The 72,089-nt window shown below is 35.5% G+C and overlaps 2 protein-coding genes and 3 long non-coding RNA genes across 5 annotated transcripts; 2 read left to right on the top strand and 3 right to left on the bottom strand.

The window, feature by feature from the left end:
• Positions 1-22,014: 22,014 nt before the first annotated feature.
• LOC104888658 (probable calcium-binding protein CML14) lies at positions 22,015-22,611 on the bottom strand. Its single transcript, XM_010673684.3, has one exon. It carries the CDS (start codon positions 22,609-22,611, stop codon positions 22,015-22,017), a length of 597 nt encoding a protein of 198 aa, XP_010671986.2.
• Positions 22,612-27,915: 5,304 nt separating this feature from the next.
• On the top strand, positions 27,916-28,555 carry LOC130590695 (uncharacterized). Its single transcript, XR_008968542.1, has 2 exons — positions 27,916-27,991; positions 28,032-28,555. It is a non-coding gene; the product is annotated as an uncharacterized LOC130590695 (long non-coding RNA).
• A 5,090-nt stretch (positions 28,556-33,645) lies between these two features.
• LOC125495819 (uncharacterized) lies at positions 33,646-35,397 on the bottom strand. Its single transcript, XR_007272228.2, has 3 exons — positions 35,208-35,397; positions 35,049-35,117; positions 33,646-33,724 (listed from the first exon to the last, which is right to left on the bottom strand). It is a non-coding gene; the product is annotated as an uncharacterized LOC125495819 (long non-coding RNA).
• A 6,577-nt stretch (positions 35,398-41,974) lies between these two features.
• Positions 41,975-43,778, bottom strand: LOC125495818 (uncharacterized). The gene is made up of 3 exons (XR_007272227.2): positions 43,694-43,778; positions 43,535-43,603; positions 41,975-42,211 (listed from the first exon to the last, which is right to left on the bottom strand). It is a non-coding gene; the product is annotated as an uncharacterized LOC125495818 (long non-coding RNA).
• A 17,110-nt stretch (positions 43,779-60,888) lies between these two features.
• On the top strand, positions 60,889-64,893 carry LOC104888657 (probable LRR receptor-like serine/threonine-protein kinase At5g10290). The gene is made up of 4 exons (XM_010673683.4): positions 60,889-61,743; positions 62,356-62,616; positions 62,899-63,789; positions 64,173-64,893. The coding sequence occupies exons 1-4, from the start codon at positions 61,302-61,304 to the stop codon at positions 64,658-64,660; spliced, it is 2,082 nt and encodes a 693-aa protein (XP_010671985.2). The 5' UTR covers positions 60,889-61,301; the 3' UTR covers positions 64,661-64,893.
• The last annotated feature ends 7,196 nt before the right edge of the window (positions 64,894-72,089 follow it).

Here is a 72,089-nt window from a genome sequence, read left to right as displayed (position 1 = left end):
GTTCGTTTTCACCAACTTCTTGCATATATAGTGTCTCAATAATATCTCCAAATGACCTAATCATCGGGAAAAAAAATTATATTGAAAAAACAAGATATATTAATCATGTACGGATATATTTAATCATGTATAAATATATATAATCATATACGGATGCAACAATTTATTAGTTAAGTTATGAAGTTCGGAAAGTACTACCTTGAGTAAAAAATAAATTAATAGATGTAATAATCACGTTTATACTATAAGTTCATTAAAGTAAATTAAAAAGAAATGAAATGCATGAAGTGTTACTAGTCATTGAATAAACGCAAGTATAGAAAATAGAACACAAACAATATATATTTAGATATTAAATCAATTAACTTTCGAAGTATGTAATAGAATGTGAGAAAAAATACCTATTGAAAAATTCGTGCAATTCGGTTTCAGAAATAGGATAGCCTTTGGAAAATGTTAAGAAAATAGTCCTTTCACTTGAAGGAATATTTTGCATCTCTTCAACCATTGAAATCCGAGAATTCTCACTTACTCGCAATTGTGCAATAAATTGATCGATTATATCCCCTTGCAAGCCTTGTGTCTGGGTCTCTGAAATGTAATTAGAATTATTAGACACACCCTTAATTGGAGGCATAGGACCATTATTTGTAGCACTAAAACCACCACTCCCTTGTAAAGAACAATGACTAGACACATCAAAATGACCTTTCAAGGGTACACTAAAATCCCCAACCCTAAGACTAGGAGGATAGTTAACGAAACCCCCTAGATCATCCCCTAAATTATGATCACCACGACCACGACCATGACCACGACCATGATCACCAATAACACCAACATTAGGACGACCATGTGTAACACTAGATGCGTAAGAAGACTCAAGGGGATACTCATGAAGGTGATTAACCGGGTCTGGTGTACACATCATAAGAAATTGGATAAAGTCTTGGAATGCCCTAATACAAATTTGTTGGATAATAGTACCTACTCCAAGTAAAACAATAATACGATTCTCATGAAAAAACCTAAGGTTCACTCCATCCCTATGCTTCCCCACGATGCTTTGCACCATGGGGACGGCGTCAGTCGTATAAAACCATTCATGGGACTCCGCTGCCCTAAGGCATAGGAGAGTCTCCTCAATCAAAGCCTCGAACACGGTGTCGGGATATGTGAGGATGGTGACAACGTACTGAGCCATGTTCAGCCGTTCTAGCCACAACCAAAGTGCCGCGGCTTGCATGGCTACAGAAGGCTCACGTCTTAAGTTCAAGACTAACCTAGAGAAGAGTTGCCGATCAATGTTGTGAAAGGCAAAAAATTCTTCTTGTGTGATTTCTGATGAGGAAGAAGAAGCAGCCATTTTTTTTTTGTTGGTTATTAACTTTCTTTTGTTTTTTTTTTGATGTTGTAAGAAATATTATTTTACAGGGTTTATATGAACAAGTGAAAAGGTGCGAGTTTAGATGAAGAGGTTTCATTATAATTGAGTATTGTATGATATGTGATATCAACAAATATGGAAGTGAATCTGTTTACTTTCTATAAATGTTTTGAGGATTCAGGGTAGATGCAATGCAACAATTCAGTATTTTAATTTTTAACTATTTATTTCACCCCTCTAAAGGAAATATTCAAACGTTTTAATTCTTAATAGGAAGCGGTTCATAGAATTTTTTTTTTCTTGAATATACAATTCTGTTAATTATATAATTTTCTCCAAGAGAGACACTGTCGGGTTGATTAGGGAAAGAAATACTCAATATGAAATACTCAAATCAAATTAAACTTGAAATGGGTTAATTACTTGAATTTTGTAAATCGTTTGTGTTTGTCTTCTACAAAAGTTATTAAAAGAGACGGTCTAGTTTTAATATAAAAGTAGACCTAGTCACTAAATGAATTAAACTAGTCACCGAAAGAAATTATCGTAGTCACTATTGGGCTAATTCTTTTTTTAATATTGGGCTTATTATTGCCTAATTTTAATTTAAAAGTAGGCGGTCTCTTACAAGACAAACTCTTTCTTCTATTGGGGGAGTGGGATTAAACGATGATTATGATTGCAACTTTTCTTGATTACTTGTGAGGGTTTTGTGATTAATTAGTGTTTTCTTACATCGTTGTGAATTGAAGAGTTTTAATGAATGAGTGAGGATGAGACAATCTGATGATTGTTGTTATCAGCATTGAAGGATGATGGAGGTTGGTAGCCGACGTCTCCATCTTTCATATTTCATTGTGTGTGATCTTGTCTTAGGGTCTATTCTGTTCAACTTACTTTAACTTATATAAGATCTTATAAGATTAGATAAGATCAGATAAGATAAACTAAGATAAGATAAGATGTTATGTTAACTTATCTTCACTCATTTCAGAAAAAATAAGATAAGATCAAACCAGATAATATCCTATATGATAAGATAAGATAAGACAAAATAAGTTGAACAGAACATACCTTAAAAAATGACCTACCACGTCCTTTATATATGGGAGAGCAAGAAGAATACACCAATCCCTAGAAAGATATTACAACCATCTAGGAAACAGACAAAACAGTTTTAATATTAACATGTGATAGGCACATGTTTATATAATACCATACACCAGTATTGCTGTAGCGTACTTAGCTAAATTACTAGGATTCTTCTTATATACTTTACACTCCCTCTCAAGATGTGAGAAAGGAACTAATCACTCCCATCTTGCTGAGAAGTCTGCTGTGTTGATGAACTTGGGAGAGCCTTTGTTAGCACATTTGTAATCCGCTCCTTAGAAGGTATATAGGAAGTCTGTATAGTACCCTGATTCACCTTTTCTTTGATGAAGTGACAATCCACTTCTATGTGTTTTGTCCTTTTATGATAGACTGGATAAACAGCTATGGATAAAGCTGCTTGATTGTCACACTTCAAAGCTACAGCTAGCATTGCTTTGAGCCCAAGGTCTTTAAGAAGAGTCATGAGCCAAGTTACTTCACAAGTAGTAAGAGCCATGACCCTATACTCAGCTTCTTCTGAAGATTTAGCCAGTACACTATGCTTCTTACTCTTCCAGGATATAGGTGAAGCGCTTAGAAGAACACGATATCCAGTAGTGGACCTTCTAGAGAGTGGACAAGAGGCCCAAACTGAGTCACAGAAAGCAGTATGCTTAGTTGTGTTGCTGGCTAGCAGAATTCCTTGTTCTAGACATTGCTTTATATACATTTAAGAGCCCTCATAACTGCCTACATGTGTATAGAAGTGGGTTGTTGCATAAATTGACTTAGAAGCTAAACAAAGAAGGTAATATTAGGCCTGAAAATAGACAAATAAATCAGTTGACCAACCAATCTTCTATATGCATGAGGGTTGATAATAGGTGTTCCCTTGTCTGGCTCAAGCTTCATGTGAGCATCTAGGGGAAACAATCTTACTCACCATATTGGCAAAATGTTCACCAGCACATGTTGTAACTATAGGGGTGGCTTCTGCTGCTTGAGTTGGATTGGTTTGGGTGTGAGAGGTGACAAAGTCATTAGCCAGGTGGGAGTTTTATTCTGTCTACTGGATCTTCTAAGGGTACGTGGTTCAGGAGGTAGAATTTGAGTATTTGGAGGTGGATTTGTGTTTGGTGTTGTGTTTGTTTCATCTGTGAGAGGGATATCATAGGTGGCTGAATGGTTTGTGAGGTCTGAGGCTTGTAGTTCAGTGTAAGGTGTGAGCCGAGTCATATCAATGGGTAAAGGGTGCATAAAGTTGTGTGATTGGTTAGTTTCCTTTGGAGATATTTTCATAGAACTTAACATCCTTGGAGACAAATTGTTGCTCGGTGAGAAGATTTTTAACTTTGTATCCCTTTTGAGTTGTAGGGTACCCCAAGAAGATGCAGGGAACAAATTTAGAGCTGAACTTGTCCTTGTGTATGTTTAGGTTTTAAACCATGGCAACGCACCCAAAGGACCTAAGTTGAGAGTAGTTAAGGCAGTTGCTTAAACATCATTTCATAAGGTGTCTTATGATTTAAGACATTAGAGGGTAGCCTGTTGATAATATATGCAGTTGTTAAAACACAATCACCCCAATAAGCTAAGGGTATACTTGCTCCAAACCTAAGAGCCTTGCTTATCTCAAGTAAGTGTAATTGTTTTCTTTCAAACTGATTTTGAGCATAAGCACAAAAATTCTTAATTGTTGCAAAAGAGGTCAGATTTATACTTGAGAAAATGCACCCAGGTTGCTCTAGTATAATCATCCATAATTGTCATGAAAAATATGTATTTTCTTCTATAAGGTACTTTATAAGATCCCTAGATATCTAAGTGGATTAAGTCAGATGGTCCTGGCACTGTGGTGCTGCTATTAGGAAAAGGAAATTTTGTGAGCTTAGCTATAGGTTAGGATAAACAAGTTTCATGAGAGCCATCTTTAACATATTATCTAAGAGCATGTATATGTTTCATTACATCTATAGAAGTATGTCCTAGTCTAACATGCCAGACAGAGTAGTTAGACAAATTTGCATTCATAGAAACAAATTGATTACATGCTTTACTGTCATCAATAACATCATAAGATCGATGAGTAGTCAATTACATCAACATGACATTGTTTAGCAACAACATATACATTTGATTTAGTTAGTTGGCTAACAAATGCCTTAGGATTGATAATAGTGTTTTTGAGCTTGTTTTCTTGTTTTGGGTTTGAGTTGATGAGAAGTCTTGTGTCTTGGTTGGTAAAGAGTTGTTTTTGTAGATAGTAGAGACCACCAGTGGCATTACTAAGTCCCTTAATTATCTGAGTTTGGAATCCTGCATAACACAATATTTTTTGTAAAACAGCACATAGGAGTTGTCATGCTCATTCAATTTTTGCACAGACAACAATTTTTGCTTAAACTCAGGAATATACAAAACATCCTTGAGTTTGATGCCCTTTTTTAACAAGACATCACCCATATGAGTGACATGAGCAGTCCTTCCACTAGGCAGGTTTATTTTGGGCTTATAAGATAACTTTTTCACATTGTGCAAGTTTTCAAGACTTGCAATCATATGATCCGATGTCCCTGAATAAATTATCCAAGCATCATTCATTCTCACATAATGACATGAAATCATACCTGCAAAATGGTTGTCAAGCTCATCATCAGTATCATCTCCCTTCTATGTAGCAGCATGGCTTGATCTACCTCCCAATTTCATCATCTCCTGTAACTGACGAGCAATAGCAGTTGCAAGATCAATGTTACCGCATTAGACACTCTTCTTCTCAAAATTCTCATTCTTGCCCTTGTACTGATTCCTTTTGTACTCCTAAGTTTGTTCAGCTTGCTTTCCTCCTTGCTTAGTCTTGTTGTGACTAGCAGGAAAGCCAATCTTAAACCAACATTTTTCAGCAACATGATTTGGCTTTTTACACACAGTGCAAAAGGAGAGTCATTCTTATGATACTCATTCTTGCTATACAAAGCTGTTGCAACATTTCTTCCTTCTCTTTCCCAAGAGATTCATTTTGAGACTCCTCTTGTTTTATCATAGACATTGTAGTATCCACAGTAGGCAATGGATTCATAAGCAGAATATGGCTCCTGAGAGAACCATACACAATATGGCTCTTGAGAGAACCATACACAGTAGGTCAATGGATTCTTCTTATTATTGATTACAACCTCTACATAAGCTGTAACTTCAAGAGTTACATTAGTAATTGTAGGATAGTCATTCATAGACTCTATTTCTTCCCACAAAACCCTTAAATTTCTGTAATACTCAGAAACAACTCTTTTATTATGTTTAACTTCATAAGTATTTTTGTTCAACCTATATTTCTTGCTTCCATTACTCATAGTGAACCTGTTTTTCAAGCGAAGTCATATATCTTTAGCTGATTTGATGTACATGACAGACCTTCTTATGATCTTAGCTATGTTGTCAAGAAACCAGGATGTCACCATGCTATTACTAGCTACCAAGCTTCCTTTTTCACTTGATATTCACTTGGTTTGTTCATTGTACCAGTGACAAAACCAAGTTTTCTCTTGGTTGCAAGAGAGATCTCCACAGATCTCTTCCAGGGTTTGTAATCAATGATACCTGTTAATTGAGGATCCACTTTAAGAGAGTTTAGACCATCAGAAAGGTGTAGGTACAAGGGACTATTAACCTCAATAGTTGTTTTTGAGACATTAGCACTAGCCATAGTGATTTAGGAAAGTTATTAGGCAGAATTTTTCAGCACTAACTTATACACAGAGATATAAGAGATTTTACACTGAACTAAGAACAAAGATGGAAACTTTAACTACTCAAATGCATTAAAGACGAAAATTTTCAAGCATCAGATTCTCAATTACCTCAGCAAGCTCTGATACCATGAGAGTTCTAATGAATGAGTGAGGATGAGACAATTTGATGATTGTTGTTATCAGCATTGAAGGATGCTGGAGGTTGGTAGCTGATGGCTCCACCTTTCATATTTTATTTAGAATCATGTGTCTTGTCTTACAATGACCTGCCTTGTCCCTTGTATATGGAAGACCAAGAAGAATACATCAATCCCTAGAAAGATATTACAACCATCTAGGAAACAGATAAAACAATTTTAATATTAACATGTGATAGGCACATGTTTATATAACACCAGACATCAATATTGTTGTAGCTTCTTAGATAAATTACTAGGATTCTTCTTATATCCTTTACATGAATGCTTATTGATTGTGATTTATTTCTATCTTGCTTGGTACGATTATGTGTTATGACGTGCTGTATGTTCTATTTGGATTGTGTTGTTAACGAATGTACCCTATTCATTGTGGCCTTGGGGCGGGGGGGGGGGGGGGGGTTATTTTTGTTAGTAAGTAGTGGAAGGGCTAGCAAAGAAAAAGGATACAAAATGCGAGTACAATAAATAAAAAGAAAAGTCCGATATTCAATGCAAAAACAATTAGCCGTTTTATATATACATCTATTCTATTCTATTTTGTTTTATTTTAGCGACATGGCTGAGTGGTAAGGTGGAGGACTGCAAATCCTTGGTGCTTAGTTCAAATACGGGAATATGAATTTTTATTTCTTTGTTGATGCATGCAAAGAAGTATGTATGAAATGTGCATTTTAGGCCAATACTTGGGACCATGGTCTAATATGTTGTGCTTATCATTTCAGTTAAGTTCTATTTTGTAGTTTTAGGAGGTTGTAATACGTGTTACACCGTTTAATGTGGTTACGATTTTGATTAAGTTCTAGGTTGTAGTGTTTGGAGGTTGTAATATGTGTAACGCTTTAAGTGTCAATTTCGTATTCTTCAACCTTGTATGTTGAAGTGAAAAAGATACGAACTCTCAGTCTAGTCTTATTTATTGGAAAAGATCTAATTAAAAGTTTTTGTTTAATTTATAAAGACCTATTATATTAATTTTGTTTGTTACTTTTGAGCATCTCAACATTTTTTTTTTGGCCAAAAAGTCTATTTTCCGACATTTGACCTTTTTTCCATTTATTGAGAAAGGGAGGTAAAAAAAGTCAAAATAGGGTAGTACTATTTGATGAAAAAGGGAGGAAACAAAGTCAAGGTCGGAAAAACACAAAGTTAATTATGTCCGTTTATATATGTATCCTGTAAACTTGTGTTATTCCTTTTTGCACACATGTTAAAACGTTAAACAAATTGGAAAAATAGCTTTTTGAATCGATCGAGTTGAGTTTTCTAGCTCGAGTTGTGTTTCCAGTCTAACATGCATTTAACGAGTTTAATGAGTAGTGAGCACGAGCCGAGCGGTTTTGAGTTGAGCTGAGTCCTACTCGCGGATTGACTCGCTTGATTAGCACTCCTATGAAAGTACTTAAATTATATTTTATTCTTAACTTTATTATAGTAAGAAAATAATAGTCCAAAGTCCATGAGGGCTAGGTATAAACGACCAAATTAAAATGAATAAGGTCCATTTGGCGACACTGTGCTGGAAACTAGGCCAGGTTTCCCCCAAGCATCGCCCAAAAATGTATCAACTCAAATATCTCCAAGCTTCCCAAGTCACGTCCTTTCGAAATGGCTCAAATCTTTTGAAAGATATCGGGAAGGGGTGGGAACTGCTTAGAGCCATTAGTTCTTGGGTTATCGGTAATGGAAAGTCCATAAAGTTTTGGGATAACGAGTGGCTACCTTCGAGTATTCTTAGGAGAAAGGTGGAGGGGCCTCTTAAGGAGAAGGATATGGGGAGGGTGCGTGGTGGCATATTGTATCTTAGAGGGGTGCTGGAACCTTAATACACTCTTCCTTCCCATCTCTGATCAAGAGCGTGAGCAAATTGAAAGTATTATTCTTCCCCATGGTAGTGATAAGGATGATCTCCTGACCCTGATTTCGTCACGCACAAGAGTTTCTCCCTACTCCTTATAGCTTGCCTATAAAGCCCAACTCTCGGGGAGTGGAGGGATTATCTTTTGACTGGATATGGAAAGGCACTATGGAACCTAAGATAAATTTTTTATGGCTCATGTGGTATGATAGATTACCCCAGAACTCCTTGCTTGCGATTAGATGCATAGTCCAACATTCGGACTGCTAGTTTTTCCCAGGGATGGGGGAGAATGTGAGCCATATAATGCGTGAGTGCACTGTTGCGAGGGAAGTCTAGGTTTTCTAAGCGGACCATACTAACTCCTTGATGACATGGGTCCAGGCTAACATTGCACCCAAATATGAATTTAGGCAGTTACCTTGGGGTATGATTTTCCCCTAAATTTGTCACGAGCTCTGGAAGGATCGAAACAGTAGGATTTTTCGTCAATTTGAACCCCCCTTCCCTCTCAAGTAATGTTGCACAAGGCCATGAAACATACGAGGGGGTTAAATGCTGCCACCCTTGGGCATATGGCCACTGTCAAACAATGTAATGGGTTTGTTCGTCCCAGTACAGGCCTTATGATCCACATAGATGCATCCTTTGTCTCCAAATTTCCAACCCATTGGGGTGGGAGGTGTTGTTAGAACTAATAACGGGGAGTGGGTCATGGGATTTGTTAAAAAAAGCTATGTTCGAGATGTGCTTAAGGCAAAGCTCTTGTGTATCTATGAGGGACTCTTAGTTGCGGATGTACAAAAACTTGTCAATGCTGAAATCTTTTTTGAAAACCGTATTACAGTTGAGATGGTGTGAACTGATCTAATTGGCTATGATAAATACCATGTGCTAACAAACAGGTGCAAGAATCTTCTTAGGCAGATGAAGGACCTTGGGCTTACCTACTGCAACCGGATCTTCAATAGGGTGGTGGATGGTCTAGCTAAAGTGTGTAGGACGGCGGGCGAAAGTAATAATTTACTAGGGTCTTACCCCAACTCCCAAGTTACTATGTTGAACTATATGTTAGTGATTGTATGCAACTCTTGAATGATGTTTAAGTAATCTATGGACAACCTTTTCAACACAAAAAAAAAGTTCGTGAGTTTCTTAAAGTTTATAACATAGGAGCCATGCATATTCAATTTTCCTAAATTTTATTCTTGTGAAACACCGTTAATAGCCAAAAGTAGCATGTAATCCCAAATCCATGTGTGCACATTCAATAATATAATCTTCAGCCGATTTTGTCTAGTATCTACCCGAGCAATATCTGGTCGCAGAACATACGACGATTTTACTAATGCGCAAAATAATAATCGTATTGTTACAACACTCATGCTTATAGTGTTATATGGAGTAATGAGAAAAGCTTATCGGCCGAACATTTCAGAACAAAATGGGACTCTATACATCTTTAAATTAAAATATTATGTAAACTTTGATATTTGCATCAAGGTTCAGAAAGATGAAGACAGAAGAATGGAGGAATAGTTTTTTGTATTAACTCTCTCAAAAATGATTCTATTACAAGGTTTGATATATATAGCCATAGAGAGAGAAATAAAGGACTAGGTTCCCACTATCTCCACTGTTATCCTCAGTATTCAGTACTGCAGATAATCAGTACATGATCCCAGGACATAATTAACTAAATGACAAAATAACAGTCACCTAGTACACACATAATAAAGACTACAAAACAAATCTGTAGAATTAGCTGAGCTAGGTAGTGCTGGGATGTGCTTCCTTTTCTTCACTCCTCCTCAAGCTAGGAGGGATTGGAAAGAACTCCTAGCTTGCATAGTAAATGGTTGTGTTGAGAGATGGTGAGTGGCTTGGTAAAGACATCTGCAGCTTGATCAGAGGTAGGAACATAGCTGGTAGTGATGTGCCATTCTGAGATTTTATCTCGAATGAAATGACAGTCCAGCTCCACATGCTTGGTTCTGTCATGTTGAACAGGGTTTGCAGCTATAGAGAGGGCTGCTTTGTTGTCACAATGCATGACTGTAGGTGGTAGATTTTTAAGGCCCAACTCTCTTAAGAGTTAAGAAACCCAAGTGACTTCACAGGCAGTGAGGGCCATGGCCCTGTACTCAGCTTCAGCTGAAGATCTGGCAACAACATTTTGTTTCTTGGACTTCCAAGATAGAGGAGAGGAACCCAGTAAGAGACAGAACCCTGTAGTTGACCTTCTTGTCATGGGGCAACCAGCCCAATCACTATCACAATAGGTTGTGAGTTGGGCCCCTGAGTGAGATGCCAGAAGAATACCTTGGCCTGGAGAGTTGTTGATGTATCTTAGCACCCTTTTTGCTGCCTGCATATGCACTGTAGTAGGTTTATGCATGAATTGACTGAGAATGTGGACAGCATAGGTGATGTCTGGCCTGGTGATGGTGAGGTAAATGAGCCTCCCAACTAGCTTTTGATACTCAGTCAGGTGAGGTAGAGGGTCACCCAAGTCTGCAGTGAGTTTGATGTTAGCTTCTAGTGGCAGTCTAACAGGTCTGGCTTTGTGCATGCCATATTCCTTCACCAGGTCAGTAGCATACTTCTTTTGAGAGAGAAAGAAGCCCTGATTAGACCTATCAACCTCTATACCCAGAAAATATCTCAGAGCCCCCAAGTCTTTCATGTGGAATGCTGAAGACAAATATTGCTTCACATTGGAGATGAGTGTGGTGTCATTGCCTGCTATGAGAAGGTCATCTACATAGACCAAGATGACAACAAGAGAGTGAGTTGTGGTTTTAATAAACAAGGAGTAGTCTGTTTTTGATTGAGTGAAGCCATAGTCTTTGAGAGCACTTGAGAGTTTGGCAAACCACTGCCTAGGGGCCTGTTTGAGGCCATAGAGGGATTTTTTTAGCTTGCATACTCTGTTGGACATAGGTTTGGGTGAACTAGAGCAAGTAGGATCAACTGAAACCCTACTATGTAGAGTTGTGTAGCCAGTAGGAAGAGTCATGTATACATCTTCAAACAGGTCACCATGTAAAAATGCGTTTTTTACATCCATTTGGATGATGTCCCATCCTTCAATTGTTGCTACTGCCAACAAGGACCTTACAGTGGTAAGTTTGGCTACAGGGGCAAAAGTCTCCTGGTAATCTATACCATATTGTTGCTTACAACCCATGATGACTAATCTGGCCTTGTGCCTATCTATGCTGCCATCTGGATTGTGCTTGGTTTTGAATAGCCACTTGCAACCTATAGCCTTCTTGCGTGAGGGAAGGGTGGTTATGTCCCAAGTTTCATTATGTTCAAGGGCTTGAAGTTCCTCATTCATAGCATGTACCCAGTGTGGATGCTTGACAACATCCTTAAAGTGGATGGGATCAGTGATCTGAACAATGTGAGCTAGAAAGGCTGCAAAGGTAGGTTGCAATTGAGTTATAGCTAGGTTTGCTATGTGAGTGGCAGGAGGAAGTGTGTGAGAGCGTTGAGAGGCACATACATAGTCTGCCAGCCAGGATGGTTCTTTATGAAGTCTGGTGGATCTTCTGAGTGGGGGAGGAGGTGGGACAGTAGGTGAGGGTTGTCTGGGAGGGAGGAGATGCTTGTCTAGGAGGAGAGGGTTCTCTGTGTGGGAATGTAGGAGGTGCAGTAGGTGTCTCCTCCTGTTCTGCAAAGTCCAGGTCAAAATCAAGGACTGGAGGAGTTGTATTTGATTAAGAGAGGTGTGGCATGCTCACAGGAAGAGGATGATGGTAGGGAGATTGAGATGAGTGTATGTTGTAAGGGAAGATGTCTTCACGAAATTTGACATCCCTGAAGATGAAAATCTGTTTGTTCACCAAGTTGAGAAGAGTATATCCTTTTTTGTGCATAGGATATCCTAAGAAAACACAGGGAACACCCCTGGATTGAAATTTGTCCTTGTGAGAAGTTGGATTATAGGCTAAGGCTAGGCAACCAAAAGACTTCATGAGGCTGTAGTTGGGTTTTTTGTGAAAAAGTTTCTCATAGGGTGTCTTATTGTTCACAACAGTGGATGGTAGTCTGTTGGTTATGTAAGTGGCAGTTAGAACACAGTCCCCCCAATAGCATAGTGGCAGTCCTGCTTGGAATCTGAGAGCCCTAGCCATCTCAAGAATATTTCTATGCTTTCGTTCACATCTTCCATTCTGCTGGGGTCTATCTACACATGTAGTCTGATGTGTAATTCCCAGATCTCCAAAAAATCTCTTGCAATTTACATCATCAAACTCAAGTGCATTATCTGATCTTACTATTTGCACCTGTGCCTGAAATTGATTTCTCACAAACAGTATAAACTTCCTAACAACATCATAAGCATCAGACTTAAGTTTTATGAGATTAACCCATGTAGCCCTGGAGTGGTCATCCACAATTGTTAGAAAGTACCTGTAGGACTCTCTGGTGCAGACCTTATAAGGGCCCCAGATATCAATGTGAATCAATTCAAATATAGATTTTGCACAAGACAAGCTAGCATCATATGGAAGTTTAGTAAATTTAGCAAGGGGGCAGGTCAAACATACATCATGTCTGCCATGGTTTGAATTAGTAACACAGCCAGTTTTGTAAATTCTGTTCATGGGAGCATGACCCAATCTGTTGTGCCATAAGTTACACTCATTCAACTTAACTACATTACACTTAGCATCTTTGTGCAAGATAACATTGTTAGCTACTTGTGAGTGAACTTGGTGGGCTTGATTCATTCCTGGCTTAGTGGTTTTTTCTTCACCTCCACTTCTTCTTTCTTCTGCTTCTACTAGATAAAACAATCCCCTGCTGCTTTCCTACAGCTTTAGTTGTCTGAGTAGCACAATCCTGAACAACACACAGTTCAGGGTGAAAGTTTACTCTACACTTATTGTCTTGCATAAGTTTGCTAACAGACAATAAATTATGCTGAAACTCTGGGATGTACAGGACATTCTTCATCTTCAGGTTATTTCTTAGGAACACAGTTCCAGTGTGAGATATTTCTAGGGTCTTCCCATTTGGAAGGTGAATTTTAGGTCTGCCAAGAGTAGGAACAGGATGATCTAGTTTATGAAAATCACCAGTCATGTGATCACTAGCCCCTGAGTCAACTATCCAACCTTTCATGTTTCTAGAAACAACATTACAAGAGATCATACCTGCAAAGTTGTGATCTATCTCCTCCTCAGTTTCATACCCGGATTTGGTGGTTTTTGATGTTGATGGAACAAGCTTCAGAAGTTGCTCAAGTTGGGTTGCAGTCAAGGATACACTTTCATCAATAGTCTGAGCATTTGCAGCTACTTTGTATCCTTGGTTGGGTTTGTTCCACCTTGCTGGGCCTCCTCCTTCTTTACCCTTTTGTTGTTTCTTGTAGTAGGGATGGTTCTTTGGAAAGCCAACAACTCTCCAGCATTCATCTGTAGTGTGATTTTGTCTCCCACACACAGTGCATCTACTTCCACCTTCACTTGTCTTCCTTTGAGGTTTTAAATCTCCTCCTCTGCTGTACATAGCCGAAATCTCAGGTTCATCTTTCACCCTTTTCAGTATATCTCGTTGAGCTTCTTCTTGGAGCAGGGATCCACAAGCTATCTCAACACTTGGAAGAGGAGATTGCATGAGAATCTGACTTCTCTGAGGGGAATAATCTTCATGAAGGCCATTCAGAAATTGAAACAAGTGTTGTTCCTCTTTCTGTTGGTTCATAGCTCTTATGAATTCATTCACTTCAGTGCTCATTTCAGTGATGGCAGGAAGAAGATTTAAACCTTCAATTTCTTCCCAGAGGGCATTCATTTCAGTGTAGTATTCACTCACAGATTTTTCATTCTGCTTCAGCTCATACACTTCTCTGCTGAGTTTGTATTTTCTGGCCCCATTTGTCTGAGAGAACCTTATTTCCAACTGTTTCCACACTTCTCTGGCTGTGCTTAGAAACAAGGTGGACCTTTTTATGGTCTCACTCATTGAACCCATCAGCCAGGCTATCACCATGCTGTTGCAGGTGTCCCACTGCTCAGCCTTAACAGCATCTTCAGCTTCTCTCTTCAGCACTCCAATTACAAACCCTAGTTTTCTTTTTGAGGCTAGAATGATTTCCATAGACCTCCTCCATTCCCTATAGTTAATTTCCAGGTCCAGTGAGCTTGTCAACTAGGACAGAGTTTTGTCCATCAGATGGGTGTAGGTAGAGAGGATTTTGGATGTCAGATAATTTAGCCATTTGAAACAAGAAGGTTACAAGAAAAGGTACAACTGAGAGAAGGTGTCAATGGAGGAACAAGGGAGAAAAATGAGATAACGACTCAATCAGACCAGGTGGCTCTGATACCATGTAAACTTTGATATTTGCATCAAGGTTTAGAAAGATGAAGACAGAAGAATGGAGGAATAGTTTTTTGTATTAACTCTCTCAAAAATGATTCTATTACAAGGTTTGATATATATAGCCATAGAGAGAGAAATAAAGGACAAGGTTCCCACTATCTCCACTGTTATCCTCAGTATTCAGTACTGCAGATAATCAGTACATGATCCCAGGACATAATTAACTAAATGACAAAATAACAGTCACCTAGTACACACATAATAAAGACTACAAAACAAATCTGTAGAATTAGCTGAGCTAGGTAGTGCTGGGATGTGCTTCCTTTTCTTCATAAAGCAATTAATTGAACATATATAAGACAGATGACAATTTTTGCTTGATACACACTGACGCACATAGTATTACATTTTTAGTGCATAAGAATACATGGAATCATTTATATAATTGCTATTGATGGAACAAAAACTATATAGTATACAACTTTTTGATAATATTATTCCATATTAGTTACTTTAATTATTTTTCTCCTATTTATGAAGGCTATTTATTTTTATTATAAAGTTTTTCGATAATATCCCAAGTTATATGTAGTTATTTCAATAATTTAATTCTACATATGAAGGCTATTTAATTTTATTAGAAGTAGGTGAAGATGGCGGTGAGTTAGGATTCTTGCGCACATACTTTCTCGCCCATACATGCTTACCATTGATCGAGAATTTTGATCTTCCCTGCCTACTAAGAACTACTTCCATTGCAGTTGCATCTCGCACAACAAGTCTTGCATATAAAGGTTGTTCCTTTTCACCAACTTCTTGCATATTTAGAGTTTCAATTACATCTCCAAATGACCTAATCATATAAAAGTTTAAGATGGTAATTAATTAGAGGGACAAGATATATTGAATATGTAAGAATATGTATAATCATGTATAGATACGACAAAATATTAGTAAAGTCATGAATTAAGTACAAGAAATAATACCTATTTCAGTTTCGTGCAATTCAGACTAAAAAAAAGTAGGAATTATTAGTGAAGATATACTAATCATGTAAGTATATAATAACTAAGTTCATTAAAGCAAGGAGTAATGGAATGCATGAGAAGCGACGACTTTTTAAAAATACGCGCGCATATAAGGTATAATTAATCGAAAAAGTACTAATAGAGTGCGGAAAAAAGTACCTATTAAAAAATTCGCGCAATTCTGTTTCAGAAATAGGATAGCCTTTTGAAAATGTTAAAAAAACAGTTCTTTCGCTTGGAGGAATATTCTGTATTTCCTGAAACATTGGAATCCGAGAATTATTACTCTCTCGCAATTGTGCAATGAATTGATCGACAAGATCTCCTGCTAGTCCTTGTGGTTGGATCTCTAAAACATAATTCTTATTACTAGGAACACTCTTGATCGAAGGCATAGGACCATTATTTGTAGGACTAACAACACTGACCCCTTGTAAATAACTATGATTAGACACATTAAGATGACCTTTCAACGATACACTAAAATCCCCAACCCTTAGACTAGGATAATTTTGATCGTAAATAGGCGATGAAGGGGGTTGTGCGACCGGCCTTAAACCCGTGACTCTACCATGACCATCACCAATAACGCCAACATTCGGACCACCACGACCACGACCGTCACCAATAACACCAACATTGCGACCACCACGCGCAATACCACGACCATCACCAATAACACCAACACTAAGACCACCATGACCATGATCACCAATAACACCAACATTAGGAAGACCACGAGTAACATTAGGAGTGTAAGATGACTCAAGGGGATACTCATGATAATGATTAATTATTGAGACTGGTGTATACATCATAAGGAATTTGATAAGGTCTTCGAATGCTCTAATACAAATTTTTTGGATAATATTACCTACCCCAAGTAAAACATTAATACGATTCTCATGAAAGAACCTAAGGCTAACTCCATCCCTATGATTCCCCACGATACTTTGCACCATGGGGACATCATCAGGGTAAAGCCATTCCTCGGACTCCGCCGCCTTGAGGCATAAGAGAGTCTCCTCAATCAAAGCCTCGAACGCGGTGTCGGGATATGCGAGGATGGTGACAATGTACTGAGCCATGTTGAGCCCTTCTAGCCACAACCACAAAGCTGCGGCTTGCATGGCTTCAGAAGGCTCACGTCTTAAGTTGAAGACTAACCTAGAGAAGAGTTGACGATCAATGTTGTGGAAGGAAAAAAATTCTTCTTGGGTGATTTGTAAGGAGGATGAAGAGGAAGCCATTTTTAGGTGGAGTTTTCTTTTGTTTATATTTTCTTATGATGTTAGAATTTTGAAATTTTGGCATTGTTTATATAATTTTTTTTAAAAAGATACAAGTATGAAAGTAGAGGAAAATGTTTAATTACATTTGAGTAAGGTGTGAAATGTAGTATCAACATATATGGAAGAGTATTTGTTTGTTTTCTGTGGATGTTCTGAGGATTCAAGGCTTATGTGGCATGCAACAAACTCATTATAATATTTCAAATTTTACCATACTTTTATTTCCTTCCTAATGGAAATATCTAAAGAAAGGTTTTAATTCTTAAACCTTTTTCACTTCACCTACTTTTGAATTTTTAAATAATTTTTGTTGAACGTGACATATTTTTCATGAAATGAACCTATTTTTTTTTTAACCCTTATCTATTATTTTCTCTTATATATACAATAATTTACAAATATTATTGAATTGAACTTAATTTAACTGAATATTACACCCTTCGTTTCTTTTTAATTTACTCACTTCACTTTGAAGGAGAATTAAAGAGGAAGTACAAAAGTATGAGAAAGAAACTGAAAAGTTCTATTATTTTCTCTTATATTTAGCGTCCGATTCCGCGTTTTTAGCGTCTGATTTTCGCGGACGCTAAAGGCTGACATTCTTGTTGTGTTGTGTGATTTGTAAGGAGGATGAAGAGGAAACCATTTTTGGGTGGATTTTTCTTTTGTTTATATTTTCTTATGAATTATGATGTTAGAATTTTAAAATTTTGGCATTGTTTATATAATTTTTTTAAAAGGTACAATTATAAGATGAAAGTAGAGGAAAATGTTTAATTATATTTGAGTAAGGTGTGAAATGTGGTATCAACATATATGGAAGAGTATTTGTTTGTTTTTTGAGGATTCAGGCCTTATGGCATGCAACAAACTCATTATAATATTTCAAAATTTACCATATCTTTATTTCTTTCTTAATGGAAATATCTAAAGAAAGGTTTTAATTCTTAAAGCCTTTTCACTTCACCGACTCTTCAATGAATTTTAAATTATTTTTTGTTGAATATGACGTATTTTTCATGAAATGAATCTATTCCTTTTTATCCCTTATCTATTATTTTCTCTTATATATACAATAATTTACAAATATCATTGAATTAAACTTAATTTAACTGAATATTACTCCCTCTGTTTCTTTTTAATTTACTCACTTCACTTTGAAGGAGAACCAAAGAGGAAGTACAAAAGTATGAGAGAGAAACCGAAAAGGTAAAGAGAGATCCAAAAGAGTGGGTTAAGGTATTAAAAAGTGAATGACATGGTTAATAAAAAAGAAGAGAAAGTACTCCCTCCGTTTCCTAAAGATCTTCCCTCTTTCCGTTTAAGGGTGTTTCCAAAAGATCTTCCCTCTTTTGCTTTATTCCTTATTTGGCAAAACAAATTTCCCTATTTACCCTCTCATGTCACTATCATATGGTCCACCATTACATTATTAATTCAATTTTACTCCCTTTCTCTCTCCTACTTTAACTCCTTTTTATTTGTTTATTTATCTTAACCCCTTTCTCTCTCCTACTTTACTCACACCATGCCCCACACAACTTGATTGTCCTTGGTATCTGTAGGAACAGTAAATGGGAAGATCTTTAGGAAACAGAGGGAGTAGATGTGATATGTTAGCAGCGGAAAAATAAAAAAAATAACAGTGTACAGATTAAAAAGAAATGTATGTAGATTAAAAAGAAACGGAGGAAATATTATTTTAAGATGAACTTAATACGACCTTAATTATTAGGAAGTGGTTCATAAAAAAGTCAATTTTTTATAAAGTAATCCGAGAGAGAAAGAGACTCAATGAGGAAAGAAATACTCCATATATATGCTACAAATTAAATCAAACATAAACAAACGTTATGATTTGATATTCTTTGTATAATAATTATATTAACATTTTATAAAAACAATATAATTAATTGATTGGTAATCATTTGGTTTTATTTTTAATTTACTTTACACTCCTCACGGTTTATATTTGTTGTTAGCAATTTGTTTCTAAAAAAGTATTCTTGGAGATAATATTACCTTGTTTGGACAACTAAAAAATAATTAAATGTAAAAGTTTCAAAGAACAAAAATTCTTGGTTATAACGATTACACCACAAGTAATGTGTAAAAACTCACATTCACACATGTGAAAGTAAAATATTAGTAAACCATATCTTGATCTCTCTTTTTCTTCGACACTCAAAGAAATTCCTCCTTTCTTACTCCGTTTTTTCCACCTTCTCTCTAACTCATCTCCAACCTCAATTCCCCCAAATATCAAATTCTAGGGTTTTGTTTCCTCTTCTTCGATGTCGCAGAACTCTGAATTCAATCAATGATCTCTCTCGCTCATTCTCACTTTACTCCAAGCTTAGTAATTTTGCAACGATGACAAATGATACTAACTATTATAGGCACATCAATGGCAAATGATACTAAGTATCTTAGGCGCAACAATTGCGAATTCAGTTGAAGTTTGTTCAAATTATAGGTCTTGAGTTATTTCTTTTGTTGTTAGAGTAAAACAAATAATTTTGATACAAATGAAGAATTCGACAAATTATGGTTTTCTTCTTATGATTATTTGGAGGTGGAGGAAGCTCCAACAATGAAGAGTTTAGGCGAGTTGAAAACAGGGCAACAATAACCTAAACCACGAGGAGAGAGAAAGATAGAGCAAGAACAAGAAAAGCTCCAACGAAGGAGCGACTACTTAGCTTGCAACAGCAACAGGAGGCGAAGTCTGGTGAGCAAAGGCGGTCTACTAGCGGCAAAGCCGAGCAACGGGAAAGAACAAAGACAGAGGTGCAAAGAGAGAGTAAGAATGACACCGAGAGAGGAGGTTTGGAGGCGTTAGAGCGAAAGAGTGGCAATGCTGCTGGTGCGTCGTGAGCAATGGTTTGGCGGTATGGTGGCATGGCGGTGCTGTTGATGGTGCATCTTGAGGGGTGGGAGGTGGAGTGGTGAGTGGGGTTTAGGTTTTGAGGGGGAGGAGAGGGAAATAACTTTTTAATTTACTTTTCCTTTCAACAAAAAAAAAGAAATAATAATGATATAAGTTTGTTGAAGAATGACATAAAAATGACTTCTTATGATATGCTTTTTCTTATAAATGATATACATATATATATATATATATATATATATATATATATATATATATATATATATATATATATATATATATATATATATATATATATATATAGGAATAAGATCTTGTGAAAACCATCCTTATGCTGAAAACTAAAAACAAGCAATATTAGCCATCGGATTTAGAAGAAAAAATTAGATGGCCACGATTTAGCCACGTCGCGTGCCCAATTTTTTTTCTCCTACCTGATTTTCTCTCTCTTGTTCCCCAACTCTCAATCACGTTATTTCTCTCTCCTAAAAAGGCGATTTTCACGCTCTCAATGATATATATACAAAGTGTTGAAAAATAATAATGAAAATAAAAAAAATGATATAAATTTACTGAAAAATGATGCGAGTAAAATAATAATATCATTTTTTCTTATCAATGATATAAGTTTGTGCAGCAATGACAATGTATACAAAGAGTTGATAAATGATAGTGAAATAGAAAAAATGATACATGTGGGCTGAAAAATAACATAAAATTGAGTAATAATGATGTCATTTCTCTTATAAATGATATCAATTTGTGTCATTATAATAAGGCATATAAAGAGTTAACAAATGATAATGAAATAGAGGAAAATGATAAAAGTTAGCTGAAAAATGACATGAAACTGAGTAATGATGATATCATTCCCCTTATAAATAATATATGTTGTGTAATAACGATAAGGTATATAAAGAGTTGAAAATAATAACGAAATAGGGAAATTTGACATGAAACAACTCTAAAATGATATAAGTTTGATGATAATGACATAGAAGTCAGTAATAATGACATGAAACATATTCAAAAGAACGACATGAGACAGTTTCAAAATAATATGAAACGCCAATAATGACATAAATAGTTTCATACCGATATGAACCACTAATATGTTCACACATGTGAGATGTTGTCATACAATAAGTTATGGTGTAACATGTTTCACCCAAGATACATTTTTCAATGGACTGGCAATAATACTTTTAGTGAGTTTCCCTTACTTTGTTCTCATATTTTCTTTAGGCCCATCAAACGAAGAGAGTGTGCACAATGATTTATTATGTAGCTCATTCAAGATCTTTGTTGAAAAGAAAATAAGCTAATCCGAATCCTTCTCAAAACTGTTGGTAACCGGTTTTGAAGAATTGAACTAGAATCGAGATTCATATCATTGGTTCTAGCTCTAAATTTTTGGATACCTTATGTACAAATCGATCAAATATAGGAGTTGGATGAATTAGGGCTTATGACGATGCTTGTATTAAGGGTATACACCTTCCTTTAACGAACATTTGAATTTATGCAAAACGTAGTAAAAAGCTTTGGCAAAGAGTGGTTTTTAATAAAAGTTAGTATCTTCATCAAAAGCCATAGTACTATAGTTTCTCCATCCGAAGTTTTTTTTATAACTAATAGTATAACTCATGCTCATTACTAGTCCTAATATGATAAAGTTCTCTACTAGAATGAAAGAAATATATTATATATATACAACAAAAGAGTAAGAATATAAAGGCTAAGGGGACAAATTGCTACGCTTTAAAGTTCAGGGGTAATTTCACAATCAACAAAAGTTTAAAGGAGTATATTTCAGAACTGGCAAAAGTTTAAAAGGGATAACTTCACAATCGACATAAAGTCAAGGAATTAATTCACCACTTTCGCGTAAATTTTCATTCAACCATTCCTAGAAAATATAATCAAGAATCTTATTACAATACAAATAATTTCATCACCAGAAAAAATAGCATTGCCTAATTCCTAATTACAAAGGCCTTTTGGATATCATGACATTTTGGAGATGTTGGACAAAAATAACAGGACATTCAAAAAAATTATCTGTTAATCACAGTTAAAAGTTTTGGTGTTTACCCAATACAACAAAGAATAGTTCAAAAATAAGATCCAATAATAAACAGGAACAAAAACAACTCAAAATTTACAACTTTCTACATCAAGAAGGAGAAGCCACCATAGGAGAAATAATCTCTTGATAACTTACTTTCCCTTCATTATTAACACCTAAACTTTGGATCCAGTCATCAAATTCTTCCTCATCCAAACTCTCACCCATAGTTGTCAAAATATGTCTAAGTTTTGTAACCTCAACAAACCCATCATCATCATTATCAATAACTTTAAAGGCTTTATGTAGCTCATGTTTTTTGGGCCTAACCCATAAATGCTTCTTAATCAAATCCACAAATCTATCATAATCAAACGGCCCATTTAAATTCTCTTTGGTTAGAATATCATTTACTTGGGCTTCTGTTGGGTTACCACCCAAAGTTCGAATCATAACACCAAGATTTGATGGATCAACTTTGCCATCCCCATCTTTATCATATAATGAGAATGTTTCCTTCAATTTTGTTGTGGAATGTTTAAGCTTTTTTGCCTTTAATCTCCATTTTCTTCTTTCTTTGATTTCATTCAAAGAAAATTTATGCTTAGCTTTTGATAATAAATAAACTAATGACGCGTCTTTAAATTTGTATTTTTGAGAAAGATTGGGCAAAGCTAATCGCTCCCTAGCTTTTGATATGTGCATTGTTTAGAATAAAATATTATTATTGCACATCAAAAAAGGGAGCGCAAATAGCTTTGTCCTAATTTATGGAGAAAGAAGAGATAAAATATTGGAAAAGAAAATCTAAATATTTTCAAAATTATTTTATGATTGTCTCATCCTTAAAATGAGGATGTGAATATCTATTTTCTCACCATAATTTTTTTTTTTATAGATTCATCTATTATTGGAATGCTACATCTAAGACAGGTTTTTCAAAGGAAGTTGCTTGTAGACTTGTATCCTTTGTTTCGTTCCAAGACTATCATGTTGTTATAAACAACGGAAGATCTTAGTTGAGGCTAGTATGGGAGTGTGGGACTGGTCTCTGATAACTTTTTTTTTTTATATTAAGGGATCTAATTGATATAGGGTTTTTTGTCCGAATAATAAAACACAAGTTTTGTAGGAGAGGACTTAATAATTTTCTTTGTCTAAAAATACCTATTATAATAATTTCGGTTGTTAATAACAATCTTTTATGAATTTCATGCCAAAACACCAAATTTCGGCGTCGACTGTTTTAAACTCCAATCGACACTTCTTTCTGTCTTACCGCTCACTACTCTAAGCTCATTTGCAGTCAACGCCGGAATTTGGTGTATGTTTTGGCCTGAAATTCATAAAATGGTTGTTATAAACAACCAAAAGTATTTTAATAGTAGTTCTTTTTAGACAAAAAAAAGCTATTAGATCATTCCTTACAAAACTTGTGTTTTATTAGGTAATTTCTAACAAAAAATCCTGTATATAATAATTACAATTACAGATCTAATTTCCATCTAGAAGTTGGGGATTTTAAACTTTGCCCTAGTAAGTTTTTAATCATACAATATGATTGATACTTAATAGTAGTATGAAGTATATATAGTTATTTCTTGTGGACCAAAATAAAAGAAAATGGAAAAATTTAGTATAAACATGGTTATAATAACTGCAATAAAAAGTTATTTCTCTTTCAATAAACTTTCCTAGACGACGTGCTTATTAATATTTGGATCTGGGTCAGCGAGGGATTCCATTCAGTCTTTATGATTCATCACTTCATGATGGAAAGAATCAGATGCTTACGAGTTACGAATCAAATAAAGGAGCCAGCCAAAATGTATAGTACTAGTAGTTTTTTTTTTGGAAAAAAAAAAGAAAAAGAAATTTTGTTTTGACTGGTTAGTTCTTAGTTGTATTTTACTATTTTCTTGTAGTAAATATTTTCACCTAGTTTGGACAATTTTAGCACACTAAGGTAAAACTAACTAATACCAAGGACCCTTGGGTCCAATGGTATTGCTTCCTATCTCCCACATGGAAGACCAAGGTTCGAATCTTGGTGGAAGTAAATTTCAATATTGTTGGGGAGAGGGGGAGGGGGTTGGGCTTGTTGGGCCTCTGGGTGAGGGCCCTGTGCGAGGGCAACCAAGAGGTAATTCTTCTTACCACGGGTCTCCGAATGGAAAAAAAAAAAAAAAAGGTAAAACTAATCCTTTTCTTGTTGATTATTCTCTTCCGATCTTTTCACCTTTTAATCTGTTGGACCATAGTTGAAGCTGAAAGCCTCATGTGAAAGATAAATCAAGTCATGTACAAAAAGTTGATGCACTAAATATGGGCTAGGTAATTAACTAGGATAAAATCCTTTTAATTAATTAAATACTTTCACTTTTCCATTGCTTTCTTAAAAAGTTTCCATGGAAGTGAGTGAAATAAATTGATATGCATGCATGATAGTCATTTCGGTGGGGAGAAGCATGCATGCAAGTATTCAACACTCTTTTATTTATATATTTATATTGAGTTTTTATATATGCTTGCTTTTTCTTAGATTCTTGTAGGCTTTGTAGCTTTTTTCAGGATGTTAGTTGGCTTCACAAATTTAATTTCAAGGCATCTCTTTTGTCGTCTTTATGAATAGTATGATATGATATTACTATATTTGTGCTAATGAAGACACATCCTTGCTTAGTTAAGATTCAGCCCCATAAAAAATTCCAAGATTACACATTGATAATCATTTAGTTAATTAGGTCAATGATGGGGTAAGCTGATATATATGAACCTCAATTGGGTTGCCATATGAGTAAAGTTAATGTTTTATACTACCTCTATTTCTTTTTACATACACTATTTTCTATTTTGAGATATTTCATAATATATGCACAATTTTTCTATTTAGTAAAGTTTAATAATATAACATTAACTATGTACATAGTCACATAGGTTAGAAAGACAATTAAAACATTCTCTTTCCTACCAAGGATGTCTTGACCTAGTGGTTAAGATTGAGGTGTTGTGAACGATAGGTATCGTTCACAGCTTCGAATCCCCCCTCTTCTTCTTTGTACTGCCTTCGTGGCTCATATGGATAAAAAAAATATTATCTCTTCTAATTTTTAGTTCTTAATTATTGTGTACATAATTACATAGGTTAAAAAGAAATGGAGGTAGTATTTTATATGTAATAAAAGATTTATATCTAATATAATGATATAATGTTTGTATGTATTTGTAGTTGATTTAACATGTAAGAATTAAGAATGTATGTAAGATACAAGATCATCATAATCAGATTGAGAAGGTGGAGTTTTTTATTTAAGTATTTTAGTTATATATATTTTTTACTCATCATGAGTTGGCTTAAATGATAAATTAATACCGGCTTACACGTACATCACTTCATATGCTCTATTATGGACACATATCATGCAGACATATGTCACATATTAGCGTAGTTTTAAATAGTCTCAAGTTTATAAAAATAATTTTTATTATATAGGAATTTTTTTGGCAGTTATATAATAATAATAATAATAATAATAATAATAATAATAATAATAATAATAATAATAATAATAATAATAATAATAATAATAATGATGATGATGATGATGATGTAAGGAGAAACCTTGACAAGTTAGAGGAGAATAAAGAGAATTCCAACTATTGCCAAGGGTGAAGGAGAAGCTCGGACCATTAGACTATTCTTCACTCTCACTTTTGGCAGTTATATAAGAGTTATCAATATTCATATTTCCTTAAACAAATAGAAAACAATAGCTTATTAGCTTTGGTCTGAAATATTAATTTACTCATATTAAGGAGGACAGTTGTTTGACCATACATAGAATAAAAGTACTAATAATATGTGTTTTGCATCATCTGGAGCCCTAGCTCCTTTAATTTTACAGGAGAAGAGTATGGTGGCCAACTGGCTACTCATAAGTTATGGACTACTTATGATTAGTGATAGAAGTATATATCCAGAAGAAAGAGTTAGCTTTTTATTTTTATTTTCATTTTTATTTTTTTGATTTTTTTGATTAGTGATAGAAGTATATATCCAGAAGAAAGAGTTAGCTTTTTATTTTTATTTTCATTTTTATTTTTTTGATTGGGAAAGATAATTGCTTCGAATCCCAACCCCTATTAGGCTATTAGCTCTGAAGGGAACATCAGATCAAAGGTTGGGTACAAGGCTAAATAGTTCAGAATTAAATATCCCAACATATTGTTGAAATGAAGATTCGAACCCTGGCAATATCCTGAAATTTGGAGAGTTATTTCACTGAGTTGCCACCTCTCCCAGAATTAGCTTTTTATGGCATTTATATGACTTAGTTTCCCCTAAAAAAATTATCAAGGCAGTTTTAGAGAATATCTTTATGAGATACATTTTCATAATTTGCAATAATTTTCCTTGGTAAAAGACTAAAAGTGACCTTGTGATGCTTACTTTATTTACTAACTTTATTTATTTGATCTTTTCGTCACATCCCTTTATCAAGAAAGATGCCCTTCTACAAAGCATTAATCTCTCATGCATGACCCTATTCTTTGCTGACAACCCCACAAATTTTTGCATTAAGAGGGTTCCTGTAGCCTTAGCCATTAAATTACTTCCTCCTATGTTTGAAGCTTCGCATCCCTAAACTTTATGTAATCTATATACTCCCCACTCCCCTATATACTAGGGGAAAAAAACTTTATCTACAAATTCGATAATCTACCCACATGAAATAAATTTCAATGTTCATAGTGGATTATTACAACTCAACAAAATATACTTCTTGATTCTTTTTATACAATTTTCAAAACGTATATTTGACTTTTTTTTATCTTTAATTCTATATTAATAAATTTTATAAAAAGTTGACATAGTGAAAGTACATATTAAGGCAAATCGTCTAACACAAGATCTATATGAATACACTTTTTTGTATATATTAATACTGATCAAAGATTTTAAAGTTTGACCTCCAAAATAAAAACGAAAGTTATATTATGAGACGGATGAAGTGATATTTAATTATTTATTTCATATAGGTAATCAACCCAACGGATAGTTAGAGTTATATTCATGTTGAGATTATATACTAATTTATATTACTTGTAAAAAAAATCTAGTTTGTTAGGTTTGTTAGAGAGTTAGTTTTAGCTAATACTTCATCCGTTTCATTTTAATCTACACACTTACACTTTTCACACATGCCAATGCAAAACTTTGAGGACATATATCTTTAGTTTTGTATTTGTAAAAATTATAAAAAGTACGTATTAATAATATACATGTTATGATGAATCTAACAAGATCCCACATGACTATATTTTCATCCACGTATAAATCACAAATGATGGTCAAAGTGAAATTTGTGAATAGTGTAAAATATCAAAGGGTAACCATCAAAATGAAACGGAGAGAGTATATAATTACATGTCTCCCTCTCTTGTAATAACAAACACTAGTAGAAAAAGGTCAATTTGCGTCGCACAAACACGGAAACGACGCACAAATCCCATTTGCGTCGCATGCAACAATGAATCGACGCACAAAATCACTGCATAAGCACCATATACGAGTTATATGCGTCGTACCCTATTGATGTGCGACGCATATAGCCCATATGCGTCGGATATTGAGGCCCATCCGACGCACATCCCTGCATTCAGGTGACAAATTTTTAAGCCCTATCTGCGTCGCACTATAGCAATGTGCGTTGCAAAAGGATCATGTGCGTCGGACCCTTTGGCCCATCCGACGCACATCAGCTAAAAGCCCTTTAAAATTTTCGCTCAAACCCCCCAAACCCTAAAATTATACAAGCCGTCTCTCACCCTCCCCCCCTATCTCTCTCTCTCTCTCACCCTCTCTAAACAGCAAACCCTAAAATTTTCGCTACCTTCGATCTCCTCTCTAACTGCTGCCTGGCCGCATCTTTCTTTTCTCTCTCCTCATCGCGCTGGTTCGTCGTCGACACTCTCTTCTTTCTCCTCGTCGCGCTGGTTCGTCGCGCTGGTTCATCTTTCTGGTTCGTTGGCGCAGGTTCGTCGCGGTGGTTCGTCGGCACTGGTTCGCGGTGATTCGTTCGCGGTGGTTCGTCGCGGTGGTTCGTTCGCGGTGGTTCGTCGAGGTGGTTCGTCGCGGTGATTGTTGATGTTCATTGCTCTATTGTGTGTCAGATCTCATGTCAGCAACGAAAAGTTTTCAGATCTCAGGTTTTTAGGATTTTAGTTGTTGTATTTTGACAGATTTGTTTTTTAGGATTTTTAGAGCATTTTTTTTGGATTAACGAATTGTTGCATCAATTCGTGTTGTATTTCTACATTTTTTTCAGATCTGCACGCTTCTTTTCTCAATTTTTTGTTGTTTATTTTTCATTTTGTACATATTTTGTCGAATTTTCAGTTAATTCTGTATCTTCTCAACATATTTTTTAGCTTATCATTTTTATATATTTTTTTTCGTTGTATCTATTCTGTTTTTTTTTCAGATCAGTTTTTGGTGTGAGTATACATCTTGTTGTATCTATTCTGTTTTAGTTTCGTTTCTGTATCTGTTTGTTGTGTTCAGTTCAACAAATTTTATTTTTTTTTGTTAAAAAATCGCAAATTTGCGTCGTTTATTGAGCCTTATGCGACGCAAATGATGATTTTTGTTTTAAAAAAAATCAATTTGCGTCGGATGTGGTACTATATGCGACGCATATCTTCCTTTTTTGTGGGTGAAAAACAAGATTGTATAAGGCATGCGTCGTACCGTATAAAGGTGCGACGCAAATAGGTGAACCATCTGCGTCGTTTCCGCATACGACGCAGATCGTTTCTGAGTCATTTGCGTCGAGGGCTTTGGCGTCGCACCGAAGTCCGACGCAAATAGGCGCCTCACATCCGACGCAAATTGCATTTTTTGTACTAGTGAAATTAAAAACTAAATGAGATATTTTACTTTTTCTCTCTCAAACTCCTTCTTTCTCTCTGGTTAATCATCAACTGTTGATGATGAAATTCATCATGGTATCAGAGCTCATAAAATTCTGATAAAATTTCCACAAAATCTTATGATTTCTCCTTCTTTTTTAATATCTTTTTCTATCTGATTGAATTCACTCAAATTCAATGATGATTTCTTTTGAAACTCCAGTTAGCTCAGAAAATGTTGTTTCTAGCTATAATGTTCCTTATTTTTTTTGTCGAATGAAGATAATACGAATCTTGATTACTAATCATACCTTTACTGGTAAGGATTTCGTCAATCGGAATCGTGTTGTTCGAGTTGCACTAATTGTGAGGAACAAGTTAAGATTTCTTGACGGGACTTTGAAGAAACGAACGGTTGATTCTATTGATTATCATAAATGGATACGATATGATCATAATAGAGGTGATCATGGTTCGGGCCACGCCTAAAAAATTTGCCCATCGGTCAGGCCGAACCAAAATGAACGGGCTCTTCGAGTCAAAATCGGGTAGGGCAAAAAAAATAGACTAAAAAGTCATTTTTGCCTTGCCCAAAGCAAAAAAAAATCGGGTCGGGCCCGGCCACGACCAAAATATTTTGCCCAAAGCCCGCCCAAAAAGCGGGTCGGGCCGGGCCGGGCCAAAATGATCAGCTCTAGATCATACGGTGATGTCCTGGTTATCAAATTCAATGGAGAAATCGATCGCTGGAAATTTCTTGTTTGCAAACTCTAATCATCAATTCTGGATTGAAGTTGTTGAAAGGTATGACCACACAAATACACCTGAATTGTATAATCTTCATTGCACTTTGATGAAAACTGAATAAGGAAATCAGTCTATTCCTGAGTATTTTAGTCAATTGAAACGAATTTGGGATGAAATTCAAGTATTGGAAGGGAAACCTGATTGTTGAAGTGGTCCAATTACATAATGTAGCTATAATTTGCTCAAAAGAATTTTAGAGGTTGATCATAGAATGAAGCTTATTCAATTTGTTTCTGGTTCGAATGAGGATTACGATCTTTTGAAACAAAATATATTAAGTAGTGATCTTTTGCAAACTGTTAATCGAGATTATTACATTCTTCACAAGTTGAAAGACAAATATGAACAATTTGAAGGTTGATAAATCTAGAGAAATGAATGCTTATTTTGTTAGCAACTAAACCTTATTCGTGAAATTATGGTAAACTATCTTGTTCAGAAATTCAAAATTTTCGAAAATTCAGAGTGATATTCACGTTTGAAAGGCAAATCTCACACTAAAATGGCAACACATGTTCAGAAATTCAAAATTTTCGAAAATTCTCCTATGGATTTTAAGATGTACATCTAATGTCAATTCTTCTTCATCTGTTGTGGGTAGTTCTATGGATCCTATTGTTATGAGCAACATGTTCAAGGAATTCATTCGAATGATGCAACATAACTCTCACCAAATCTGGAGATTCTACTCAAAATTATACTGCAGTCAATTTTGCAAGTATAACTTCAGTATCTAATGTTGGTTCCTTTTCAAATAATTATTTTAATTATAGTTCCTGAATTATAGACATAGGAGCTACTAATCACATGTCATCTAATATGCTTTTATTTGCATCAATTCGCTTACTAAAGTATCCAACTAAAGTAGGATTTGCCAGATGGTTCTCAAAAAATTGTTACATGCTAGAACAGTTCATTTAACTCCAAAAATCACTTTGAGCAATGTTTTATACATTCCTGACTTTACATAAAACTTATTATCAGTTATTACTTAATAAAAAAATTTATTGCACATGATTAAGATAAATGTTTTCTTTAGGACCTTCTCACTAAACAAGCTTAAGGCACTGGTTTAACTGGACTCTGCAAATTTTATATTGTTTCTAGGTTTGCTTCTCTTTGTTATGTTTCATTTGTTCCTATGGATCTTAATGTTTCTCTTGTAAATACTAGAGTATGCAAACCTTCTTTACATGTTATTCACGATAGATTAGGTCATCCCTCTGTATGTACCATGGAACATTTACCCATACCATATGATGGCAATAATATGGATGATTTTAGTTGCAAATCTTGCATTTTTGCTAAGCATCATACGTTGCCTTTCTCCTTGTCTTATGATCTCGCTAAACAATCTTTTGATATGTTGCACATTAATTTATGAGGACAATATAAAATTCATTGCTTGAGTGGAGCTACTTATTTCTTGACCATACTTGATGATCATACAAGAGTTACATGGACTCATCTTCTTCATTCTAATAATACTCAAGTACCATGTATCATTTCTATTTTTCTTGCATATATAAATACTCAGTTTGGCAGACTTGTTAAGACCATTAGAAGTGATAATGGCACATAGATAATGATAAGTCGGTTTTTAGTTGCATATAGGTAGGTACTAAGTCTCATTTTCATGAAGTTTTTAGTGCATCTTGGATCTAATTCATGATTGAGCATTCTTTTGAACCATTGTGTTATTTCGAGATACTTTTGGCTTTTCTATGTGACTTTCAGGTTTTTGAGGCCGGTTGTGACTAAGAGAAGCTAATATGGTTCGTAGATGGTTTAGTTGGCGGTTTTCGGATGCTAGAAGATGAGTTTGAGTGCTTTGGAGTCGAAGGAATGATGATATTGAAGAATAGTTTCTTTGCGGGACCAAGCAAAATTTCGCTTGCCCATGCACCAGGATACCCACCCAAGCAGGATCTCGCTTTGCCCATGCACCAAGGCACACGCCCAAGCGAGATTCCGCTTGCTTGTGCGGTATTGTAAACGAAATCACCAAAATCTTCTGTCTTGTGTGCACGCCCGCCAAGCAGGATTCCGCTTGCCCGTGCACTATGATGCACGCCCAAGCGAGATTCGACTTCCCCTTGAACGCTGCTACCCGCCTTATTTTCGCGACTTAATTATTTCCTTTTCTAATTTATGTAAGTGATATTAGGTTTTATTAAACATACTTTTGAGCAGTTTTTCATTATTGGAAAATAGAGTATTACTTTTTAGAGAGATTTTTGAGGGTAAACTCCATTATTGAGCCTTGAATTCTAAAAGTTTGATCCATTCAAGTAAAGACTAAGTTTTTCTAATTTTCTCTCTTCCTTTATTATTATTATGTCTTTTGATTTATTTACCAATTGCTTTCTTATTTCAATTATGAGTGAGTAGTTTTATAATCTAAGATTAACAAACCCTAGCAATGATTAATTCATGAATCTCTCCCATAATAATCCCAATTAGATGTGATTAATTGTCCTTATTTGATTGAATTGTGCTTACTTTCATTATCATACTAGGAATAGGTGATTTTGAATTGATTCCTTATGTCTTGTTTTCAATGGGAATTGAATCTAGATGGATTTGTTGATTCAATCAAGAGTATGAATATCTCTATGGGAATAAGTAGATAGGATTATTAGGAATTTATTTGTGATGCCATGTTTAATGTCTCTTTCTTGCATGATTCCATGGGAATAAGTTTTATTGCTTGTTTAGAGTAGACAGAAGTACTCGGGAGAGGTCTTTGGTATTTATAGAGTGCATTACTCCTTTTGAATCATTGATTATGTTTATTGGGATGGGAATTATTCATGTATTATTTGGGCTAGCAGGGATACTTAATTTTAGGTGCCTTTATTGATTGATTATACCTCGCGTGTTCTTAATAGTTGTCATAATTTAGTGTTACTATTAGTTTAACACCTTTTTCACCATTGTTTGTCACTTGTTTAGTTAAATTGAGTCGAGATTTCTATTGTTTAATACCGTTTGTCTATGTGGATTCGACCTTGACTCGCCCTGCTACGTAGTCAGGAGGTTAGTTAGGAAATTATTTTTGTTAGGTGCGCGACATGCCTATCAGATTATACAAGCTTCTTCTCATTCCTTAGTTTCTGAAAAAGGAATAGTTCACCAAAGAAGCATCCCTGGGAATCCTCAACAGAATAGCAGGGTTGAGCGCAAACATACACTTATTAGAGACTGCTAGAGCTATTCAGTTTCATGCTCATCTGCTTCCTAGTTCTGTCCTTAAATGGAAGACTCCTTATGATATTTTGATGCAAAAACATCCTTCTTATAAGCATTTGAGAACCATATAGGATGTTTGTGTTATCCAGCTATCAAAACATTAGATAAGTTTGCACCAAGAGCAAAAAGGTGTGTCTTATACTTGTTATCCATATGCTCAGAAGGGTTATGAACTTTTTGTTTTGGATACTCACAATATCATATTGAGTAAATATGTTATTTTCCTGGAGAATGAATTTATTTTTCAACCTTTTACTACTACTACTACTACTATTTCTACACCTACATGTTCTTTATCTTCCAATGCTCATCTTACCTTCTTAGACGTCCCTTTTAATGGTTTTTCATCACCTTTTTTAACACAAACTAGCGATTATGTATATTAATAAAACGTCATCTTACAAAACAACATTGCAACAAAACCTAGACCTAAACTGGAAAGTAGATAACCAAAATTAACCAAATGATAAGAGTTTAGGGAACAACTGTAACAGCCCCCGTCCTAGCTTATGTTAAATATTAATTAAAACTATACTTCTAGCAATAGCGGAAGCAAAATCATAATCAAACGTTACGGAGGCTGTCACCTGCTGGAGTCAACCCATTAATATGGTTGAATTGACTCTACGAGCTAATCTTAAAATAAACATTCATCACATATGAAATTAAGTTAGTTATTACAGACCCAAAAGAAAGTTATAAAATAAAGTTAAACAGTGTTCATGAGTAGAAGTAAGTTGCAAAATATGATCATGTTCAAGCTTGCATCCACTATGACAGTTGAGACATGACTTCACTACAGCTCATCCCTCACACTACCTTAGCTTGCTTTTCCCTGCACAAGAGTCTGCCCCCACCAGGACAGGTTCATAGAACAAATAAAAATCAGTTTACACTGGTATGCAAATCAATCCAGAAATAGATTTATGGTGGCTGAAAACAAGGAGTGATCACACTCCAAGGTAATTTACAAATCAATAGTCAAGAGAATAAACTTTCTCGTAAGAATACACATTCGAAATGTTCACAAGTTTATAGCAAACGTCCACATACCAACACAATTTTGAAAACGTTTAGCTTGAGGGCGTAGGAAGAAGATATCACAATGAGGTGTATTAGAATACAACCTCCACACAATTCGGAGTTTAAACTCCTACTATTTTCTCGCTTGCAAGTTTTATAGGACATGTCCTTTCACATGATACACACATTCCTCTTCACTACGCAAAAACGAATTCTCATTCTTTAATAACGAATACACTTACTAAAACGGTTTGTAAGAAGTTATACTAAAAGTTAAGCTTATAAAAATGATTTAAGGTTTGGTTAAGGATGGATTAATGGACTTAGGACAGTAGCTACATGATTTTAGGAATGCCAAAAATAGTTTTAAAGAATCCACACAATCGATCTAACTAATCATAAGAATAATCTAGGTTTTGATGTGCGAAAAAGGGTGATTTCGGACCTCATACAAAGAATACTTTGAATAGAATTTGATCATCGATTTGATTGAGTAATATAAGTGAAACATTTATGTTTAAGCTACTGTAAATACATCTATATATCATTGAAAATGTTTTCCTTAAAAAGATTATAGGCAACCCGATATAGTTCATTTTTAAAACGTAGTTTGTAAATAGTTTTCGGAACCTCTAATGTAATCTGAAATGATGTAGAAGATTCTTATCCAAGTATATCATGAACTCCATGTTTCTTTATCAAGAATAACTAATAATAAGTTCAATGAAATCCTTTTCCAACATTGATCACATTTCCAAGTAAAAATCACATAGTAAAACATGCCTTTAACCACACTTTTTAGTATAAAACTTAACCTTCATCCTAAATGATGTTCTTAGCTATTAACACACACTTATATGATCACCTAATATCATCCAACCTACTGCCTACTTACCAAAATCCATCCATAACACAAAATCGCCATTCTTAACCAAAACAAGTAAAATCCACATACTATTCTTCCTAAGGTAAGAAAAGGAGTCCTTTTTCATTTGTTGTACCAACATGCAAGGGTTTAAACTTGTATAACATCAAAATATAAAATCCAATAGCCATTCACAACAAAAATTCAGCCTTAATTTCGTTCTAAAACAAATCTAACAACTTCCATCATTTTTAATCTCCAAAAAGGCATTGAATCTGCATACCTTAACTTGTAAATGGTGTAACTCGACTTCTACTGCTCCTCAAGACTGGATTCTTGATTCTTTTTGATCCTAAGACATAAAAGAACATTCACACCAAATTTCATAAGAAAATACCTCAAGGAAGTACCTTAATTCAACCTAAACATTCACTATACTTACTGTTTCCTTGATTGAAGAAGATGGCCTTGCTTCTTGAACTTCCCGACTCTTAAAGCTCGAACTTTTACCTTCCCAGTATGCACCTATGTGTTTAGAATATGAATCAAGCTTTGCATGCAAGTTTTTATAGAGAAAAATTGAAGAAAACGAAGGAAGAACCAAGCTCTGCAATCTCGCAGGAGCTGGCGAGTGAGAGAGGAAGAATGGTGTGTTCTGGGCAGCAAGCTTTTGTGTGGTAATGTACTGAAATTTTTATGAGGTGTTGGTATGCATGTGAACCAAGTCTGGGTATGTTTTATATCTCGTGATCTCTTCTTTAATAAGCCAAATGAGGTCTTTGTTCCTACTTGGTCTTCTGCAGGAATTTCTGATCTTCTTTTGTACTATCCTAAGCCTAATTTTTTTATATTGATTTGCTTACTAGTGATCTAACCTTCCCCAAGATGACTATTTTACTCAAAACATCCATAATATATACTCCTTAATTTATATCAACCCATCTATATTAAAGAACTCCAAAGTCCATTCTTTTAAACACAACCCTCAATTTGCCTAATAGTTGAAACATGATTCCTATCTTCCACTATTTTCCAATTTCCATAACTTAACTTATTAAAATAATATATCGATACTAAATGTTCCCATGTAACGAGATAATATTATTATTTTTATATATAATTCCTTCTAAGTACTAATTACACACAAACACACATTATTTTTACACACAACTCATCATACGTATTTCCTACGTACGATCACGTTAAAATTCCACAATTTAAGTTACTTAATCATATAATAATCCTTTATTATTTAGCGGCTGTTACACGTTTCCCCCCTTAAGAAGTTTCGTCCCGAAACTTAAACCGTACCTTAGAAAAGTTGCGGATAGCGGTGCTTCATATCAGTCTCTTTTTCCCAAGTAGCCTCCTCCGAATTTTGACTGGACCACAATACCTTAACTAATGGTATGACTTGATTCCGTAGAACCTTTTCGCGTCGGTCCAATATTCTGATAGGTCTTTCTTCATAACTAAGAGTTTCTCAAGTTGCAATGGTTCATGAGATAACACATGGGAAGGATCGTGCATATATTTCCGAAGCTGTGATACATGGAACACATTATGGATGCGAGACAGTTCAGTAGGTAACGCAATTTCGTAAGCTACCTCGCCAACTCTTTTCAAGATTTCATAAGGTCCAATGAACTTCGGACTAAGTTTGCCTCGAATACCGAATCTCTTTTACTCCTTTTTAGTGGGAAACTTTAAAAAAGGGAAAACTTTTATCTCCGACTTCAAATTCCAATTTCCTCCTTCTTATGTCTGCATATTTCTTCTGACGATCCTGAGCGATTTTCATCTTTTCCCGGATTATTCGAATTTGATCCATAGTCTCTTGAACCAATTCTGGTCCTACCGGTACTCTATTCCTCAAATCTTCCCAACAAATCGCGTTCGGCACTTTCGACCATACAGGGCTTCATATGGAGCCATTCCTATTGTGGCTTGATGCTGTTGTTGTAAGAGAATTCTATTAAAGCTAAATAATCTTCCCAAGACCCTTGGAATTCCAAAATACAAGCTCGCAACATATCTTCCAATACCTGAATTGTACGTTCAGTTTGACCATCGGTAGCAGGATGAAATGCCGTACTAAATTTCAATGTTGTTCCGAAAGCTTCCTGAAGTTTCTCCCAGAAATGAGCCAGAAATCGGGGGTCTCTATCCGAAACGATGCTTACGGTACCCCATGAAGACGAACAATATTCCGAATGTAGGCATCAGCCATCTGCGACTGATTCCAAGTTCCCTTTATTGCAAGAAATCGCGCCGTTTTGGTGAGACGATCCACTATCACCCATATCGAGTCATTTCCCTTTTTAGACCTTGGTAACCCTGACACGAAATCCATGGAGACAGAATCCCATTTCCACTCTGGAATAGGTAATGGTTGCAATAACCCAGGTGCCTTCTGGCGTTCAAACTTCACTTTTTGACATGTTAAACATCTCGCCACATATCTCGCTACCTCCTTCTTGAGGCCTTTCCACCAGAAGTATTTCTTAAGATCTCGCACCATTTTGTCTCTACCAGGATGTACTGAATACGGACTACTATGAGCTTCCTTCAAAATCCTCTCCTTAAATCCTGATCCTCGGAACACACCATCGTCCCCTCATTCTAATACTTCCATCCTCATATTGCGCAAATTCCTGAGTTTCGCCATTTTTATCTTTTCTTTGATACCCTGCAAGAATGCATCTTGGCTTTGCTTTTCCCGAATCTCTGAGTATAGGTCAGGTTGGACAGTTAAAGCATTAATGGTTCCTTCAATATCCCCTGAACGTACTAGAGCGAGTTCAAATAACTCTATCTCTTTACTCAGTTCATCTGGCAATGCTGATAAAAAGCTTAATTCACTCCTTGGCCTTCTACTAAGTGCATCTGCCACCTTATTTGCTTTTCCGGGATGATATTGAATGTCGATGTCGTAATCTTTTAGCAACTCTAACCATCTTCTTTGCCTCATGTTCATATCTTTTTGAGTGAAGATATACTTCAAACTTTTATGATCCGTGAACACCTTACATGAAACTCCGTACAAATAATGTCGCCATAACTTCAGAGCAAAGACAACTGCAGCTAATTCCAAATCATGCACTGGATAATTTTTCTCATGAGGTCGCAACTGTCCGACGCGTAGGCTATCACTTTCCATGCTGCATCAACACACATCCCAAACCTTCCTGAGAAGCATCACTATAAATTTCAAACCCCTCAGTTCCGGAGGAAGGGTCAGAATAGGAGCACTGGTTAACCTCCGCTTTAACTCTAAGAAGGCGGCTTCACATTTTTCATTCCATTGGAAACGGGAGTTTTCCTGATTAAACTTGTGATGGGTAATGCTATTTTAGAGAAATTCTTCACAAATGCCGATAATAACCTGCTAAACCCAGAAAACTCCGAACTTCGACACATTCTTCGGTGCTGGCCTTCTTCTACTGCCTTAATCTTGTCCGGATCTACGAGATGCCTTCCTTAGACACCACATGTCCGAGAAACTTCACCTCCTCTAACCAGAAATCACATTTACTAAGCTTGGCATACAACTTTTCCTTCTGGAGTGTAGCCAGGACAGTTCTCAGATGACCTTCATGTTCCTCACGATTCCTTGAGTATATCAAGATATCATCTATAAAGATAACCACAAATCGATCCAAGAACGGCTTAAAATAGCGTTGCATTAAATCCATAAAAGCCGCAGGCGCATTAGTCAATCCAAATGGCATAACTAAAAACTCGTAATGCCCGTATCGAGTGCGGAAAGCTGTCTTTGGTATATCCTCCTCTACAATCCTCATCTGGTGATAACCAGACCTCAAATCAATCTTGGAGAATACACTCGCTCCCCTCAGCTGATCAAATAGATCATCAATTCTTGGTAAAGGATACCTATTCCGCACCGTGATCTTATTGATCTCTCGATAATCTATACATATCTCATGGAGCCATCCTTTTTCTTGACGAACAACACTGGTGCTCCCCATGGAGACACACTAGGTCTGATATATCCCTTCTGCAACAACTCATCTAATTGCTTCTTTAATTCTACCATCTCAGCTGGGGCCATCCTATACGGAGCTCTTGAGATCGGGGTAGCTCCCGGAATCAAATCTATATGAAAATCCACAACTCGATGTGGAGGCAACCCTGGTAAATCCTCCGGAAATACATCGGGAAATTCTTGAATTACCGGTATATTCATCAATTTTGATTCAGTTTCTCCTCGTTCCTTACCTGACAAATATGTGCTTCCATAGCACCATCCCAGCCCTGATGGTTAATGGTCCGCTCTAAGAAGGGTCGAAGTTTCACCACTCGAGTATAACATTCTATTATAGCTCGATTTTTACTCAACCAATCCATACCCAGAATCACATCATATACACCTAAATCAAACATTATCAAATCTGCCTTCAAATCCACCTCCGCAATTCTAATACCACATTCTCTCAACATATACTTACATCGGAAGGTAGTTTTATCAGGCAAAGTTACATTCAAATCACATGAAGTCACTTTGGGTTTTTTCTCTATGCGGAATGCAAATAGATTTGAAATAAAAGAGTGGGATGCTCCGGAATCAAATAACACAAATGCAGGTAAATTACACACATCAAAGGTCCCGGTAATTACATTACCTTTCTGCTCTATAATCTCTGGCTCCTCAGATGGCTCAGACTTAAGGGCAAAGCTCTCCCAGGCGCTTTCGATACTCCTTTTGGTTACGACCCGAGCTCGATTCACCAGCCGCTTTCAGCAGCAACACCTCACCAGGTCGCTGATTACCTTTAGCATTTCCTGATTGATTTAAAACGGGACACTCCTTGATTCTATGCCCCGTCTTCATGCATTTGAAACAAATGCTTTGCCCCTCACAGTTTTTCCCATAGTGATCTTTTCCACAACGCCGACACTTCCACTCCTTCTTTCCCCCTCCCCCTATTTTAGCAGGACTAAGGCCATGGACGTTCCGGCTGGATCCGTCTTAATTTTCTTGCTACTCTCTGCTCCAGATTTTTCGTTCCCCTTCTTCTTCTTTTTTCGAGTTTTCATCCTTTTGCTCAATCCGTTCATGTTCTAAGGCTCGATCATACAAATCCTAAAGCTGTTATAGACCCCTATTCTTTTCTGGTACTTCAAATTTAACCCCTCAAAAAATCGCATGGATTTTACCCTTTCGTTGCTAGTAAAGTCTGGAGCGAACCGCGCGAGTTCCATAAATTTGGCAGCATATTCTACTACCGTCATCTGCCCTTGCCTCAAAAACAAGAATTCATTCTCTTTTTTCCTTCTCAGTGCTGGAGGAAAGAACTTATTCCTCAACTTTTCCACGAACATTTCCCAGGTTAAATGGCTTGGGTGGAGGTTTTCTTAACTGTACCCCACCACATATCCGCAGGGCCTTCCAGGTAAAAGGATGCCAGCTTTACCTCAAGTTCTCTGGACAGTTTACCACATCCAGCAGCTTTTCCATATATGCAATCCAGTCTTCAAATTTTACCGGATCCGCTTCGCCGTCATAGCCCCGTGGCTTATGAGCAGCAAGCCTCTTATAGAACTTCCCTTCCTCATTATCCCTATTTTGTTCCTGCTTTTCCAGGATTGCCAGCAATCGGGTATTCATTTCCCTTAGCTGACGTATCTGTTCGGCTTGAGAATTTTCCAGCTGTTCCTGTGGTTCATTGTTTTCCACATTCTGCTGGATCTCATTGGTCACGTTGATATGTGCCATAACCTATAAAATGATAACTGAATATTCTTAGTAATCCCCAAAATTTCCAAATTATTACATATAAGCTACTAAACACTTATTCCCAAAAAGGATTGCAATTTTCCCCACTTTACCGTATAAGCACATATATTCATATCACAGATCATTCAAAATATATTATAACTTGAACATCTTAACTTCACAATACAATACAATAGTTCCATTCCCAGAGTCGATCATCTCATCCTGACAATTCTTTTACACATACAATAAAAACTAAGGCTACACCACTTCCTTCCACATCATCACTATGCTAATTCCTCCTAAAGAATGTTATATGGATCATATGCGTATCCACTGTCTTCGCTACTGGAGGATGGGGTTTCGGGAATGTAGTCGGGGTCACTCATCCATGAGTTACTTCCTCGAAATACTACTCCTGGCACTCCCGAGGGTCTCCTGAATCATCACTTGATCCTCTCGAATTACGTGACTGGGGAGGAGCCATACTTGTAGCGGAATCTCCAGATCTTTGAGGTTGAGGTGGTACCATACTAGCAGCAGAGTTAGGGGTGTAGGAACTCTTCCCCCTCTTCTTCTTTGGTATTCTACTGTGGCTATTCTGTTGTACATATCTATCCAGTACTGAGCATCCCGACCCATATCTTGCAAACCGCTGCCTGCTTAGCCCGTTCCATCTCCTCTAACACCTCCTCCGGTGTTCCTTCCCACCTGATCAAATTCTTATCAATATTATCTATAACACTCTCATTCAAATTCAACAAAGATGGTGTTGCCATAAACAAAACTAGCAATTTCCAGTAGGTCCAACGGAACAACACCCAGGGATGAAAATGTGGTAAGGTCTTGATGAGGGTGTATGCTTGAATAGCAGGTCGAGTGAAAGGGTTATGGTTTCCACTCCCATATAACTGGTTATACTCTTCTATGACATTGAGTTTTTCTCTAGCAAATACCAACGGATCCTCTCCTTCATTCCTCTTAACATCTGGTTCCTCCTGGTACCTTCGATTTCCATCACTACCAATCACCCAATATGCGTTGTTTCTCCATATTACTCTTGACCCATTACCATTACCACTTCCACTTGTAGACATCTAGTTGCACATACATAACACATAACTTAGATAATACACATAAGTATCACACACATAATCTACACACATTATTTGCCCTACTGAGCATGTTACTCTTACCATCATAGCATTTCTTAGCTTCCTTGAACATGATCAATCAATCATTTAAAACATTTATGTTAAAACAATTGAATACCTATATGAAGATAAGTATCAAAATCACATTTTCATTTTTCTTTAAAATTAAGAAAACCTTGGCTCGGATACCACTTGTAACAGCCCCCGTCCTAGCTTATGTTAAATATTAATTAAAAACTATACTTCTAGCAATAGCGGAAGCAAAATCATAATCAAACGTTACGGAGGCTGTCACCTGCTGGAGTCAACCCATTAATATGGTTGAATTGACTCTACGAGCTAATCTTAAAATAAACATTCATCACATATGAAATTAAGTTAGTTATTACAGACCCAAAAGAAAGTTATAAAATAAAGTTAAACAGTGTTCATGAGCAGAAGTAAGTTGCAAAATATGATCATGTTCAAGCTTGCATCCACTATGACAGTTGAGACATGACTTCACTACAGCTCATCCCTCGGACTACCTTAGCTTGCTTTTCCCTGCACAAGAGTCTGCCCCCACCAGGACAGGTTCATAGAACAAATAAAAATCAGTTTACACTGGTATGCAAATCAATCCAGAAATAGATTTATGGTGGCTGAAAACAAGGAGTGATCACACTCCAAGGTAATTTACAAATCAATATGTCAAGAGAATAAACCTTCCTCGTAAGAATACACATTCGAAATGTTCACAAGTTTATAACAAACGTCCACATACCAACACAATTTTGAAAACGTTTAGCTTGAGGGCGTAGGAAGAAGATATCACAATGAGGTGTATTAGAATACAACCTCCACACAATTCGGAGTTTAAACTCCTACTATTTTCTCGCTTGCAAGCTTTTATAGGACATGTCCTTTCACATGATACACACATTCCTCTTCACTACGCAAAAACGAATTCTCATTCTTTAATAACGAATACACTTACTAAAACGGTTTGAAGAAGTTATACTAAAAGTTAAGCTTATAAAAATGATTTAAGGTTTGGTTAAGGATGGATTAATGGACTTAGGACAGTAGCTACATGATTTTAGGAATGCCAAAAATATTTTAAAGAACACACAATCGATCTAACTAATCATAAGAATAATCTAGGTTTTGATGTGCGAAAAAGGGTGATTTCGGACCTCATACAAAGAATACTTTGAATAGAATTTGATCATCGATTTTGATTGAGTAATATAAGTGAAACATTTATGTTTAAGCTACTGTAAATACATCTATATATCATTGAAAATGTTTTCCTTAAAAAGATTATAGGCAACCCGATATAGTTCATTTTTAAAACGTAGTTTGTAAATAGTTTTCGGAACCTCTAATGAATCTGAAATGATGTAGAAGATTCTTATCCAAGTATATCATGAACTCCATGTTTCTTTATCAAGAATAACTAATAATAAGTTCAATGAAATCCTTTTCCAACATTGATCACATTTCCAAGTAAAAATCACATAGTAAAACATGCCTTTAACCACACTTTTTAGTATAAAACTTAACCTTCATCCTAAATGATGTTCTTAGCTATTAACGCACACTTATATGATCACCTAATATCATCCAACCTACTGCCTACTTACCAAAATCCATCCATAACACCAAAAATCGCCATTCTTAACCAAAACAAGTAAAATCCACATACTATTCTTCCTAAGGTAAGAAAAGGAGTCCTTTTTCATTTGTTGTACCAACATGCAAGGGTTTAAACTTGTATAAATCAAAATAAAAATCCAATAGCCATTCACAACAAAAATTCAGCCTTAATTTCGTTCTAAAACAAATCTAACAACTTCCATCATTTTTAATCTCCAAAAAGGCATTGAATCTGCATACCTTAACTTGTAAATGGTGTAACTCGACTTCTACTGCTCCTCAAGACTGGATTCTTGATTCTTTTTGATCCTAAGACATAAAAGAACATTCACACCAAATTTCATAAGAAAATACCTCAAGGAAGTACCTTAATTCAACCTAAACATTCACTATACTTACTGTTTCCTTGATTGAAGAAGATGGCCTTGTTTCTTGAACTTCCCGACTCTTAAAGCTCGAACTTTTACCTTCCCAGTATGCACCTATGTGTTTAGAATATGAATCAAGCTTTGCATGCAAGTTTTTATAAGAAAAATTGAAGAAAACGAAGGAAGAACCAAGCTCTGCAATCTCGCAGGAGCTGGCGAGTGAGAGAGGAAGAATGGTGTGTTCTGGGCAGCAAGCTTTGTTGTGGTAATGTACTGAAATTTTTATGAGGTGTTGGTATGCATGTGAACCAAGTCTGGGTATGTTTTATATCTCGTGATCTCTTCTTTAATAAGCCAAATGAGGTCTTTGTTCCTACTTGGTCTTCTGCAGGAATTTCTGATCTTCTTTTGTACTATCCTAAGCCTAATTTTTTTATATTGATTTGCTTACTAGTGATCTAACCTTCCCAAGATGACTATTTTACTCAAAACATCCATAATATATACTCCTTAATTTATATTAACCCATCTATATTAAAGAACTCCAAAGTCCATTCTTTTAAACACAACCCTCAATTTGCCTAATAGTTGAAACATGATTCCTATCTTCCACTATTTTCCAATTTCCATAACTTAACTTATTAAAATAATATATCGATACTAAATGTTCCCATGTAACGAGATAATATTATTATTTTTATATATAATTCCTTCTAAGTACTATTTACACACAAACACACATTATTTTTACACACAACTCATCATACGTATTTCCTACGTACGATCACGTTAAAATTCCACAATTTAAGTTACTTAATCATATAATAATCCTTTATTATTTACCGGCTGTTACAACAACAAAAGCGGAAGCTGCTTGAGGCTAAACCATTGGGTTTACCAACTCCTGCATATACTCCTGTAAAACGCATTGCGGTGGAGCAGTGTGAGTGACTTTATCCATCTCCATTTCCATTCCAAACCTGGCTAACTTATGGGCTACTATGTTAGCATCCCGCTTTGCATGAAGAAAAACAACAACCCAGTTAGTTTTTATCAGCTTGACTATGTCACAAATAATCGCACTGAGCTGGTGGTGAGGACCTTCTCTGCTCTATCCATCATAATCTTCAACGCTTGAGCATCAGTTTCCACCTCTAACCTACTGATGTTGTATCCTTAGCCATGGTCAAACCCTCTCTAATCGTTGCTAACTCAGCTGCTGCAGGATTAATAGCATCAAACTTGATTGAGAATCCCATGAACCAGGATCCATCTGTTCTTCTTATCACGCTACCCCACTTGCCTTGTTATTTGTCTTCCAAGCGCCATCCGTGTTTAACTTCAAGTATCCATGAACTGGAGGCCTCCAAACAATAGCTTGACTTACCCTTGGCTTTGTAATGTTCTGTTTAAGGAAGGCATCATTGTTATGCAAATGATCAATAAGAAATGGTTATATTGGGAGAGATCTTAACATTGCTCCATCAAAGACCGCTTTGTTCCTGTTCTTCCAAATATGCCATATAGCAATAACAAAGATCTCAAGCCAACCTTTCGGTTGTGAAAAATTAAGCATGATCCAATCATTCCATTGCTATTAAAAGCTTGCTACATCCACTTGTTTGGCTAAGTAAAAAATTGAAAAATGCGTTTCCAGAGGATCTAGCATGAAAACATTTTCTGAAAAGATCAATATGAGATTCAATTGACCATTAAAACAGCATTGGCATTGGGGATTAAAATGATGGATTTTTACTTGTAAATTTTCGGCAGTGGGAGAATTCCATGAACAACGTTCCACAACAGCATCTTGTATTTAAAAGGGGTATTAATTTTCCAAAGTTTGGACCAAAGATTCGGAATGGACCAATTGGAATGCACTCTATGGTTAGTACAATGATAAGCAGATTTAATATCAAAGTGACCATCCTTAGAGAAGATCCATCTTAGTCCATCCTTAATCTCGGCAAGTTTGGGGAGGGGAATAGCTTTTATGGAAAGAGCAATGTCATGAGGGAGCAAAGAAATAATGGAGTCCAAGTACCAAGCCCCATTACGAATAATTCGAGCAACTCTCCAATGAGCCTTAGAATCAGGTATGTTAATGTCTGGATGTTTATAAAGGGGTTCATTCCCAACCCAGTGGTGATACCATAAAGAAATGTCTTCCCCATTCCCAACATTATAAACTAGGCCCTTATTCAAAAGTTCTCTACCTTTCCCTCCAAATAGTAGACTGAGATTGATTAGGCATGGCATCAAGCAGGTTCGAGTTTTTACAATATTTAGCTTTCAAAATTTGAACCCAAAGTTTATTAGGTTGCGTGACGAATTTCCATCCTAGTTTGGCCATGAAGCAAATATTCCATCTCTTTAAGTCCCTGATTCCAAGACCCCCCGCCAACATGGGATAACAGACTTGACTCCACGAGGTTCTAGAAATATAGTGCCGTTGACCTACCTTATTCCACAAGAAACGTTTAGTATTTTTTTGCAACTCATCAAGCACACTCATAGGGATAATGTTTGTTTGCATAGCATAAAGAGGGTATGTATTAAGGACCGATTTGATAAGAGTACATCTTCCTGCCATATTTAAAAGTTTTGCCTGCCACCCTCGGATTCTATCTTTTGTCTTATCTAAAAGCCCTTGATAATCAGTTTTTTTGAGCTTATTAGGTGAAATTTTAATACCCAGATAGTTCCCGAAGTCTGAAGAAACACGAAGGTTACAGTGACTTGAAATGGAAAGTCTGACATTATGGTCCATTTTCCTTGGAACAATGATGGTAGATTTCAAGTTGTTAAGGAATAGACCTGAAAGTTTCCCAAAATCCCTAAGAACTTCTAACATTACATCCATGTTAGCCCATGACGCTCTCCCAAAAAGGAAAACATCATCTGCATAGAAAAGGTGAGAGAGGCCAATATCTTTTAATACTTCTCTTCAAAACATAACTCCTTTTAATACTTCTCCTCCTCTTGTTTTATCTTCTGCAACCTCAACTAACGATCATTCTTATCATGATTTGCTCCTACAACTTCAACTAATGATCATTCTTATCATGATTCCGTTCAAGTCATACCCACTAAACATTCCACTAGAACTACTAAACTTCCTGATAAATTTCAAGATTTTGTCATAAACTCCTTTATTCACTCCCCATGATACTCCTTCAAATTCTTCATCTTTCAATGTATCCTTTGAACCAAGTTTAGGACATTTAGATCCTATTCAATTAAAAGTCTCTCAAACATGCTTGCCATCGTTGAACCTTCATGTTATAATCAAGCTTAGGATGATCCTCAATGGATTGAGGCCATGGAAAAGTAACCCCCATCTCTTGAGACTAATCAAACTTACGATCTTACTTCCCTTCCGTCTAATGACTACTATAGGTTATAAATGGGTTTATAAGATTAAGTTTAAATCTGATGGCTCAATTGAAAGATGCAAAGCTCGTCTAGTTGCTAGAGATGACAAACAAATTCATGGCAAAGATTTTAAGCACAATTTCAACTTTGTTGCCAAATTTACCACAATGAGGGTTATGATAGCACTTGTTGCTGCTATGAACTGGAATCTTCAACACCCTGATATCAACAATGCTTTTTTATATGCTATGTTGATGAAGAATTATACATTCATTATATGGACTTAAACAAGCTAGCAGACAATGAAATTGAATATTGAGCTAAACAAATTTCTTATTAGCTAGTCTTGGTTTTGTTCAATCAAAACAAAACTACTCTATGTTCACAAGAAAAGATGTAGCTGATTTATCATGTTCTTAAATACCTGCTTAAGGGAACTCTTTAATTATGGTTTGTTTTATGCTTCAAATAATTCTCTTCTGTTGAAAGCTCATAGTGATGCAGACGGGGGAACTTGTGCATATTCAAGTAAACATATTACATGTTATTACATTTTTTTGGAGATTCATTAATCTCTTGGAAAACTAAGAAGAAAAAGGTTGTTTCTAAAAGTTCAACAAAAGAAAATATAGGTCTATGAGTCAAAAACCAATGAAATAGTCTGAATTGAAGGCTTATTGCAGCCCTTATTATTACTTTGTTTTGGGACATGCGACAACAAGTCAGCTCGGTATATTGCACAGAACATTGTGTTTCAAGGATGGACAAAGCACCTAAAGCTAGATTCTCATTATATAAGAGAACATGTGGACTCAAAGTTTTTATTTCTCTCACTCGTGTTCAATCCTCATTGCAGTTTGGAGACACAATGACTAAGCCTTTATCTGCTGATCAACATATTTTCCTTTCTATCAAGATTGGCTTGGTTACTCAACCTATAGAAGTCCATCTTGAGGGCGGTTGTTGAGATTATATACTAATTTATATTTCGTGTATGTATAGAAATTTAGTTTGTTATATGTTTGTTAGATATTTAGTTTTAGCTAATGTATAAACACCATAGCTTTCGCACTCTCATGTAATAATAGATTATAAACTGAATGGTATATTTACATTTCCTCTCTCAAACTCCTTCTTTCTCTCTGGTTAATCATCATTTGAGGATGAACTTCATCAAATTATTTAGGAGTAATTAAGCTTATAGCGGTAGTGAGTATATTTTTCAAGTTTAATATATAATCTCGTAAATTCCTAAGTTCTTTTAACTCAAAGTCTCCAATAAAATTTCCAAAGTTTTAATAATAAGTCAAATAAACTGAACAAATAACTATCAAATAGTATGTTGTAACTTTTGGAGATAAATATTTTTTGTTTGTTATTCAAAACCTAATTTTGTTGCACGCATTAATACAAGCATTCAGAACTCACTACCTTTAAATAATAAATAAACTTAAGAAATTATTAACTAACCATTTTATATCTAACATTGACTAATAATATAACTATATAAGCACACTAACATAATTCTCGAACAAACCATAAAGCAAGAATCAAGATAATCTACTCTAGGAAGAGAGAAAAGGCTTATCAAAAGACTACAATCACACAGCTAGAGGCTTTTCCTAGCTAACTAGCATTCTAGCTGTAGTGTAGCGTTGAATATAAACTTTCTTCAAAAGCATAATATCGTCATTAGTGCTTAATAACTTAAGTAAAGAGATTATAATGACCAGAACTAAAAAGACTAATAATGACGCCTATCATATATAATCTGTCAGCTTAATTTTACAGTCGACAGTCGTGGTAGTATATATTCCACAAGTATCACATTATGAACATTTCACCAAAATTTGAATGATAAATTGATAATACATTTGATAATAATCTTAACTTTGAATAATCTTCTATACGGGTGCTAAACAAGGTAAGAATTGTATATCTACCCAAAATATATCATTTAGGTATATTAGCTGCATATATAAATGGTCATTGCTTTAATATATACTGTATACAAGAATTACATAAAATGGTCTATTTTGTAATGCTAAGAAAACATGTTATTTCATCGATAGGAAACAAATAATGTGACTTTTTCTTTTATCGGAGATTAAATGTTACTTTTGCGAGATTCTACTTCTAAGGCTATGTTTAGTTCACCTGAAATTTTCTGATCTGAACTTATCTGATCTGATCTGAACTTATTTTTTCTGATTTGATCTAATATGATTACAAGATCTTATTTTTTAGATTTCTCTCAATATATAAGAAAAAATATAGTCGTGTGGGGTCTTGTTTGATTCGTCTCAATGAGTACTTTATTAATATTCAATTATTATAATTTTTACTAATATGTAATGAAAGATATAATAATTTTTAAATATAAGCATGATCTGAACTGATCTGATCTGAACTTATTTTTTCTGAACTGATCTGATTAGATCTGAAATAAGCAAAAATAAGGTAAACTGAACATAGCCTAAGTTCTAACATACTGAGCCGATGAGGAATGGGACAATTTATTTCACTTTTGAGTGATTTGATTTGTTTATGTAAGATTGTTCTTTTATCCATTCAAACAATCTTTGGTTTATATTAGTAAATGTTATTTCCTAAACATGATTTTTTCGAAGTGTAAGCAAATCTTAGATACATTATACATAGAACATTTTCAAATAGATTTATGGCAAGACATTAAAAGTTACTTTTAAATCAATTCTACTTATAGATAAATTTTGTAATTTAGTTTCTTTATCCCATCAATATAATTGACTATTGTATATTTTTCATATATAAGATAAGATGAAGTCCCATACAAGCGGGGGAAATTGGGGATTCCTCCCTACATAAGGTGAGACTCAATTCCGGTATCTTTAGAATCGGAGGTGATGTCAACACCAATAGACTATTATCTAGCTAGTGCTCAAATTACTATTGTATATTTATCATTCTCTTGATAATTTTTTTTTAAAGGTAAGAAAAATTTCCTTGTAAAGAAGGGAGGAAATTGGGTATCTTTTTTGCAAGGGGTGAAAATCGCTCTATCATAAGAGTGGAAGAAGAGTCTTACAATCACTAGGCCAACCTTAATTCTTTATTATTCTCTCTTTATAATACTATGAATTATGATATACCCTGATACTCTCTTGGAAACTCTATTGGAGTGTTACACATAACAGTAGCTCGGAACTCCAAAATCAGCAACTTTATAAATTTAGATAACAGTCACCACAAGATTCAGAATTTGACCAATATAAAATTAGTTATTCAAGAGGAATAGAATTAAGATGATGCACCAAACACAAGATATCCATGAAATCTTGCGTATAAACGCTTGCTATAAGCTTGCTCTTTCACAACTTTTGGTGTCGTGTAGCTGTTACTGTTATTCATGCTTTTGCCTGAAAAGCAACACGTATGTGCTCGGTGCAGTGAAACTTCTTTTTTGGTAACAACATTACCATCGATTCAAACAGTAAAAGAGATCAAAAAAGCAATTCGTGGAGTTTTCCTTTCTCAAGAGTACTAATTAAGGATGCATTCTGTTCACCTTAATAAATTAATTTCAGTTCAAATAAATTCAGTTTAGATAAGTTTTAATCAGGTCCAATCAGGATAATAAGTTACAATCCGGTCTAGTAAGGTCCAATAAGTTCCAACCAGGTCTAGTGAGGTCCAATAAGTAAACATTCATCCATTAATATAAAGTCATACGAAATCTACATTAAAAATTAGAAATTTTTTTAAAAAAACCCTAATTCTAATCTAACAACTATATTAGAGTTATGGTAAGTATATACTCGTTTCCTTATTAGTCTAAGACTTTAATATAATATACGTACCGTAACTCTAACAAACCATGTAGAAGTAATTTATAAACTTAATTATAATCTGCAGTTTGTCGTGCCATAAGATGTAGTGGTAACGAATTGTAGTGATCCACCATACGAAGATCTCCTAGCAACAATTTCGTGCACTCGTGACTCGTGTAATATAAATAAGTGAAACTATTGGGTCAGACCGTCTGACCCAATATGTTTCGTCGGACGAAGCCGCGAGAACGGCGCCGCTACTCCTTCATCTTCTTCCTCCGCCACCGCCGCGCCGCTGCTCCTTCTTCATGTTCAATCAAATTCAAATTCTAGCTAAATCCCACCTCACAAATCAAACTTCAATCAAAATTTCGGGGTAAAAAAAAGGAGGAGATAGAAAACAACAAACCAGGGGGACGGAGACTAGAGCGTTTGCGGCGAGAAGTAAGACTAGGGCGGCGTTTAAGGAAGCGAGAATTTGTTAATGGATCGCAAGGTTTAGGGGCTAAAGAGGATAGAGATTTCAGATGAATTGACCGAGAAATTAAGTGAGAAAATACTGGAAAATGTTGATTTTGTTGTTGTTGATGATGTTTTGGAGAGAGAAATTGGATAGAAAGAGAAGAATGTGGTAATGGAGTTAAGCGAGTTGAAGATTGGGTAGAGAATGCTCTTGAAAGTGGAGACAGAAGATACTTGATATGGTAAGTTACTTTCATTTAGAGGTAAGTTACTTTCATTTAGACTTAAGTTACTTTCATTTAAAGGTAACTTACTTTCATTTAGAGGTAAGTTATTTTCATTTAGTCGTAAGTTACTTTCATTTAGAGGTAACTTACATCCAACTGAAAAAAATTTAAAACCAACTGAACAAAAATTGAAACCAACTGAAAAAAAATTGAAACCAATAGAATTTTTTTTTTTAAACCAACTGATTTTTTTTTTAAAACCAACTGAAAGTCGTCCGACCAAAAATTATGGTCGGACGGGTCTGACACAATACATTCTCTATAAATAATCTCAAAATGTGTGTGAATCTGTTTTCTTTGTTTTGCAACTCTACTTTAATTTTGTCGCTCGTGTCAGCTTATTTAGAATTTAGAAAGGATAGTGTGCTCTAAATTTGAATCTTAGAGGCAGTACTAAGAACACACAAGTTAATACTAGTATAATTCATAAAATGCATAAATATTATTTCGAAGTTGTTACATTTGAGTAGCACGTTTCTCACAATATTCCTTTTCTAGATAGGTGAGCGGTGAGCCGCTGGGCGGGAGTGAAAGTAGTTACAAGTTCCCCAACCTTTTATACTTGAGGACTGAGGTATCTCATTGGACTCATTGGAGTGCTCATGAAAATAGATCAGAGAAGGATAAATAGGGAAACTATTCATGCAAGAAGTTAAGAGAATGACAAGTTCAATTAGCATACCCTATCCACTATACAGTTGCTGCTTCACAACTTGAGGATAGGTTGGATCCAGCTTCAATTTGTTGATTGTGTTAACTGGTAAAGTGATGTAATTAAGAAAATTCCATAAAAATTCTCCTCACTTGGTAGAACCAAAAAAAACATGTATACAATGATGCGGCAAATTAAACTCTTATACAAAGTTAATCCTTATATTAGGGATGTTCATAAAAAATCGAAACTGAAAAATCATACTGAAATAATGAAAAACCGGTTTAAATGGGGTGGTAACCGTAACGACAAAAAAATGTTTTGACAGTGTGTTTACCGAACCGATAAAATTAACAATTAAACATTACGGTTATGATTTTTGAGTTAACGGTTAAACGAAATACCGAAATATTTTTTCCTCTATTTAATTATTCTGAAACATTTTCAAACAATTACATTAATTCTAATATTTGTTACTAAGTTACAACAGTTAGAGTAAGTATGTAATTATTTGGAAATTTTAGTACTAATATAAACACTATAATTAGTAAATGAAGTGAATTCTTAGTGTTAGTTATGTTTTTCAATGAATATATCCACTTTATAATACATTTTATATTAGCATATATATAATATTAAAATATATGAAAATAGAGTAGAAGATTTATATGTACATTAAGTAAAACATAATTGTATAACTTAAATAACGGTGAATGGTTAATCGAAATACCGTACCGAAAAAGCGGTTAACCGCTTAGGTGGTAACAGCTGTAAACGGTTACGGTTATGGTTCGCAAAAAGAGCGAACCGAAATGTTTTCGGGACGATTAACCACCCATGAACACCTCTAGCTTATATAGGAAAGACAAGACACCTTCAACGTGGCTTCACTAAGGGCATTTTTTTAGTTGCAACATTTGCTTTTTCACATTTGACGAAACGATTCTTTGAACGTTAATATCTCTAATTGTGTATAAGTAAAAATTATAAAATTTGATATTTGAAATCCTCTCATTGAGACAAATCTAACAAGACCCCACTTGACTATGTTTTTTCTTATATAATAATGCGAGATAATTTAACAAAGTTGGTTGATAAATAGTGCCACAAAATCAAATGATGCAACTAAAAAAATACGGAGTTCGTATGTAATACACGAAAATTTGGTTGTGATTGTCTTAGTCATTTATGTTAAAGCTGATAAATGGGTCATGTCAGGTCAAATTCGTGTCAATTTCATCGGTAAACAGTTGAACATCCTCAACTCTAACCCGACCCATTTATGAATTAAATCATGAGAACGTATTATGTCGGACTCGTCCGACGCAATATTCTCGTCGGACGACTTCAGTTAGAAGCACTTTTGCTTCAGTTAGACTTACTTGGGTTTCAGTTGGTCTTTATTTTTTTCAGGTAGTCTTCATTTTTTTGAGGTAGTCTTCATTCTTTCTCAAGTAGTCTTCATTTTGTTTTCAGTTAGTCTTCTTTTTTTTTCAGTTGGTTTTTGTGCTTCAGTTAGACTTACTTTGGGTTTCAGTTGGTCTTTATTCTTTTTCAGGTAGTCTTCATTTTTTTTCAGGTGGTCTTCATTTTTTTCAGGTAGTCCATTTTTTCTTTCAGTTGGCCTATTATTTCTTTCAGTTGGTCCATTTTTTGTTTCAGTTGGTCCATTATTTGTTTCAGTTGGTATACATATTACGAAACAAAGTCCAACTGAAACAAAACAAAGTCCAACTGAAACAAAACAAAGTCCAACTGAAAATGGAAAATAGTCCAACTGAAAATGGAAAATAGTCCAACTGAAAATGGAAAATAGTCCAACTGAAAATGGAAAATACCAACTGAAAGAATAAATGGGAAGAAGATGCCAAAGAATTTTTGATTTTCTGGCGTGGCTCTAGTCTTCTTTTCTCCTCTTTGATGTAATGGGTTAGAGATCTTGAAATTATAAAAAAATGAGAAAAAGATGATGCCAAAGAAACCAAACAACATCAGCTTTTCCGGTGAAGAGATCTTAGTAATTGGAGTTGTTCTTGCCATTAACGTGCGCTGCTCTTTCTTCTTTTTCTTCTCAGATCTGGCATCTCCATGATCTTCTTCCATGTCTTCATCTTTCTTCTTCTCCATGTTTTCTCTTTTAACTTTCGATGTCGGATGCTATAAAGGACCTTACATTCAGCCATGAAACTCTTAGAAACAACGTGACTGTGAAGATTAAATATCTTGATGGCAACTATTGGTCCAGCCATGAAACATACTTTTAAAAAAAGCCCGCGCGTTTTGATGGGCTCAGCCCGTCCGACGGAAGGTATTGGGTCAGACGGTCTGACCCATTACTTTCACTTAGATCATTTACACTCAACTCTAACCTGACTCCTATATTAAATGGGTTACATGACCTGTTAATTGACTCGTTTGCCAAGCGCTCATATATAAATAAACTAAACTAATATGATTATTATTAGTATTAATTATTTTTGTATCGTTAATTATTATTACTTTTATTATTATTATTATCAATATATATTATTATTATTAATATATATTATTATTATTATCAATATATTATTATTATTATTATTATTATTATTATTATTATTATTTCAATAGTGTATTTCAGTTTAATACTTTAATTCATTTCAGTTCAGCTTCTCTTAATTTAAAAAAACGAGATCTAAGTTACATAACTTGAATAAACTGAACAATCCAAAATCGGGCTTGGACGCTTGGGCTAACCAACCTGAAATTTAACACACTGCCTGATTCATAAATACTTGTAGTCTTGTACTGTGCATTGACACTTTTCGTCGTCTGAAACTTCGCCACCTCCTTTTTTTTTTATTTCTTTGAAAGAAATTTCAAATACTAAAGGGAGAGAAAGGCCATATTGGCATAAATGCAATGGCAACTGCCAGCCTGACTGGTCACTGTGGTCAGTGGTCATGATGTATTTTGTCAGTCAGCGTTTGGCCGTCTACCGAATAAACACCAGATTCAAACCGTAGCATATTAACAGTGGGAAAGAATAGTAAAGATTCAAACCTGTGACCTATTATTCACAACATATCAAACTTAATCAGTATGCCAAAACTAATTTATAAATAGGAGAGGATAACTCATCAAAGAAGTTTAAGTTGTTTATTATTCATCTCCTTGTTAATAAGGGACTACTACAATTTACCTCTATACTTACATGTCGTTAATTTGTGCAATCTCAACACTTCCCCTCACATGTGACTGATTCTGAATATCCGGTCCAACTTAGGCTCTGATACAATGTTTAAACATGTGGATGGTTTGGTACCATTGCAAAATTTTGCGTAATTCACATATACAATTAAGCCACTGATTACTCCCTTCATACCAAAATAGAGTTCCTATTTTTCCATTTATATCTGACTCATATAGATTTCTCGTTTTCTTATTTGGTATGGATCCACCAATTAAATTATTTATTTTATTATATTATCCGCTTCCCCATAAACAAGATAACATTAAAAAGTGGTTCATATTGTTCTCCTTAATAAATAATTCATAAATAATGTACCAACTATAATTTTTAATTCTAATTTAATACAAATAATTGCCCCACTTATGATTTCTCCTTAATATTTGTGCACAAAAATAAAATGACCACTCTATTAAGGAACGGGGGAGTATGAAATATCCTTTTAGGTAACTCACACTCCGTAGTCCTATTATAAGTAAACTAGAATTTTTTGCACGCGATGCGTGCTTGATTTTTTTTTTCGAAACGGAAACTCGATTTTTTTCGGCATAAGAGTCGAAATTTGAACATTAGACATACGAAGTATAATTGTTTTTAGTTGCAAAATTTAATTAGTTTAGTTTCTGTCACTTAAGTCTCTCACCATTCTTTTTTTTTTTTTGAAAGTTAAATTCTATGAACAAAATAGAAATTTTATTGAATTTATTTATGATTTCTAATATTATAATGTTTTAGTTGATTTTTGAATTAAATACAATACTTCATAAGTTGTAAAGAAAGTGGGCACTTTGATTTCAAGTCAATTTTTTCATAGTTTGTAGTATGTGAGTGATTGTTATAATTATATTTTTGGTATTTTTGTTTGATGTCCCCCTTGATTTGTAAGTAAATTTGTAATTTAGAATGGGAAGGGGGTAACATAGTCTCTTCATTCGGGGACACCATAGCTCCCCCCTTCCCTTATACTTATATACTAGCCTTTTGTGCACGTGATGCGTGCGATGATATTTTTATGCCTAATACTAAGTAGTAAACAAACTTAAAATGCAAGTTAGTATTTAAGTTCACCTCCATTTTGTGAATGAGATTCTTCTATGTTCTTTTTATGCTGTTATTCATTTTTGTGATTTTGAATAGTTTTTTTGTTTCTCAAGTCTTATATGCGCATGTTCTTTTATAATCAGTATGATGTTCTTTACTAAATATCATCATGTTCTTTTTTTTGTTTTATTCATTTTTGTAATTTATAATAGTTTTTGATATTGATTTTAGATTTCAGAATTGTAACCGAAAAGTATAATACTATTTCAGTTTTTTTTTTCCTTGTCTAACTTCTAAATTATGATTTCACAAATTGATATTTAAGAATTTTCATCATTTTAATTTTTGTCCTTTTCTAAATGTTCACACTTTGAGTTTCAATTATATTTGTAAGGAATTTTAAGTTATTCATACACAATCTGATTTCGCATGAAATGGTCATTTTTAATTTTTCTCATTTTTTAAATTTGAACACTTTGAGTTTCAATGATAGGTGAAATGAAATTTCAAATTTTTCATACACAATCTGATTTCGCATGAAATGGTTTTCGCAAATTAATGTAAATTTTTTTTCTAAAAATGGATTTTTGCAAAAGTTGTTCGCAAAAAGGTTTGATATTTTTTTGTTTTTCAAAATTTATTTCTGAACATGGATATTCTGCAAAAGTTTTGGATAAAAATTGTATATTGGAATTTAAAAAAAAGAACTGATTTGTAACTTTTTCATCAGTGTCATAAATGAATCAAATTTCATACACATCTTGTTTTCTGATTTTATATGAAAATGAATCAAATTTAAGTCTAATTATATAAAAGTCCTTTTCAACTAATTGCTATCATCTCCATTTTTTCAACTACATATCAAACGACTAATGTAAAATAACTTTGAAGATTAAAAGAATTATGTACCTATTTGAAAGTTTGCAAATCGCCGATGGACGAATTGAATGTGTGATATCACTGTCAAAATCTTATGTTTTTCTTAAATTTGTGTTTATAGATAATTTTGTGAGTATGTAATTGTGAATGGTTATTAAGAACAATGATTTGTAAGTAAATTTTGTGAATGTTTTTGTATGTATCGATGTTCTAGTATATTAGTTTTAGTTTGTAAGTTAATTTTTAGTTTTTGTAAAGTTTTCTGATCATTTGAGTGGTTTGCGTGATTTTTACAACGTGATTTTCTCAATTCTATGAGTGATTTGTAAAGTTTCCTCATATAAGTGATTTCTGAGTGATTGTTGAAAATGATTTTTCGGTGGCTTTGTTTGATCCCCATTTTGGTATTGAGATTCCTTTTGTAATTTAGAAAGGGAAGTAGGGCAAAATAGTCGGTTCAAAAGAGGACATCGTTGCTCCCCCCTTCCCTTATGTAATAGAGATAGATAATAGAGATATGTTGTACTTTAATTCTTGAATGATATTGTACATAAACCTTTTTACCTTGATAATTAATCGCTAGTATATATAATAGAAAAAGATAGGTCCAAATATATGTAAAAGTTTTATTGTATAGAAATACTATAAAAAAAAAATTTCCTTGTCTAACTTCTAACTGATTTCACTATAAATACACCTCTATTTTTTATCATGGCCCACCATTAATTGTGAATGATTCTTGAGAATAGTGATCTGTAAGTACATTTTTGTAGATATTTTTGTATGTATTGACGTTCTAGGTTAGTAGTTTTAGTTTGTATGTTAATTTTAACTAGTTTTAATAAAGTTTCCTGATTATTTGAGTGATTTGCGTGATTTGTACAACGTTCTATGAGTGATTTGTAAAGTTTCTTCTTTTAAGTGATTTATGAGTGAGTGTTGTAAATTAATTTTCGATAGTTTTCTTTAAGTGCCGATTTTGATTTTGACATTCCTTTTGTAATTTAGAAAGAGAAAGGGGGGCAAAATAGACATTTCAAAAGAGGAGACGAGACACCATTGCTCCATCTTCCCTTATATAATAGAGATACATTTTTAAAAAATCTTATATATATATATATATATATATATATATATATATATATATATATATATATATATATCTAATTTTAGTTATCCACTGTATTAAATTAATCTATTTCATATGGATACGGGACTCGGATTGGGTAAATGATACAAGCCTATTTTGCAGTTGTAGTTCATGTCCCCTGTAAAACCAAATCATCCTATAATTAGATTTATTCACATTTTGAAGGTGATTTGTTTCACATTAAGTACACATTTGTAATTCACTTCAACAATGAACATTGCATTAACGAATTCTTATTTAATTTTTTTTAATATGTCCAACTAGATTGTGAGATATCTTTTTACTTTTGTGCATTTGATGAATTTAAATGTTTAGTGGATACTTTGCTTGATTTTGTTGGACTTCTTTCATGACAAATCCAGAAATTTAACCATGTGGATTTGGAGTCGTTCCAAACAAGGGACTCAAAATAAATTAATATATAGTTCTATACATTATTTTAAATTTCAAATTGCAATCAATTATAATTAGAGAGATAACTTGTTGGGTTACATACAAAAAATCAATTATTCTAAATTCAATATTATGATATGCCTCATTTCAGTAACAACAAATAACTGAAACCACATAAGTTCCAAGTTTTGATAACAAAACATTAAGAACAGTTCTTTCACCAAATACCCCGACAAATTTAAAAATTCACCATATACCCTCAATGTTCCAAAAATTCACCATATACCCTTAAGTTTTCGAATACGTTCAGCAAATGCCCTTTTTCTAACTTCCGTTAACTCACCATTAGCGTTATTTACGATTTTGCCATCATTAAGCCTTAACGCTAATCTAACCCTCACCTTTACCCTAATTTTAAATCTCACCCTAACCCTAACACCACCCCTAGCCCTGATTCCTTGACAGCCCCACCCACCCAGCCCCCACCGCTCCCTTCCCTCACCGCCACAACAACCTTCCCTCTCTCCATCCTCCTCTTCGTTCATTCTCGCATCACATGGGGTGGGGGTGGCTCGGATTTTCGCGCAAGGGGGTGGGGCAATCGACGGTGAACGAAGAGGGGGTGGGTCGAATTTCCGCGCAGGGGATGGGCTATCGATGGTGAACGAAGAAGGGATGGGACGGATTTTCGCGCAGGGGGTGGGGGAATCGACGGTGAACGAAGAGGGGGTGGGTCGGATTTTCGCACGCACAGGGGGTGGGGGAGGCCGGCGGTGAACGAAAAGGGGGAGGAAAAGAGGTAGGGGTGCTGCAGCGGTGGGGGGTGGGGAAGGGTAGGGGCTGGGGTAGGGTGAAGTGGAGAGGGTGAGGGTTGCCAAGGAGTTAGTATTAGGGGTGGTGTTAGGGTTAGGGTAAGGGGAAAGGTTTAGGGGTAGGGTTAGAGTAAGGGTTAGTGTTAGATTAGAATTAGAGTTAGGATTTAATGATGGCAAAATCGTACATAACGCTAACGGTGAGTTAACGGAAGTTAGAAAAAGGGCATTTGGTGAACGTTTTCGTTAGAAAAAGGGCATTAGGTGAACGTTTTCGAAAACTCAAGGGTATATGGTGACTTTGGAATATTGAAGGTATACGGTGAATTTTTAAATTTGTCAGGGGTATTTGGTGAAAAAATCGAATTAAGAAATAGGACTAAAAAGCTTGCTAATACAAGAATTTGAAAAACAAAAACGATGTTGTTTAGAGTTTGATCATACCCCATTTTGAAGTAAAATAAAATAATTATTTACTACTATTTTTGAAGAATATTATCACGATTTTATTGGTTATAAACTAAATTTTTTTCTCAAAAGGTAAAAAGTAGAAAAATGTTAGTTGTTGTCCCTTATGATTTAAATACCATTCTCAAAGTTTTATTCTTGTTTTTTTTAGTTGTATTGTCTACTTGTCATCTAGACACACATCTTCTCCAAGTATTGTACTTCTTATTATTACGGAAAATTTAATTCATATTGTTAAGGGAGTAAGTACTTCATAATTTACAAGCGGGCCAAACTTAAGTTACCTGAATGCTAATATATTTACTCACTCTGATTCTTTTTATTTGCTATATTAATATTGCGCAATTTTTAAAACGTTTTAACCCTTAATATCTGTTATTTTGTTTAAGTAAAAATTATAAAAAATTGATATTACAAATCTACAAAACAACATATGATTATATTTTTACATTTCAATATTAGTGGTTCATTTTTCAAATTAACAATATAACAAATAAAAATACAAAAGAAGTAATTTAAAACATTACTCTCAAATTTTTTTTAAAAAATAAAAGCATGGTAAATGCATACCAACTGTCCCTCCTCGTTTTGGACCAAACATGCTTCTTTTTTAGAGAATGCAGAAACGGATCTCCTGTATCTTATCTCACTCACCATCTTTCTGTTTGTCCACTTCAAAAACACTCTCTCTCTCTTAAGACTAAACAGTACTCTTAAGTCTTACTCAGTGTGAGAGAGAAAAAATCAGAGTGGACTGTCCACTGATAAACCCTCCTTTTCTTTTCCTTTTACTATTTGTTTCTACACCAATTTTCATTCCAAAAAATGCATTTAATTGGTTAGTACTACTTACCAAACAGAAATTTAAATTTGTTTCTCTCACTGTTTGTGCTTTTAAATCTACATTCCAAATCCAAAACCTCAAAAACCCAAAAAAACTCAAAACTAACAACAACAACAAAAACACAAGTACAATGGCAGCAAAAACACAAACATAGTGATCATCGAGATACCCAAAAAAGAAAACCAAAATCAAAACCTTATTTTTCCTTAAACCCACAAAAAAAACCAAGATTTTCATCATGTTGTTGTTCTTGTTCCCTAATTTACTCACAATAATAATATTCCTCTGTTTTACTTCCTCTGTTTTTTCAGTTTCAAATTCAAACCCAGAACTTGAATCTCTTGTTAATCTAAAATCTTCACTTGACCCATCAAATACATATCTTTCATCATGGTCTAACAATGGTGACCCATGTGATGGAACCTTTGAAGGTGTGGGTTGTAATGAAAATGGTCAAGTGGCTAACATATCACTTCAAGGAAAAGGACTTAAGGGTCAACTTTCTCCAGCAATTTCTGGGCTTAAACATTTAACTGGAATTTACTTGCATTATAACTCTCTTTTTGGTGAGATTCCCAAGGAAATTTCTTCTCTAACTCATCTAGTTGATCTTTACCTTGATGTAAATAATCTTTCTGGGGTTATTCCTCCTCAGATTGGTAACATGGAAAACCTTCAAGGTTAGTTTTTCTTCTTCCTTTTTATCCTTATGTTTTGCTGTTTTTAGCTCATTTTTGGTGGAAAATTGCTACTTTTGCATCAAAGATACTAGCTTTCTTATTTTTAAATTTAACATATAAATTTCTAGCATAGATTTTTTTGGCCTAATTTTTTTTGCTTCTTTTCCCTCAAGTTTTATGGATTATTTAGCTTAATATGATATTGGGAAGTAATATTAATGCACTTTGTCTGTATCTATTTCTTGTATATTTGCATGTTTAAAAGGGGTACCTTTAAATACAAAAATTTGTAATATTTCTTTTTGCAAAAAAGTTATTTTGGAACTTGGTTTAATCTCCTTTAAGATAGTGTTTTTTTTGGTGCAAGAAAGGGGCAAGCCCCATCTCCTTCAAGGCTTTAATATAGTAAAGTGGAGTTAGGTACACATCAATTTGTGAAAGTTAGACTTGGTTCTTTAATAGCTGTTGTACTTTTTTAGGAAGTAGTAGTTTTTCATAGCTTTAGATTTAAATTTCAAAAATGCAGTATTAAATTAATTAACCCTATGTTTCTTTCATAATAATTACTTTTAGTGAAAAGAAAATTATTCTCATGGGTTATTTTGGTTGCAGTTCTGCAGCTGTGTTACAATAAGCTGACAGGAAGCATACCAACACAACTGGGTTCTCTGAAGAAGCTCAGTGTTCTTGCATTGCAGTCTAATAACCTCACAGGTGCAATTCCTGCAAGTTTAGGAGAAATAGAAACCCTATTAAGGCTTGATTTGAGTTTTAATCACCTCTTTGGTTCAATTCCAACACCAATTGCCGAAGCTCCTTTGCTCGAATCTCTTGACATTCGAAACAACACTCTTTCTGGCAATGTTCCCCCTGGTGAGTTTAAGTCTTTGCCAGTAAATTTATCTTTTTGGTCCATGTTTGAGCTTATATCACAACATCCCTGAAGTGAACAGCACGATATTCAATCCGGCTGTGAGTCCGGGGAGGTTCAAATGTACGCAGTCTTACATCTTTTTGGTGTAAACTGGTTGAGAGACTTTCAGAAAACCCCTCATTAGTAGTATATTGATGTATAAGTTTGAGCTTAAGAGTGAAATTTAATGAGATGGATTGTGATCAATTTGACATTTTTATCCTGCACTTGATCTTTTGCAGCTCTCTTGAGATTAAATGAAGGTTTTCAGTATGCAAACAATCCAGGATTATGTGGAGTTGGTTTCTTGACTCTGAAAGTCTGTCCTGATTCTGATCACATTGGTCAGATCAGGCCTGAACCTTATGGTGGAGGAGTTGCAACTTCAAATGGACTTCCTAGAAAGGAGATCCCTGAAACAGCGAATGTTAAGCTTCCGGATTGCAACCAAACCGGATGTCCTAATAACGCTCGAAAGAGTTCCCATAATGCTTCTATTGCTGTAGGAGTTGTCGTGGTGGCACTTGCAATGTCACTCATTAGTGTTTTCATCTTCACCAAATATCGTCGTACAAAACAGAAACTTGGGAGCTCTTTCGAGTTATCTGACACCCGTCTTAGTACGGACCAGCCTCGGGAGTTTGGTAGGAAAAATGGGTCTCCTCTGATCAGTCTAGAGTATCCTAACGGGTGGGACCCATTATCTGATGTTCGGAGTTTCAATGGTTTCTCAAACGATGTGATTCAAGGATTTCGGTTTAATTTAGAGGAAGTAGAGTGTGCTACTCAGTACTTCTCACCATCTAACTTGTTGGGTAAGAGTGGCTTGTCGGCTGTGTTTAGAGGCGTCTTAAGAGATGGTTCGGTTGTTGCTGTCAAGAGGATTAGTAAGAGTAGTTGCAAGTCTGAGGAGGCTGAGTTTTTGAAGGGTTTGAATGTTTTAACCTCTTTGACGCATGAGAATCTGGTTAGATTGAGAGGTTTTTGTTGTTCACGGGGTAGGGGTGAATGCTTTTTGGTCTATGACTTTGTTTCCAATGGAAATTTGCTTAGTTACCTTGACCTGAAAGATGGAGATGCAAGTGTTCTTGAATGGTCTACTCGAGTTTGGATCATCCATGGCATTGCCAAAGGTCAGTTTTTTTTTCCTGTTCAATATTTCAGGGGGATTTGCTGGAGTTATAGAGCAAAATTTATGCCAAACATACCACATTGTTTCGGAATTAGCTTTGAGTCCTTTGACAACGATACTAAGACTTTATTCTTGTTATCTTTAATAATAAGTTTCAAGAAAAACAAGTTTAGATTAAGGCCACTACGTATGGATAAAGGCTACCAACTTCATTCATTACTAAAGTAAGTTTAGATAAATCAATTAACACTTGTAGTTTCACAATTATATTAGCTATTGATACTAACTTGAAAAGTTGAACATAAATGGTGATTGGTTTTGGACAATTTGATCTACTTGTTATTTAGCAATTAACATGATTTCTGGCAATTCTTATATTTGCAGGAATACAATATCTGCACAGCTCCAAAGTTAACAAGCCACTAGTTCACCAAAACATTTCAGCTGAGAAGGTTCTCATTGACCAACGATTCAACCCTATACTGGCGGATAGCGGTCTCTACAAGCTCCTTACCAATGACACTGTGTTCTCAACACTCAAGGCGAGTGCAGCCATGGGCTACTTAGCTCCTGAGTACACCACAACTGGCAAGTTCACTGAATTAAGTGATGTTTATGCTTTTGGCATGGTGGTGTTTCAAGTCCTCTCAGGAAGGAGGAAAATAACCAATTCCATTCGTGTTGGTGCTGAATCATTGCGATCTCAAGAATTTGTCGACCCAAATCTTCATGGAAGGTTCTCAGAGTTTGAGGCAGCTAAGCTTGCCAAGATCGCTTTGAATTGTACCCTTGAATTGCCTAACGAAAGGCCTTCGATGGATGCAATAATTCTAGACTTAGGTAGTTGTACTAATTGTTATCGATCTCCTTGACTTCAGGACTGATTGATACTAATTAAGGGTTAGTCTCTCGTTAGAATTTTCTGGTCTATTTTGTCTGAGGGGGAACATATTTGTTTCATGAAGTCAAGATGTGATTTGTAGGCTGTAGGGTACTTGTATTAACTAGTCTTTTTTTCTGGAGAAATGCAATGAGATCTCCTGTTCTTAGTTTGTGGTAGTACTCACGATATTTCATGTTATGTACTATGGACTATGGTATTCAATTAGCTCATGTAGAAAATGTTGGAACATTTATAGGGTAATGGGTTTGAAACTCATAAGGATATGTACTAGAAGAGGAGGAGGTCTAGTATGCAAAAGGCTAGAGTGCATCAAGTGGCAAAACGCATTGATAAAACAAGGGAGACAGAAGACTGGCCGCGAGTCGCGACAACCGTCGCGAGTCGCGACCAGTGGCCCGTCGCGAGTCGCGACAGGCGTCGCGGGTCGCGACCAGCGCCTCGCGACTCGCGAGCTTCTTCGCGAGTCGCGACGTGTCTTCTGCCTTGGAATGCGAAAAGATGCCTTGACGGTTTTATGTCCGTTGTGATGTTATGGCCTCATTTTAATGACCTTTAAGGTCCTTAAATCAGCTGATTAAAGGCCTTTGATGGGTGATTAAAATGGGGTTATGGATTGACTACTCTAGTCAATGAAAGGTTTATGATTCCTATATAAACCTTGGGATTCCTATGAGTGAAGGGTTAGAAGAAAATCAGAATTTTCTATTCTATACTCTCTCAAATACTTCTTGCTTAGCTTAAGAGAAAACTTGCAATCTTCTCTTGAGTGTTCTTCACAAACACAAAACACAAGTTCTTGTTTATCATTTAGAAGATCATCTAAGTGGATTGTTCTCCATTGTATCTCATTATTATTCGTGTTAACCCGGTGATCCTAGAGGGCGAAATTAAACTAATAGGAAAGCGTAGGTTTCCGTGCCTTGGAGTGGATATCCGGTTCTCTCGTTGATCACACTTCTAACAATCTATTAGTTTAATTTTCTTTCTTTCGGATATGGCTCAATCACTCAAGGACATGACTATGAACTTCCAAAAGTTGGATAAGTTTGAGGGGGTGGGCTATCGGAGGTGGCAAAAGAAGATGCACTTCTTGTTGACCGCCTTGAATGTGGTGTATGTGTTATCAACTCCTATGCCACCACTCCCGGAAGATGGAGAGGAAGAGCCTCTTGAGACTACTAGGAAGAGGATCAAGTGGGAGAATGATGACTACATTTGTCGTGGTCATATTCTCAACTCTCTCACCGACCCGTTGTTTGATCTCTACCAAAATGTGGAGAGTGCAAAGGAACTTTGGGACGCTCTTGAGGCCAAGTACATTTCGGAAGATGCTTCAAGTAAGAAATTCCTTGTTAGTAATTTTAATTCTTTTAAAATGACTAATGATCGGCCTATTATGGAGCAATTCCATGAGGTTCATCATATTTTGAACCAAATAAGATCACATGGTATGGTGATGGATGAGGCAATTGCGGTTGCCTCAATCATTGACAAATTACCAAATTCTTGGAAAGATACAAAACATCTTTTAAAACATAAAAAGGAAGACATGTCCATGGAGCAATTAGGAACTCATCTTCGTATTGAAGAGGGGATCCGGGCTCAAGATGGGGTTAAGGATACTACTCCTAGTATTCCTAAATCTACCGTTAATTTGGTAGAGGTTGGTGGGTCTAGTAAGACCAAGAAATCCAACAACAACAACAACAACAACATAACAAAACCAATGTTGCAAACAAGAAGAGGAAGACCCTCTCTTGTTGGATATGCAATGGTCCTCATCTTAAGAGGGATTGTCCTTCTAACAACAAGAAGAAGACAAAGAACACACAACCTAGTGTTGTTCAAAACCAAGGTAACAATGCACATGTTAATGTAATTGAAGAAATGCATTTTGTTGCTATGATTTCTGAAATTATGTGTGTGCAGGTTGATGATTCTTGGTGGATAGATTCGGGAGCCTCTAGACATGTGTGCAATAACAAGGATTTCTTCAAGTCTTTGAAAGATTTGGATGATGGTCCAATCTTGTATATGGGGAATGATTCTACGGTAAAGGCTAGAGGCATAGGCCAAGTAGAATTGTTGTTAACCTCGGGAAAGACTTTAACTCTCCGGGATGTTGTGTATGTACCGGAAGTTAGGAAGAATCTTGTGTCAGGAGGTCTCTTGAATAAGTATGGTTTTAAAGTTGTTTTTGAGTCGGATAAATTTGTACTTTCCAAGGGTGGTATTTTTGTTGGACAAGGTTTCTTTTGTAATGGAATGTTTAAATTTAGTATTGATAATAAAATTGGTACTAGTTCTATTTACATGCTTGATGTTTCTTCTCTATGGCACAATCGTTTATGTCATGTGAATTATCGTAGATTATATGACATGTCTAAAATGGGGTTGATACCTCCTTTCGATTTAAAGTTAGAGAAGTGTACACTTGTGTGCTAAATAAAATTACAAAAAATCCTTATCCTAGTGTGACTAGACAAACGGTATTGCTTGAATTGGTGCATAGTGACTTGTGTGACTTTCATAGTTCACCTTCTTTAGGAAATAAAAAATATGTTGTAACTTTTATTGATGATTTTTCAAGGTTTTGTTACATATATTTATTATTTACTAAAGATGAAGCACTAGAAAAGTTTAAGACCTTTAAAATCGAAGTGGAACTCCAACTTAATCAAAAGATTAAAAGACTTCGAACGGATAGGGGTGGTGAATATTATAATCCAAGTTATTTTAGTTCCATTGGTGTAATTCATGAAACAACCGCCCCATACTCACCTCAAAGTAATGGTATAGCGGAAAGGAAAAATAGGGTCCTAAAAGAAATGGTTAATACCATGCTTTCTAATTCGGGTCTTAATGACGGTTTTTGGGGTGATGCAATTTTAACTGCATGTTACATTTTAAATCGAGTTCCTAATAAAAGGAATAAGACTACCCCTTATGAACTTTGGTGTAATAAAAAGCCTAATCTCAATTACCTTAAGGTATGGGGTTGTAGGGCAATTGTCAAATTGACGGAACCTAAAAGGAAAACTTTAGGTGAAAAAGGAATTGATTGCATTTTTATAGGCTATGCGGTACATAGCAAAGCCTATAGGTTTTATGTCATTGAGCCCAATGACTTTGTCTCTATTCACTCCGTGATAGAGTCAAGGGATGCAATATTTGATGAGACTAGATTCTCATCGATTCCAAGACCAAAGGACATGATACCTAGTACTAGTTCCAATGTTGTAGATGACATTCAAATGATCATGATACTACAACACCGGAAATTAGGAAAAGTAAACGAATTAGAAAAGAGAAATCTTTTGGACCGGATTTTCAACTATATTTAGTTGAAGGGTCAAGGGAGTCAATTTCGACTCAAATTTCATATTGTTACAATATGGAGGAGGATCCTAGGTCCTTTGATGAGGCTATGAAGTCTCATGATTCTGCTTTCTGGAAAGAGGCAGTGAATGATGAAATGGATTCTATAATGGGTAATCACACTTGGATTTTAGCTAATTTACCTCCCGGTTGCAAACCCCTAGGTTGTAAATGGATTTTTGTAAGGAAAAAGAAAATCGATGGAACCATACTAAAACATAAGGCCCGGTTAGTGGTCCAAGGTTTTAGGCAAAGATATGGTATCGATTACTTTGATACTTATGCTCCAGTAGCTAGAATAGCTACTATTAGACTATTGATAGCATTAGCTGCGATTCATGGTCTAGTAATTCACCAAATGGATGTAAAAACTGCTTTTCTTAATGGTGAATTGGAGGAGGAAGTGTACATGAATCAACCTGAAGGGTTTGTGGTTAAAGGTCAAGAAACTAAAGTTTGTAAATTGTTAGATCTTTGTATGGTCTTAAACAAGCACCTAAGCAATGGCATCAAAAATTTGATGAAGTTGTGTTGTCTAGTGGGTTCAAAATAAATCAGTCCGATAAGTGTGTATATAGCAAATTTGATAATAACGGTAAAGGAGTTATAATTTGCTTATATGTTGATGATATGCTTATTTTTGGGACTGATTTGGAACAAGTGGAAAAGACCAAAGTCTTCCTTTCCTCTAGCTTCTCCATGAAAGATTTGGGTGAAGCGGATGTTATTCTAGGTATTAGAATAATAAGAGGGAAAGGGTCGTTTTCTTTATCACAATCTCATTATATTGAGAAAGTGGTCAAGAGGTATAATGAGTCAAATTCGACTCATTTTGCTACTCCTATGGATCCTAGTATTCACTTGGTTCCGAGTAGTGGTACTCCAATTTCACAATTGGAGTATGCAAGCTTAATTGGAAGCTTGATGTATGCTATGACTAGCACTCGGCCGGATATAGCCTTTGCTATTGGCAAGCTCAGTAGGTATACTAGTAATCCTAGTATGTTGCATTGGCAAGCATTGAGAAGAGTGTTAAGGTACTTGAATAAGACCTTGGATTATGTCATAACATACAAAGAGAACCTTCTATCTTAGAAGGTTACTCGGATGCTAGTTGGATTTCGAATAAGGAAGATTATTCATCCACTAGTGGTTGGGTGTTTCTTCTTGGAGGAGGTGCCATTTCATGGGCTTCCAAGAAGCAAACATGTATAACGGATTCCACTATGGCATCGGAATTCATTGCTTTGGCTTCTTGTTGCCAAGAAGCGGAATGGCTAAGGAATGTGTTGAGTGAGGTGGACTTATGGGTGAAACCAATGTCACCTCTTGCTATCCATTGTGATAGTGCATCAACCATAGCTAAAGCATATAGTGAAGTCTACAATGGCAAGTCAAGGCACATTGGAGTTAGACATAGCTATGTGCGGGAAATGATAAGGAATAGTTGTATAACTATTAATTTTGTTCGGTCTAGTTTGAACTTGGCGGATACGTTTACAAAACCGTTGTCAAGGGAACTAGTGAACAAAATGAACAAAGGGATGGGTCTTAAGCCTATTGATCAACCTATGGTGAAGGAAAACTCTATTTGATGTCTAATACAACGTTAGATCTCAAATTCAAGGAGGATAGTACTTCTCTAAGAGGTTGGGAGCACTTGTTTAATACATCCCGAGGTTAGTGCTTGTTGCTACAATGATAAAGAGGTTGAATTTTATTCTTAATAAATCTTTGATAAGGTGCTCAATTGTAGGAGCATGTCCGGAAAGATTTACCTATGTAAGCTAGAAGTTTGGCCGCTTCATCAAGTCTAGGCTTGACTTGGAATGCTTATGAATGGATATGGACACCAAGGCTTCATAGGTGTCGGAGGTTTTAAGAACCTAGTTTATGTTTGTGTGTATTAGTAACTTCAATAATTTGTAATGGTTATATGATTCAAAGCTTTGTCTATCATTATGATCTAAATTATTGTAAAGATTACTTTTACTAAATGGAAATTCAATCGTTAGATATTTCCATGATGCATGAACATGTGTGTTTGCGATTTATAGCAAGTTAAAAACTTTTCAACATTACCCTATAAATGGGAGGAGGATTGTTGGAACATTTATAGGGTAATGGGTTTGAAACTCATAAGGGTATGTACTAGAAGAGGAGGAGGTCTAGTATGCAAAAGGCTAGAGTGCATCAAGTGGCAAAACGCATTGATAAACCAAGGGAGACAGAAGACTGGCCGCGAGTCGCGACAACCGTCGCGAGTCGCGACCAGTGGCCCGTCGCGAGTCGCGACAGGCGTCGCGGGTCGCGACCAGCGCCTCGCGACTCGCGAGCTTCTTCGCGAGTCGCGACGTGTCTTCTGCCTTGGAATGCGAAAAGATGCCTTGACGGTTTTATGTCCGTTGTGATGTTATGGCCTCATTTTAATGACCTTTAAGGTCCTTAAATCAGCTGATTAAAGGCCTTTGATGGGTGATTAAAATGGGGGTTATGGATTACTACTCTAGTCAATGAAAGGTTTATGATTCCTATATAAACCTTGGGATTCCTATGAGTGAAGGGTTAGAAGAAAATCAGAATTTTCTATTCTATACTCTCTCAAATACTTCTTGCTTAGCTTAAGAGAAAACTTGCAATCTTCTCTTGAGTGTTCTTCACAAACACAAAACACAAGTTCTTGTTGATTCACTTAGAAGATCATCTAAGTGGATTGTTTCTCTCCATTGTATCTCATTAGTTATTTCGTGTTAACCCGGTGATCCTAGAGGGGCGAAATTAAACTAATAGGAAAGCGTAGTTTCCGTGCCTTGGAGTGGATATCCGGTTCTCTCATTGATCACAAACTCTAACAGAAAACTTTCATCTTCTTTCTTCCAGATTTGAAAACCCAATATTTAATGTCTAGTTGTTGATTTGTTCATAATAGAAGCACTTCCAAACATAATTACAATATTTACTTTTGAAATCAATATTGGCAATTCAGATAGGACTCACATTATCTGTGTAGAGTGTAGTTGACATTAAAGTGCAATCAAATTAGAAACCCAAAAAATAGAAAAGATTTGCTATCTCTTGCATAAGAATATAAGAGTAAGTCTAAACAACAGGTATGCCCATACTTCCTCCGTTTTCTCCTAGTGGTAGCTTTTAGTAGTAGCTAAAGTACCAAGTAGTACTTGGTCTAGTAGTTTGGTTTGTATCTTACAACTTTAAAGTTGTGGGATCAAACACCATTAGAGGCACTTTGGGAATGGAGATTTTCCCTTATCATTCCCCCTACTCCCAAGGGGCCTTGCCTGCAAACCCGAGGCGGGTTGACCTGTGCGAGTTTTCGATCCGGTTAGGGCGCCTCCTTCTCACCTCAAAAAAAAAAAAAAAAGAAAAAGAAAGTAGCTTGCATATTTGTTGACGCACAACTTTAAAATTTAATAAATTTAACGGTTATTTCACCAAATACCCCCGACAAATCAAGAAATTCACCATATACCCTCAATTTTTTTAGAAATGCACCATATACCCTTGAGTTTCGAAAACTATGCACCAGATACCCTTTTCCTAACTGTCGTTAACCCACCGTTAGATTTATTTACGATTTTACCAGCATTAACCCCTAATCCTAATTAAACCTAACCCTAATCTAACACTAATCCTACCCCTAAACCCTCCCCCTTACCCTAACCCTACCCCTTGGCAGCCCCCACCCTAGCCCCACCTCCTCCCCCTCCCCCACCGCCTATGTGTGTGCCGGCCTCCCCCACCCCCACCCCCACCGACGCTACGCGTGCCGGCCTCCCCACCCCTGCTCGTCCGTTCGCCGACTACCCCTCACCCTCCCTTTCGAACACCGACCACTCCTCACCCTCCCTTTCGAACATTAAACCCCCACCCCTCCCCTTCGAACACCGACCACCCCTCACCCTCCCTTTCTAACACCGAACCCCCACCCCTCCCCTTCGAACACCGACCACCCCTCACCCTCCCTTTCTAACACCGAACCCCCACCCCTCCCCTTCGAA

Source organism: Beta vulgaris, chromosome 3 (genome assembly GCF_026745355.1).
Source record: "Beta vulgaris subsp. vulgaris cultivar EL10 chromosome 3, EL10.2, whole genome shotgun sequence".
Taxonomy (NCBI): domain Eukaryota; kingdom Viridiplantae; phylum Streptophyta; class Magnoliopsida; order Caryophyllales; family Amaranthaceae; genus Beta; species Beta vulgaris.
The sequence above is the reverse complement of the archived record's forward strand: the minus strand, read 5'-3'. Positions and strand labels throughout refer to the sequence as shown.

What these genes read in the sequence shown, in the direction of transcription:
- LOC104888658 (XM_010673684.3), bottom strand. Translation starts at nt 22,611, where the DNA reads ATGCACATATCAAAAGCTAGGGAGCGATTAGCTTTGCCCAATCTTTCT.
- LOC104888657 (XM_010673683.4), top strand. Translation starts at nt 61,302, where the DNA reads ATGTTGTTGTTCTTGTTCCCTAATTTACTCACAATAATAATATTCCTC. An exon ending in TTCTGGCAATGTTCCCCCTG is followed by an intron (nt 62,617 to 62,898) that starts GTGAGTTTAAGT and finishes GATCTTTTGCAG; the next exon opens with CTCTCTTGAGATTAAATGAA. An exon ending in CATCCATGGCATTGCCAAAG is followed by an intron (nt 63,790 to 64,172) that starts GTCAGTTTTTTT and finishes TTATATTTGCAG; the next exon opens with GAATACAATATCTGCACAGC.